We start from the raw sequence: 62,186 nt of genomic DNA on the forward strand, positions 1-62,186 counted from the left end.
ATACTTTTAGTTTATATTAAGTGTTGATAAGCCTTTTTAATTTATAATAATATTTAAAAAATAAAACTAACTTTATCTATTTTGATAATATTTTGCATTGATAAACCAAAAACAAATAATATATATAATATTTTTTTTACACTTTTTAATTTATTTTCACTATTTTTCGGATTTCTATTGGATTCTAATTTTATTAAAACCTAAATCTAAAATTTTCAAAGTCTATCAAGTTTTCATAAAATTTTGTTTTAGTTCTTATTTTAAGTGTAGTTTCTCACTACAACAAAATATCTTATTAGTGACCAATTTTAGAGATAAAAAATAATTAGTCACCTAATTTAGATACTAATTTATAAACTAAAATTTATTAGTAACTAAAATAGTTTCTAAATTGGTCGCTACAGTGAATTGATTTCTAAATTTGTCACTAACATTAGCTACTAAAAAATTAATCTCTAAATTTGTTCCATTAGTGAACAATTTAGATATAAATTTAGAAACAATTTTTTTTAGCTATGTTATGGATCAATTTAGAAACCAATTCACTAAAATAACCAATTTAGAAACTATTTTAATTATTAAAAAAAATTTATATCTAAATTGGTCATTATAATAATTTTTTTTATCACTAAAATTAGTCGATAATAAGAGTTTTTCATGTAATGTATTTTCATGAACAATCATTTTTGCATTATTTGTATTGTGCTGATGTGTGCAATAACTTCCCTCATCCATTTTTTTTTTTCGAAGTGTCATCAAAATTTCAAAATCAATAAAAGGTTTTGGATTACAATCATGATTTATTTCTGTCATATTTATTGGATTAGGAATTGAGGTGACATGCATATTTGTCATCATGGAGATTTTTTTTATTGTTGAAAATAACAATTATTGAAAATTTCATGAAATAAGTTTGGGGTTATCCTATAAGGTTAGAATGATGTATTTCTATTTTCTTAAATTTTCATTCTTTCGTGTTTTGAGTTCTAGTAGTTGGATATGCAACCTTGATGATACATGTTTTTTTTACACATATTTATAGTGTTATTGTAGAGTGAATTCACTTTTAACATCTTTTATCTTTAGTTTTTGAACTATTTCCTTTCAATAATAATAAATTGACTTCATTATACAAATTTACTTTAGTTGTATTGGGTTATACAGTTTCAAGACTTCAAAATAGATATATGATTTATCATATTTAGATTTTTCTGCTATTTTTTATTCTGAAAAACGGTAATTAATATTCTAAATTATTCACCTGTTTCCAATATTTTTTATGATTTTTAGTCACTCATTATAAGTTTGAGCTTTTTTTTTTAATAAATGAATTTTATAATATTAGAATAAAATATTATTCGTTCTATTTACTATAATTTTCTTATTATTTTTTACTATTTTCTGATATTTTTATACTTTTATTTTTAGATAATAATAATAAGAGAATGAGAACTAGATCAAGGATATCAATAAATAAATAGCCCAAGAATCTTCTTTAATATATATAACAAAGTATATGAAGATCGTATAGCATCTGCAACCAACTTCCTCCACCAGATTTCCTCATTTTAAGACAAAGTGTTACCTCCATATCTCATACTAGGGACGATTCTTAATGTTTATTCTTGTTTTGATCTATTTATCATTTTAGTTACTATCTACAATGACACGATGACTTGCATGTACAACCCGAGTTTAGCTGCTTCCTGATGAATCATAAGTTTATCTTCAATGAGAATATTATGTGCATCTTTTTACTGAGTTGAAAGCTTACCTTGTTTCAAGTATTTGGTTTCAATTTAATTCTAATGTTACTTATAGGTAAGATCATTGAGGAACAAGTTGAATGGTGAATAGCGTAGAAAGCATGAAAAATAAAAGACATATACCATAAGACAAGAACATTCAATCCCTTTATTTTACATTTTGACAGTGAGATTTAGATTACAATTCCTTGTTCGAATTGGCAGTATCTACAATGGAACATCGGAAGGGTAGTCTTTGGGATGCTTCTCGATGGATTTCCTAAGTAATCTCTCTTGCTCCTCAAGGTTTGATGGCAGTTGGTCATAGACATCAGTGAACAAGTCCCCGAGTGGAGGTTTTTGTGCTTTCTCTGCCACCTGAATCGCATGCATTAGCTGTAAAATAGTAGCATAAATCCAGAAACAAAAAATGTCAGAACAAGTTAGCAAGTGCAAATCAGACTAAATTTCAATATGCAAAATAAAATTAATAACCTGCTTCCTAATACTGCTTCTAAGCTCCAATTCATCCTTGTCACTCCACCAACCATTCCTTTCCACCCATCTCTTGAATCTACTCACAGGATTCCTTGCCATCTTCCAATATTCAATCTCATCAATTGCGCGGTACTTAGTTGAATCATCAGATGTAGAGTGATGTCCAACTCTATAAGTGAGAGCCTGAAGGTTATATAGCAGTTATGATGAGATTGGTGGACACTAAAAAAGGGTGAGGTATCAAACAATGATCATCTTAGCATGAAGGGAGCTCAACATACCTCAATTAAAACAGGCCTCTGTTCTTTTATAGCGATTTCTCTAGCAGTGTGAACTGCACTATAAACTGCAAGAGCATCATTTCCATCTACTCTGATACCCCATATGTCATAAGCTTTACCTTTCACTACAATTCCATCACCTAATCACACAGGGAAAAACATTTGTTTCCATCTGAAACAAATCAGATACTTCAACTTGATATATTTGATAAAATAAAAAGAGCATACTCGGATACACAATACATACTTATATAAAAGAGGAAAATGAAAAGTTCATTGTATTAAAGTTTAAAACCTGCTTACATTCTATAAATTAATTTTAATTTATATAAAAAAATGTAATAGAAAGGACCCTTGGAAATTTCAACAAACCATCACCCCTCCTAGATTCATTAAGATATGGTTGAAGGGTAAAGTATTTGTTTGAAAGAATGAGACAGAAAAACAATGAAATGAATACATACTTCGAAACTGTTCTTGTACAGGTGTACTGATGGCCCATCCGTTGTTACGACAGATGAAAACAACAGGGGCATCCATCACTGCTGCAAAATTCATGGCAGCATGAAAATCTCCCTGCAATTAATGATGTGGTCAAGTAATAGCAATAAGCACGCGGTGTTCCATTTTGTTAGTAGCTAAGATGGTTCTTCACCACTAACCTCACTGGTGCCACCATCCCCACAAAAAGTAACTGCACATGCACTTTTGTCATCCATTTTAAGAGAATAAGCAGCCCCCACAGCTTGAGGAAGTTGTGTTCTGAAATCCTTGGCAAACAATGTCAACTTGTTGAGAGATCATGTCACCAATGAATGTACAACTTAATCAATTGCAATTATTCAAACATATTGTGGACAATATCTTACGCAATGGGGGATGAGACTGTGAAGTAATTGTGCTTGTTTGATCCATAATGTATGGGCATTTGTCTGCCTTTCCCCAAATCGTAAGTGTTTCCTAAGCACTGATGAACAAATTGTTGCAGTGTAAAACCACGCCATAGTAGAACACCTGGTTCTCGGTACTGAGGCAATACGATATCATCAGGATCAAGTGCAGCTGCCGATGCAATGTTAACTGCTTCTTCCCCCATTTGGGTGACATAGAAGGAAATTCTACCTTGCCTCTGCACTTCATAGAATATGCTGTCCATAGTTTGAAGAGTGACCATGTGAGAATACATCTTCACACCCATTTCCTTGCTAACCTGTTCAATTATCATTATTCAACCGTCACTGTGCGAAATGCAAACTAAACTGGATTAAGAATGGTGGTGTGAACTGAGATACCTGCACATAGTTGCTGTATTTAACGAGCTCACCATTGTCATCAAGAACACGATAACAGGGCACCCTTTTGTGAGCAGATTCGGAAATGAATCTCATTTCAGAAGTAAATCCAACTTTCCCTCCAGGAAAATCAATCGCCTGATACGCCAAAAATTTGGGAATATTCATAGTTAAGAGAAAGTGGGTTCACATCAAGAATATTTTATTTTAAGTAATATACTATTTCCTTATTGATATGTCTTTACTTTATTATTTTAAAAACAAATATTCTTTGGATAAGTATTACAACTATACTATCTCTAGTTAATCTCTTTAGAAGATGGTGCGTTGCTATTTAAGGTAATCTTACAATGATTTAAATCAAAATTAATAATTAAATTGAAATATCTCTATGTCCATGAAATCGCACATTTGATAGGGTAGTAGAAAAGAGGCTTTGTGGATTATTTTATTTATTAATCCATAAAATAGCAGTTGCTTATTCATCCTAGTGAATCATGCAGGTATATCTATTTATTTACTTAGGTGTACTTGAATGCAATGGAACCATTTTACCTTTTTAATTATTTATGTGAAATTTAAAATTATGAATTTTAAATAGTTCAGATTATTGATTTATTGTAAAATTTAAAATTTATATAATACCTGAACAATAAGTGTGATCTTTTTATATAATTTACTTTAAGATATAGATTTAAATTTTAGCACGTGTATTGTATTTTGACTAACCTAATCCACGGTTTTATAATTTATAGGACGAAAATAGTAGTGGAATGATAAAATTAATAAATTAATGTGGTTCTATATTTCATTTTACTTTGACAGGAAAGTAAGATCATAAAATGTAATAAAAGCTTTATAGGTTGTACAGAAGGACCCAGTGGTGTACAGATTGGTCCACTGAAAGGCTCATTCATAGAGGTTCTTTTATTATTTTATACAGTAAATACTAATACTAGTTAACTCAATTTTGTTTGCTTCAGAAATTTTGTAATTTAGCTTAAAGTTACACGAACATTGAGTGAAATGTATTTAAAAATAAAATAAAATATTTAGGTGAGAAAATAAAAAATAAAGTGTTTGTTTTCTAAATTATATATTTTAATTTATATAAATAGGATTGTATGGATGCAAAAAATTTATTACGATTTAGCATATAAAAATGTAATAGAAAAAAGATAAAACTAAAGTTTAATAAAACAAAAGAAATACAAAATAATTTTAAATTTGTAAAATTTTAAAATGAATTTTGTTTGTTTTACCTTTAATCAAATAAAAAATATATTTTGTTTTTCTTTATCTAAACGTGTTTTCTCCACCGTCGGTTCAGTTCAATAACGTGTTTGTCGTAGGTACCAAAATAATGGTGATTTAGACGTGAAACAAACATTAACCCGGCACGTGAAACTGAAGCCTGTACTTGATGACATGATGACACTTCACTATAGAGTCAGAATGGAATCAAATCAAATAAAATTTTTAAGAAAAAATAAACTGAACTTTATACGAAACTCATATGCAGTTATATTATATTAGAAAGGAAATTTTGCTAGAAGATTACACAAACAAACAACATGTCTCTTCCTATTATTTAATCACAAAAGACTTTGGTAGTATGTAATGAATTTATTCATTATTTAAATTAATAATCAAAGCGTATCAATATTTTATTATATCCTTGTCAAGAATAATAGATTGTTGAATTTTCAAATTTTAAATTAGTAAATTAATAAATAAAAGAATATTCCAAATAAATTAATTTTTTATTACATAATTACACGGTCCTAAACGCCATTGAGTGTTTTTCGGATTGGATTAAATCCAATCCAATCTCCTACTGTTCCAACAAATAACTTAAATAGACTGATAACCTCACACGTTTTTCTAACTTGAGTTTGGAACCAAAATACTGTAACTCTTTGACAAAAGATCATGACTTCTTATTTAAATTTTCCTTTTAATTTTCCAAGCGGATTTTTATACCTGTGTCTGTTTCTTTTCAATTTTTTAGTTCTTTCTCTCTACACATTTCCAATTTTTTAATGGAAACACAATCCTCAAAGTAAGTATGTAAATCAATACTTACATATTTATAATAATAAATGCCACCATTAAACTACTTTTTATTTTATCTCTTAAAACATGGCAGATTTATGCTACTCTGAGATAATGATTTAGAAATAAAAACAGAAGGTGAAGTGAGGAAATGATGAATTGTTAAGGAACTTAAAATTTCTCTAAGAATGAAATTAAAGAGTTGATCCATCGATTTAAAGGTAGTGATTGAAGTGTAGTTTAACGAAGGGTTTGGTTGATAGAAAGCACTTACCTGATTAGCGTGGTCCTCGGTGACATCATGCTCCAATTCCAACTGTGCATCAGCTTTGGTTGATTCATGACGCGAGAAGCAGAAAAATGTTGGTGATCGAAAGGAGGAAGAAGAGGAGTTGTTAAGAAATGGTGGGAAGAAGAAGCGTTTGGTGTGTTGAGGAGTCGAGAAGAAGATCCTAGACTTTGCGAACAACCACGATGCCATTGTGGTAATGAGTGGAGAAAAGATCGAAATAAGAGAGAAAGATGAATCTGTGGAAGACGATGATGATGTGTGTGATGTGGCAAAGTTGTACTCACTCACTCATCAATTGCTTTCTTAAGTCAGATTGGCATGGATGGGCATGGAGGTGGCTACCTAAAAAGTTCGTATAATAAAAACCTTTCAAGATGTTATCCTTGTCGTGGGACCACGTAGGATTCTAGATTGGTGTTATCTTCAGCTATTGTTTCGGACCAAACCATCACATTTCACATTTTTATTTTTCTAATTTTTAATTGTTACGGAACACATTTTATATTGTTAAATAGTGTGAATTTTCTCCGACTTTGCCACACCAATGTTTATGTAGCCTTAAAGCTAATTTTAAAATGATTTTTTCTTACAAAATTATTGAGATTTAATTTAGATTTTATCTTCTAACGTGTAGAACTTGTTCTTATATTATCATTCAATACTTTATGAGAGTGTCTGTTCATTTTTTACAAAATTTCATTATAGCACGACACGTGTGGAAAGTTGTCCTTTTAGTGGAGAAGGTTACGGATAAGTTTCTGAACAAATAACATGTATACCCACCAACTCTATTTTGTTGTTAACTAGTTTTTCTTGTAAGCATTATCAATAAAAATATAATATTATATTTCAATAACAAAATCATACCATCATCCTTCATATTATGTATCCATAAAAAATTGTAGAGAAGAATAAACCTAAAGTTCAAAGAAGAAGAAGAAGAAAAAAACTTAACTTTGAAAAACAAGAGCTTACCATTGTAAAGATAAAAGTAAAAAGAAAAAATTGCGAAAGGAAGATGGACGTAGAAGGATGGAGGAATACTTGGTTTTGGACATAGATGGTACAAAACTCTCTTGTAAACCTTCGGCATATACTTGATGCAATCTCCATTGATAAAAGTCGATGAAAAAGGATTTGAAAGATCTTGGTGCTTCTTGAAATACTTTCAAGCAGAGTGTTATAAGAGATTTATCGATCCCGGTATTAAAACATATTTACAATTCCCATAACTGAAAGTAATTAAAGGAAAAAACCGTAATTTCGGTTTTAAGAAAATTATTTTAAAAGAATAAGTGAAGGAAATATAGTACATAAAAATGCAAATATATAAATATAAATATAAACATAAAAATAAATAGAACAAATTATTATTATGACTATTTATTAAAATATATTTACAAGAACGTAAAGTAATTAATCGAAGAAACCACCGTATCGGTTTTCAAGGAAATTACTTTAGAAAAATAGATAAAGGAAATATAGTATATAGAACAGTGCAGATTTGTTTTAAATTTTAATCCTTTGATTCAATTTGTGGTTTATTGAATTATCTTTAAAAGCATGAAGTATTGGGCTATGTATGTATAATTTGGTACTTTGAGGCTAGACTCGATGTGTAGCATGAGATAATATGTGAATTATCTGAGGATTTCATTGGTAGAAATCCTTTAGTGGTAATATAGTGTATGTAGTGACTTATGGATTCAAGTAAGGTTACATCCTGACACTTTAATGATTATTCATACTTATATAGAGTAGAATGGTCATGTGGTGAGATAATAGGAGGTCCTAGTCTAAGGTAGGATAATGACCTTAGATGATCATGGATTTATTGTGCGTGGTAAAATGACACTCATTGACAATGATTATACGGAGCAGTAGAGGTCACCACAATCCAATGAATCTTATTTCTTTACATGTATACATGTATCTGAATAATTGAATTAGATAGTCATATATTGATTTGCATTAAATGTAACTTGTGCATCCATAATTGGACTAATTATTTGTTAAATAAGATCTTACTTTCACCTAATGTACCTTTCTCTTTATGTTCTGTTTTCTTGCTTTTTTTCTTTCTATAATGATCGCCAACGTTGGCGTGAATAGACGATATGACACTTGTTGATCATCAGAATGGAGATGTTGCCATCTAGAATAGACATTTTAATTATTGTTCTTCTTTGAGCATCTTTTGAAGAACTTTCTTTGTTCTTATTACTCTACGGAATAATCTTTTGCAAAACTGTTATGTCCTAATTTGTTTAATGTGGTTGTTCTATGTCCATGATCCTTATGTTTGTTTAGTATATTTTGGATGACTATAATGATTAATTCTAATATATTTCTCGTATTTTGTTCTATTATATTATATCGTGTGATATTTTATTTATGACAAATTTTTTATTAGATAAAACGTCACATTTCATATGTGTCAATAATAATCATATTCATGATTATCTCTCCTTCTTAAGTGTTTACATGCATTTTGAACATCCTTCCGAAATTGTTTAATAAAATTATAATGAAATCCTTAAAACGTACACATTACAAATATCTAATTAAATTACTATTAATACGATTTTACGAGCATAAAACAGTTTAATAAAATATCTTTGTGTAGACTATTCTATTTATCTTATTTATATTTTATAATTTTTTTTTCTTCCTTTAAATCATCAGCTATAATTTAAATTTGGGTATTTAATTATTAGTATAAACTGTATTTCTAGTGATCCATTACTAACAATTTTCAAAATTTGTTAGGAATTTTTTTTTCTAAATACTTTTTTGTTGATGTACGTTATAATAAAATATAATATTTAATTGAGGTTATATTTAGTGTTTATACGAGTTTTAACATCTAGTAAGTGTACCTCCGATTTATTAAATCTCGATAGAATCTCTATGGTTTTTAATAATCCTTGGAATAGCGAAATTTACATGTGATTTTTGCAGCGGAGTTACTTTCTGATGGTGTGAGTAAACCCGATTATTTCCCAACAATTTTTGAAACATCGATTATTTCTTTACAATTTTAATTACTCTTTCTACTTTTAGCAGTTTGAAATCCCTATGATGTCAATAATTAAATTTTAGTGTTTTCCTTGGAGTTTTAAATCCGGTTAATTTCATATGTTGGGTTCTTTTCTTAATGTCCATAAACTCTGAAAAATATAAAAAATTATAAAAGCAAAAAAATTAAAATTATAAGGTTTATAACATTCGTATTAAATGAGCAAAGTCTCCGACTTCAAAATATAATGTAAACAATAAAAAGTTTAAACATTAAAATTAATAAATCATTACAATATTTATTAATCATAAGATATAAAATGAAAAATTCAATAGCATTTTTTCTATTACGATGTATATGAGACCCCAGATTTTTTTTTCTTCAACAAATTTTTTCTTCTCTATAAAGTTAGATCTCCTTCCCAAAAAACTTTGGTTTCTTTTCCAAAATTTTGAATAAACTTTATCCTTTTTGAAAAATTAATACTACTGGAGTGATATACGTGAATAACTCTATTAAAACCCTCCATCAACCTCTCTTAATGGTGAGTTTGAAAATTATAATCATCCTCTAAGAGCAATTTGTTGTTTTTCCTTACATGCAAGCGCATATTCAATCTTATGTCGTCTCTTTCGTTCTTAATGAATTCCTATCTGTTCATGATCCTGACAAATTTGTCTTGATCCTTGATTGGGTCTTTGATTTTCAGCAATGATTTGTTTTGATAATTTTTATTATAAGTTATTACTGTTTTCTTATTAAGCTTATTCTTTTAAATGCATTAGTTTTTATGTTGGTCTTTAAAAAGAATAGTCACTGAGTGAGTATTTGTGATGTAATCTATAGAGAAACGAAATAAGATGATTCAAAGGTTTATTTTTTATAAAATATAATTCGATATTATTCATAATTAATTTGATATGTTACTATTTTTTTGTTTATTATTGCTCATCATTTTTTATGCGTTAGCTTACCCTTGCACTTGTATGTTTCTAGTTTTATTTCTAATGCAATTTGGATACTTTTTATATACAGGAACATTGTTAGGAGTTGAGGGTGACATTAGCACAGGAGTTGGAATGAGAAGCTGGAGTATTAGGATAGGAGTATCGTAGATAATCCGTTTAAAAAAAATGTATTAAGTTCCTATTTTATGTTTTTAAGTTCTTATAAATTCATTTTGAAATACGATGTGATATAGTCTCAAGAACTGTAATATGACTTAGTTCATCTCCAATTATTAATATCACACAGGTCTTATGATTATTGAGTACTTAATATATATATATATATATATATATATATATATATATATATATATATATATATATATATTAAAAGAAATTAGGATTGTTACGATGTATAATATTAATCATTTATTTTTTCATTAAAAAGGTTATCGATATTTAACATATAAAAAATAATATAATTAATAGTATTCATAAAATTCATATTAATTTAATAAATATTTTAATATTAGAGGCAATTTCTTTTGACAATGTTGTAAAAAATCTTTATCATCTTCTTTATTTTGTTGACTTGTCATGGCAATATAGAAGATTATTTTAAAATACAAAGTTAATCAAAATTGTCAAAATTATATATATATATATATATATATATATATATATATATATATATATATATATATTCTTGCTTTTTCTTTGTTTTTTTTGAGACTTTTACAAAACATGTAATGAGTTTTTTCAATAAAGTTCCATAATCATGTAATTACTTAACATTTTTTTCATCTTTCGTTGCTTCATATACATTAATTTCATTCATCTTTACGTTGCTTTGTTTACATTAATATTGTAATTATGTTTGCAAGGCTTGATACCACTTGAACAAAATCATATTTTCATACTACAACAATACATGACTTTTAATTTTCTTCTTAAATCATGTCAATGTCAATGTCTTGTAATGAATTTTATTCTATTGATGTTTCTTTTATTAGCATGCCTTATTTTATGTAACTTTCATGAAGTGTTTGACTTCAATAGCAAAGATAGCGATAATTTAACTCTTCTGAATATTCGAACATAGCATGATTAGTGTAAAGCCATATATTTAACAATTAGCCTTTCAAACCAAACTTAAAAGATTGCACCATCCAACGAATTTGGATTCTTTGCTGGTTTTTTTGTACAGTTCTTCTACTATGCCTTTATAATACACTGATTACCACTCATTTTGACATTTTAAATTCGAGCTTACAAAATGTTTATAATATTTTGAGTATTGATTTGTTTTATCCATTTTAAATAAAAAAATAGTTTTCAATAACATCACATTTAAATTCTATACTAGTAATATTTTTCAACAATTGTTACATGCAATGCAATGTAATTTTTAATTCCGTTGTTTTATATAAAGCAGTCAAACTTATGTATAAGATATTTAATAAGTAGTGTCAAATGTGCACTTTTAATTCTTAATTTATTTATTTGTACTAAATAAAGTTCAACTTACAATAATTATTGAGTAAAGTAGGAATTCAGTCATCAAAATCTAATTAACTGAAACTAATTACGAACATACAAAAAATTGAAATAATTTCAGAATTATATTATACTTTGAAGTATGTTTAATAAAAACAATTAATAATTAAAAAAAGGACTTTTATAATATACAAAGTAGTTTAAATAATCCATTAATATGGACTAACAGTAAAATTTTAAAAAATAGTTATGAAATAAACTATTATTATTATTATATATGTATAAATTTGTATACGTTATTTCAATACATATTTACATTTTCTTTTATTTCAAAACATGTTTTAGAAGCTAACTCTGTTTAAAATATTAATCAAATAACAAAACTGAATGACAATTTGTATTGTTTTAATACAATTTATCTCAAATGATATTTTTTTCCGATTAGGAGAAAAGTATTTTTTTTAACAACATCAAAGCTGAGTTTTATATTTATTTAATTATTTAAAAGTACGATCCGTCTAAAAACATCGGACCAGGTTATCGGGTCGGGTTAGAAAAATGACACTAACGGCGTGAACGATTGGTCATTGCTACAAGTGTCTGCCTCTGAAGTGATCCCAACGACGCCGAAACTGGGCGCAATATAGCCCACGCCACCGTATTTGGGTTAGTCGGAGCCTCCGTCATGGAAGTCACAAAAGATCCTAACTCAAACCCGGGTCGCTTGGACGATTCAGATCCCGAACTCGAACTCTACACCATCCCAAGCTCTTCAAGTAAGCATTCTCTCTCCTAACCCTAATTTTTCCCTCTCCCCGTTTCCACCTAACCGGCGTCGTTTTGTAAGGATGGTTCGCGTGGGACGAAATTCACGAAACCGAGAGAACAGCATTCAAGGAATTCTTCGATGCGAGTTCGATTTCGAGAACACCCAAGATATACAAAGAATACAGAGACTTTATCATCAACAAGTACAGGGAAGAGCCTTCCAGGAGGCTCACATTCACCGAGGTGAGAAAATCGCTGGTTGGTGACGTCACGTTTCTGCACAAGGCGTTCTTATTCCTACAGAATTGGGGTTTGATCAACTACGGCGCGCCCTCTGCTGCAGACGCGGAGAAGGAGGAGGAGGAGGAGGAGCCATGCAAGGTTCGCCTCGAAGAAGGAACCCCCAATGGGATTCGGGTGGCGGCCACGCCGAACTCGTTGAAGCCGATGTTGGTGCCTCGCGGTGCGAAGACTGGTGGAAATGCGACCGCGGCTTCCCTCAAATTGCCGCCGCTGGCCTCCTATTCGGATATTTATGGGGATTTGATTAGACAGAAAGAGGGGAACTGTGGGCTTTGTGGTGGAAAATATAGTTCAGGACATTACCGATGTACCCAGGTTATTACTTTTTTTTTTTTAATGTATTAAGATATTACTTTTAGTGATAGATTGTGCGGTTCTTCGGTTCTATTTCCTCTTCATATCTGTGTGAAGGAGTGGGGTCATCTAACATTTTGTTTCACGTAATGTTATTTGGTACTTTGCAATGGGTTCGTCGTGTTTGGATGTTTAAAATCTTCTACATTAACTTTATGACCGTAGAAGAGTGAATAAGGGAGGGATTTTGAGAACTGCATGATAACCTTTATTTCTTATGCTCTGAATCGAGGAGAGTGTTTTCTGCTTCGTATACTTGTAAATCATTTCCAACCTTAAATATGTATTATATTTATCTGTTGGAAAATGGAGTTTATTGACTTCATTTAACACGCCCATGGCCTGTTGAATGTATGCTGGCAAAGCATGTTTTGAAGTTAATTAATTTGGGGGATTTGTTTATCTCTCTTTTGTCTGCCTCTTAAGCTAATTTTATAAAATTCCATGTCATTAAGCTTTCTATCTGGGATTTTTCTTATATTTCTGAAACTGGTATCATTGTTGGTTATTCTATTTTTTTTTAATATCATGCAGGATAATTTCATTATTTGTGCAAATTGTTTCAAAAGTGGGAATTATGGGGAGAAAAGGTCTGCAGAGGATTTCGTATTGAGTGAGTCAAGTGAAAATAGTGGCAAGCATGACACTGTCTGGACTGAGGGAGAAATTCTTCTCCTTTTGGAATCTGTTTTGAAGCATGGGGATGACTGGGAACTTGTTGCTCAAAGTGTTCAAACCAAGACTAAACTTGACTGTATCTCAAAACTCATTGAGCTGCCTTTTGGAGAGCTCATGTTGGGCCCTGCCCACAGAAATGTCAACGTTAATAGTGCTAATGGTATCGTGGTGAACAATACAAAACAAGTTCAGTCATCTTCATCTGACTACCAAGAAATTTCAAAAACAAAGGATCAACCTCCTGAGCTTACAAATGAAAATGAGCAGAACGGAGATGCTACGAAGGAAAGTCCTTCAAAAAGACAGCGTGTTACTCCCCTGTCAGATTCCAGTGGTTCGCTAATGAATCAGGTAGTCTTGAATTTCATGTCCTTTGTTATACATGTAACTTATAAATTTTCTAATCTGTTGCATTCCCTTTTTGTTGACTCGCTGTGGAGTTATCTTATGTGTAACATTTTTGGATTTTGTGAAAGGCTCATATCATACCTGTTTACAGTGTGTAAATGCCTCTTTTGGCCGTTTCATCTCTAGTATATATTGAATGTCTATGGATAAAAAGCATGAAAAAACGTGTGCATATTGGTTTTAATATTTGATATTCTTTTGAAATAAAGTTGCTTTTGAACTAGTTATTGCTTGCACCTCCTTCTGTATGATCATGGATTTTATGTTTTGAATTAGGTGGGACTGATCTCTAATGTGGTTGACCCTCATATCACAGCTGCTGCAGCTGATGCTGCTGTTTCAGCTCTTTGTGATGAGAATTTGTGTCCAAGGGAGATATTTGATGTTGAAGAAGATTCAGCAAGGTCTGCCAAAACCTATTAGTTTATTTTCATTAATGACATTTTGCTGACTAGTAACTTACTATTAAATTTAGCTATTATGCGATCCTCATACTTGTTATCATCTGTGTCAGAGATCTTGAGGGAGAAGGTTTAGAGGTAGAGAGGTCCTCTATATCAGGTATTCTTTTTTTACACTAAGGTGGTGTTTTGATATTCTTTTGACAATCCATTTAATTTTATGTCATTTTTTGCATACATTTGCACCCCCCAAAACTTATCTACTTTCCTAGATATGTGAAACGAAAGAACTTTGGCTCCTTCGATGCAAGTTGTATAAATAATGATGATAATGGTTATACTTGTCCATTATTTTTCTTCATAACCTTTGCTGTTTTGCATGGTATACTTCTCAGTACTTACAATACTACTAGATTAATTTGTCAGTAAAGTGAGGTTGTGTAATCAGGTGGACATTGTAGTAGGAAACCATATCAGGGAGAGCAATGATTACTCAATGGTGAGTTCATGTTCCTTGTCAAATGAAAGTTTGAACCAGTACCTTGTGATGGGGCATCACAAGGATTTGGATGGGATTGAGTTGATAGAAGTTAAATTCTTCAGTTGGCTAAGCCATGAAACCAAGGCTCTGCAAGTATATTTGCATGGGCCCAAGACACCAAAAACTGGTTAAAAAGTATTCTTTTGCCAGCAATCAAAATATATGGATATGCTACAAGGGGGTACCAACCCGCATGCTAAAAATTAAGAGGAAGATCAACAATTCAGAGAGGGTGTTATATCTTATTTACAGTGACACTAGTACACAGTAATAACCAAAAAATCTTCCTACTTGAGCCGATAACAACCATAAAATACGGCAACTACAGGCAAAGGAAAAAAGTCACTGTGTATACACATTCATGCTACACTGCCAGCTGTCTGAAACAATTATCTTGTCTTCCTTCCCTTTCAAGCATGCTTCTTGTTACAATACTGTGAGACATAATCCCGGACTGAAATCCCATTGTATATACATCATGTTAATACACTGATCCAGGCTATTGGTCTATAACCATCAAAGCATTTTAATGTACATACAGAACTGTTCTATGTATGTATGTCAAACATCTTTCCTTGAAGTACACACAAGTTACGTTCCTTCCAAAGGCTCCAAACAAATGCAGACCGCAGTAAGTTGGGGGACAGAGAATGTGAATCCGATGCAAAAGGGGAAGCGTGATTTACGTGGGATTATGATGCTTCACTTAGAGTTTGACCTATTTGAGATTTTCCATAGTTTGGAATCATTCTGCTAATCAAGTTTTTCGTTAGTAAAATTGTCTCCCTATTTCCAGATAGGAAACACTTCATATTTGATTATAAGTAACCCATTTTCGGGCATGAGTTGCTTACTTAAGATGATCTATAAAACTCGAGGATGAAGTATAAAACAATTGAGAAAAAGGGAATAGGTATAGGACTGCTTAAAAATAATAAAATACTACGACACGAAAGCATAAGGTTAAGAATAAAGAATTCAAAGATCAAGTGTGTTATTTTCGACTTGGTAGTTTTTTTTACCAGTTGCTTCTTACTGGGGGTCATTTATGGGCATGGTTTTGTGTTTTTCCTGCTCCGTGTCGAGAAACTGTTGATAAATTACAGCATGAAAGATTGATTTCTTGCGTATAACATGATTTTGAAGAATGAATTTGGTCCCCCAACCATAGCATTTATTTCAATCTCTATCACTTGTCCTTTGCAGATGCCTTAGTTGAGGTTTACTTCGGACATGAGAAATAGAAAGCTTTAATTTTTTATTTTATTTTAAATTAACGGCAACATGTATGTATCTTATTGTTGATTTATGTATTTGTGGATAAACACTGTATGTAGTAGCTGCTTGTCACCTTTAATCTGAGCTTGCTCTTGCAGAAATACCGTTGCCACTGCGTGTAAGAGCCGCCACTGCAACTGCTCTTGGAGCTGCTGCTGCTCGAGCAAAATTGTTGGCAGATCAGGAAGTCAGAGAGATTGAACAATTAGTGGCAACTATAATTGAAGCTCAGGTTCCTAGTTAATGATATTTTATATCTTCAACTCCGGTCAGCACCCTAATTTCTCTGGTTTAGGTCTCCAATTAGGGGTTAACTATTTTTTATTTTCTTATTTGTTAACTAGATCGATAAGTTGCTGCACAAGGTTAAACATTTTGACGATCTGGAGCTGTTGATGGAAAAGGAACATGCTGAAGTGGAAAATCTAAAAGAGTCTATCTTGACTGAACGGATTGATGTGTTAAGGAGAACATTTAGATCTGGAATCACTAGATGGAAAGATTATTCCTATGTAAAATCTTAGACCATGTATAGTTTTGGTGCTCGATGGGTTCGATTGGACTGTCATTTTACATAAGGGCCAACAAATTACTGTAAGATTTTCCATTCAATATCATTTTTTCATCAGTGCCAATGGAGTAATGTAAAATTGATTATTTATACACCGTAATTCAGTGATCAGCTAACAGCTTTTAGAAAGTTAATCTTTGATTCTATCTAAACCTTTTTGGTAGCGCTTATGAGCGGCTGGATACTTGTAATTTTGACTTTTGAAGCAGGTACTATATATTGGTTTAACTTGTGTTCTAATGTAATTAAATTGTACAATATTCACTTTATTTCAATTATAAGTTTCTTATGTAGACTATTACAATGGTTCATAGAAAAAGCCTAGTTGGAGACGTTAGTACTAAGTCTTGAGGTTCTTCTGACCTTGGGTTAAACTCTCCTTTTGTGCTTCTATTTGGTGATATTAGGCGCATCAAAGGGTGTTGTACACTTGATTAAGATGCAAACCAAAATAGGAAATGAATGGCACCTCAATATGATTATTACGAATGGATAATATGAATCTCTCCAAATATAATAATTCAAAATTAATTATAAAAAAAATATAATTTAAATAAATATGCATAATGCATTATATAAATTTGCACGTTCCAATTTTAGTCTTTATTCTAAGTCATATGACTCTATTATTTTATTCTTAACGAGAATTTAGTCTCGTCTAGTTATTTGCTTATTGTAGGGTGAATATTTTTATATCATTGTGCTTCCTCTATGCTTGTAATCAAGCGTATTTATGTTTTGAAATATATGATTGGTCGTTTTATTACATGATTGAACATGAACCTTGAGTAAGGAAATGTGGTATATTTTCTGTATTTGTGCTTTCATTAATCTTATAGTTTTCCTATTTTAAGACTGAGTAGCTTTCCTTTTTTGTTCCTTACAATGAGAACTAAGAATAAGTACACGACTTTTGGTTTTCCATGGTTATCTAGTATGTGAGGATGAAGAAATATAAGATATTCGCACGGATAAGGTGACATTTATCATGTGTAAAATCTAGTATTTGATACTCTGTTTGTAGTTTATCAAAAGCCAACAAAAATCAAGTTGAATGGATTTATTTGATGAATTTGTCATACTCTTAACATTCATTTTGTTTTCATCTAACGAATTACATCTCAAAGAAAAAACGTAAGATATACCAATAGAAAGGTAACTCACATGGTAAATAAAATTAATCATAAATTATTGTGAGGTTGAAACCTAATACCCGAAATGCTCCTTCAAAACTTGAAGCAACATGCCTCTTGTGGTGATGCATTTGTTTGAAAAGACTGTGATTTTCGTAGTGCCTCTTGTACAATTGGTTACAAGGCTTGAATGTAGGCCAGGGGTTCGACTTGTGGTGCTGCTTCTGGAGCCTAGTCTTAGTGTATGCACTGTGTTGCTTCAGAAGCGTGGCTTTGGTACCATTCAGATTTGGCAAACTGGAGGAATGTTGTTGGTTTGAGGTATAAGTATGTCTTCTTCTTTGGGGTTTCATATCCCTTGGGGTTGCTTACAAGATTAAGAGGGAAAACTCCATTCATATAAATCTTCTACTAATGTGAGCACAAAAATGTATATTTGCATAAATTCTTAATAATGTTTGTGATATTCCTTTATCACAATTACCCCTCTTTGCATAAAGGGAGATATGGTCTCCGTGTTGATTGTTGAAGAAGTTTATCTTTCTTGTTTGGGGGAGTGCAAAAATAATTTGCATGGATGTATATAGATGTAGTTGTTTCTAACGTGGTGGTGTTCTAGTGGATTTTGATTCCTTAGCTCGTATGTCTTCTTTGGGAGATGTTACTTCCAACATTTAGATTCACCTCATTGTAGTTCTGAGGCAGTTCCTAATTTTTTGACATTTAAGGAAGCTTTTTTTTTAGAGGAATTGAAAATAGCCTCTAAATGGATTAATACACTTGATGAGAGGAAAGATTCTAATTTCGAAGAGGATGATAAACTAGTTCAAACTACATAGAAACTTGGTCAAGGTAGGTTAAAGAAAGTTATTACTAAATCTTTCAAAGTAAGGTTTCTTAAAAACTATAATAAATTTTAAAGGTCTTTTATGGATTGGGAATGAGTTTAATGTGCTGAAAATTTTGATATTAAACTTGTGTTGCATTAATCTACTTTTTTCCATCTATGTATATTTCTTAATATTTTCATTATAGGTATTTTTGGTCTGTATGTGTGATATATTTTTATCATAAATTTGGTATGTCCCAATGTTTTATTATTCATTTTATTTTTCTTCTTTTTAATAAAATCCTATGTCATGAGAGTTATGTCTGACATGAGCTTAGGTAAATTTTATAAAACTATTTTGAACAAATTAGTTAATATATATATATATATATATATATATATATATATATATATAAAGTCAAGCTAAATAAAGTTATAAAATATCCTGTAAAAAATAAGAAAGAAAGACTATATAACATTTTTATAAATTAAAATCAATTTATGAATTAATTATAATTAAAATTTGTCTTTAAAAGTTGACGTATTCAACAAATTAATTAACACATAAATTAATCTTAATTTGTGGAAAATATTCATTTTCTTTTCCTGTACTTTTATTTTAAAGTGCTCTTATGAGAAGTTTGTTTATGCAAATTGATAGTTATGTTATGAGAAATATTGCCTCCCAGAGTTTTCAATCACTTAAACATTAAATATATGCCTGGTGTAAAAACCATATATACCAAATCGAGATAACATTTTGAAAATCCACATTGTATCACTTATTGTTGATATATTTTAAAACAAGTCAATCTTCCATTTACATTAGAAAATGTATTAAGAAAGTGTTTTTCAGTGTTCCTACCATTCTTTTATTATAGTCAAACTATACGCATTCTGACATCATCGATTAACAACGAAGGAATGAGTATCGTGTAAATATTTTTTTATGAAAACTAATAGAAATAACTTATTTAATTTGTACTTTGTAACTGCTAAATCATATTTTCTGCCTCCTTCCCCCTCCTCTGGCACTATCACTTTCGGTCAACATTCATATTCCTTGCCAACTGCTACAATTTTTCTTACATTTTTAGGTCTATACAATTTTTATAAATAACCTTCAGTCTCCATCTTCCAGACCAGTAAATTCAACAGCATATAAAGATCCTTGCCACCATAATGTTGTAATTGGTTTTTTCCTCAGCCTTCCTCATTCGAACCATGGTCTCCCATCTACCTCTCATTTGATATGTTTGAGCCAACACCAAGTAAGGTAAGGATGTTTGTGTTTCACTATCTATTATTTTCTTTGCAACTCCTTCTATAATTTGCAAGTCTCCATAAACTGAACATGCAGAAAGAATTGACCTCAAATGCCCAGAGGTACTTCTGTATGGCATTGTTTCTATGATAGCAATGGCTTCTTTGGGCTTGCCAGCTTTACTCAATATCGCCACAACACATTCATAGTGTTCTTCTCCTGGTTTTACTCCAAATTTAATCTCCATTAATGAAAATATTTCAATTCCTTCATCAACCAATAACCCATAGTTGCATGCTAGTAGAACTGCAGTTAGTGTCATTCGATCTGGAAGCATGTCTTCTCTAGTCACTAAATCCTTGAAGAGGTCCATCGTAGAAGACACTAAGTCAGTCCCATCACCATGATACGAAATCTTTTATTTTCATTTCATTGAAGATATTCAAGGCATCGTCAATAAACCCAAATTTGGTATACATATCAACAAGTGAATTGGCAATAATTGCATCTGAATCGAAACCCAGTTTAGGAACCAAAAAATGGATTAGATTACCCACTTCAACTGGTAACAAAACCGAAACGGTTTTCAAGTCAGCTGAAAATAGGCCAAAACAATTTGGAGGGTAACGGTGGTTCCAAGCTTATCGCTATCCAGAAATGTCCTCTTAAGATTGGTTAATATTCACCTGGAAACTACAAAGGTCAGCAGATTTTCTAATTCAGCAATCTGCCCAACTGCAACCAGGAATCTTCTGAACATGCTTGTCTCTCATCAGTTCTCTTACTAGTGCTGACCCTTCCCAATCCCCGGAAGATGCAAGTATGTTAGACAGTTGTATATAAGCACCTGCATTTTCAGGATCAAGCTGAATGATTTGCTCTGCAGCCGTCTTGCCAATAATCTTGTTTCCATGAGCAATGCAGCCTCTCAATACTGACAACCACATGTTTGCATCAGCCTGAAAAGGCATCTGTTCCATAAGATCCATTGCTTCCTCGAAGCATCCTGCTCGAGCAAAAAGATCAACCATGCAAGAGTAATGTTCAATCCCTGGATCTATATAATAGTTGTGTTTCATAGTGTGGAACAGATATCTTCCTTCTTCAACCAGACCACAATGATCACAGGCTGAAAGAACTCCGGTAAAAGTAATGGCAGAAGGTCTGACACCACAATACCTCATTTCGCTAAAGAGTGTCAATGCTTCATTTCCATATCCATTTGCGGCATACCCCATCAACATTGTGTTCCACGAGACTTCATCAGTTTTTACCATTCCATCAAAAACTTTACGCCCTATCTTAACAAAACCACATTTACAATAAAAATCAACAAGGGAGGTAGAAATAATCTCGTCGGACTCGAGTCCAATGGTAATAGCTTTACCGAAGACCTGCTCACCAAGTTCAAGGGATGATTTGCTGCCACAAGCACTGATAACACTAGCAAAACTAAACTTGTCCGTTTGTAAGTCTAGTTTATTCATCTGACAAAAAACATCCAACGCTTCACTTGGACACGCATTCTGGGTTAAGCCAACTAGGATTGAATTCCATGAAATTAAGGTTTTAGTAGGCATCGTGTTAAAAATCCATTTGGCATCTTCTATCCTTCCACAATTGGAATAGACAGTGATCATAGTATTAAGTAAAATGGTATCATAAGCTTTGAGCTCAGTAAACAACTTACAAGCTTCACAAGGGCTTTGACATTTGGAGTACGCATCAAGAAGAGCACTAGCAACCACTACATCATGAGTCGTCCCAGCTTTACAACCGTAGGCATGCATTTGCCTAACAAGTTCTACAACGAGTAAACCACTGCCTGCACTCAAAACATTAGCAACAGTAGACACGTCTCCCCTCACACCATTCCTAAGCATTGCCGAGAAAAGATTCACTGCTTCCGTCTCCTCACCGTTGGACACGTAACCCGAAATAATCGAATTCCACAGCACAACACACGGATCAACCTTACTGTCAAAAACCTTTCTCGCCTCCCTCATTCTGCCAGCATTTGCATAACCAATTATCAAAGCTGACAAGGAGAATTCATCCACTTCCCTCACGGAACTCATAACGCGAGCAGCACCATCCAAATCACCACACTTGCCATACAAGTTTATCAACGAGCTGCACAAAACCCTGTCAAGCTCCAACCCAAGACCATCCACAAAAACACGTGCATGGACTTGTTTCCCACAGTTGAGAGCCAGCAATTCAGCACAAGCCCCGAGAACAGTGGCCAGCACAAAAGCATCACGGTACATTATTTGTGCAGGGTCAGAGTTCATGCTCTTGAAGAGCAAAAGTGCTTCCCCAGGATGCCCATGTCTGGAATAACTATGAATAATGGAATTCCAGACAAGGTGGTTCTTTGAGGGCATGGCATTGAAAAGAGAGTGCGCTAGTCGGAGGTGTCCAGACTTGGCGAATGAGGAAACGACCATGTTCCATGAGAAGTGGGTCTTGTGAGGCATGGCGTTGAACAAGTGGAGGGCACTTTGGGTGTGGCCTGAGTTAAGGTGGGCTTGGACGAGGGTGTTCCAGGAGAAAGGGTTTGTGTTAGGCATTTCGTCAAACAAGTGGGACGCATCACGGAGAAAACCGCAGCGAGTATATAGTTGAAGAAGACGGTTTGCGACGGCGACGGAGTAATTCAGAATGCCGGTTTTAAGGAATGCCACGTGGAGTTGCCTCCCTTCACGAATGGTGGAGCAGGACTGAAATGTTCGTACCAAAACTTGTAATTCCATACCGGAGAAGGAGGAACCCGCAATGGAATCCGGGTGGCGGCCACGCCAAACTCGTTGAAGTCGATGTTGGTGCCTCGCGGTTAATGCGAATTAGTAAAATATCATATATTAAATTAATTAATTTTAAATATTAAATTAGTAAAATAAAAAAATCGTTAAAATATAATAAAATAAAAATTTTAAAATCACTTTATTTTAAACAAATGTAAAATATATTTAAATTAAAATAAATTAAAAAATAAAATCGAAATAAAAAATAAAATTCAAACCGGAGTCCTTATACTTCACACTTTAAAAAAAAAAACTATAAAGTCATCAGTCACTATACGACTTCATTTTAACCCAATTTTTACAGATTTACCCAAAACTTATCTACTTTAGATACATGAAACAAGAATTTTGGCTCCTTCGATGCAAGTTGAATAAATAATAACGATGATACTTGTCCATTATTTTTTCTTCATATTGTTTTCCATGGTATACTTGTCGATACTTATAATACTGGATTAATTTGTCAGTAAAGTAAGGTTGTGTAATCACGTGGACATTGTATTAGGAAACCATAACAAGGAGGGCAATGGTTACTAAATGTGAGTTCATGTTCCTTGTCAGATGAAAGTTTGAGCCGGTACCTTGTGATGGGGCATTATAAGGATTTGGAAGGGATTTACGTGGGATTGTGATTCTTCACTTAGGCTTTGTTTACTTGGGTAGATGAGTTTGAGGGAGAGGAAGATGATGGGTTTGAGTGAATTTTGGAGGGAAAGATGTGTTATTTTTTTTAAGGGATTTAGAGGTGATTATGAGTGAATTTATAAATAAAGTTTGTGAGAGTTAACGAGTGATTTGATCAATATGATAGATAAAAAAATGTTTTAATATATTTAAAAGAGAGATTACCATTTTGCCCTTATTTAATAAGTAGTATAAATTTGTATTTGTATGAGTTTTAATCAATTTTTAAATTTTTTTATTTAATTATACACTTTAAATAAATAATTTACAAAAATTAATAAAATAAAATAATTATTTTCATAGTATTGAATAAATTTTACCAAGCAATTCTGAATATCATTTTATTTGAAATAAAAAAATTAGTATGGAACACCACCGAAGAGAGGAGATCTGTTCCAAAGCTTGAGGGATCGGATATGCATCTTTGGGATCGGTTCCAAGGTGCAATCGATCGTTCCAAGCATGCATCACAACATATTAATAGCGTGTCTGGAGTTTAACACATCCGTAGGCGTACATACTCATACAATATATCATCAATAAAATGTGTAATTTGAAAAACATTTTTTTATTTATTTTTGACATGATTCTAACACAATGTTAATAACCACAAATTCAATAATTTTCTAAAAAATCAATAAACTTGTAAACTTATCACATAAATTTATATTATGATTATAAAAATAAGCAAAAAATCTTATATGATCACTATTTTTTACTTTTTTGAATATTAGATAAGTAGATTAGATTTATTTTTGTATTAGTTGACAATGTGTTAGTTAAAAATTTGAAACAGAAATATATATATATATATATATATATATATATATATATATATATATATGTCGTATCCCGAGTCCTATATTTTTTAAATTTAATCGTATCTTCGTATCATGTCTGAGTCCATATCTAGACTTTATAGTTGCTCTCTAACAAGAAACTACTCAGAAATTACACCATGAAAGATAGATTTCTTGTGTATAACATGGTTTTGAAGAATAAGTTATGTATAGTTTAGACATGAGAAATAAAGAGCTTTAATTGTTTTTTATTTATTTTAAATTAACTTCAATATGTATGTATCTTATTGTTTTTGGCATCTTTTGTTGATTTATGTATTTGAGGAGAAACATTGTGTATACAGTAGTTACTGTTGAATATAATATTGCAAAAGGTATATATATATATATATATATATATATATATATATATATATATATATATATTTTGCTTTTTGTAACAAAATCTGTTTGAGGCGCCTCCCTTTTAGCTGCCACGATATTTTGAAGCTATGCCCACACCTTTTGGAGCAGCACATAAAGTGGAGATATCATCACAGAGGTAGGTTTTGGTTTAGGGTTTGATTTTTGTTGACTATTGTTTGGGATTAGTGTTAATGATTAGGGTTATGATTGCGCATCACTGTAATGTCTCCGCAATCGCAAATTGGGGGTGAGCTTGAAACCCTAGAACCACCATGGCATGAATTACAAGTTCGGTGAACCCAGCTATTGCAAGAAGAGGAAGATGTCCCACGAAACATTCCTATTAAAGATGGATGGAAGACAACCATATTTCAAAATCACAAACCTAACTTTCAATTATAACATCTGGTCTATACATACAGTGGAAACGGACACGTCACTGAACAACAATCCACATCATAGAAAAGGACCACGCTGGCCACTGTTCCGTTAACAATTTAGACGAAGTTAAGGAAAAGGAGTTAATTGAAAAAATTTAACGAAAGGTAGGACCAAATTGAAAACAATTTCAAAAGAAAGACCAAAGTGAAAAAAATTGACCAAAACTAGAACCAAATGACTATTTAAGCCTTATAAATATTAAATTTTAATGATATTTGAATTATTATAAATATATATATATATATATATATTATTAATAATTATTATCATTAATAATAATTATTAATTATATATTATATATTATTATATTATACATATTATTATTATTATATATAATAAAATAATAATAATGTACAACTAATGATAATAATATATATAATGAAGAAATGTTATAAAAGTAAAAATAATATAAATCTCTTCAAATTTCTGCATAGTTGAAAAGATGAAATTTGAGATTCATCCTTTAAATTTATCTCTATTTTTTTCCTTTAAATCATATTAAAAGAAATAAAATTTGTTTTCGATCCATCTTCACAATCTGAGGTTGCTCTTGCAAAAATACCTTTGCCACAACGTGTAAGAGTCGCCATTGCTGCAACTGCTCTTAGCTGCTACTGAGCAAAGTTGTGTAAGATTTACTATTCAATACCATTTTTCATAAGGGCCAATGTGGAATTGTGAAATTAATTATTTATTACACCGTGATCTAGTGATCAGCTAACATTTTTTGTTTCGTGCTGTCCAGTTAGTTCTTTAATAAATTTAAAATTTTTCCAAGTAGGTCCTGAATAAATTTAAATACTGTAGATTGTTAATAAATTTCAAATTTTTTTTAGAAACTTTTCAGTTAGATCTGGATAAATTTAAAAACTTTGTATTTAGAACCTTGATAAATTTAAAAACTTGCAAGTAGGTCCTTCATAAATTTAAAAATTTTGCAGATAGGTCCCTCATAAATTTAAAAACTTTCCCTGTAGGTTCCTAATATATTTAAGAACTTTGTAGGTAGGTTTCCGATAAATTTAAAAACTTTGCAGCTAAGTCTTGATAAATTTAAAAACTTTGCGAGTAGGTCCATGATAAATTTAAAACTTTGCAGGTAGGTCCATGATAAATTTAAAAGCTTTGTAGGTAGGTCCCTAATAAATTTAAAAACTTTGCAGGTACAACCTTGATAAATTTAAAAACTTTGCAGGGAGGTCTTGATAAATTTAAAAATGTTGTAGGTAGGTCCCAGATAAATTTGAAAACTTTGCAGGTTGGTCCCTAATGAATTTGAAAACTTTCTGCAGGTTGATTCCTACTGAATTTAAAAACTTTGCAGGTAGGTTCCGAATAAAATTTAAAAACTTTGCAAGGAGGTCCTTGATAAATTTAAAAATGTTCAATTACTTCAATGATAAAGTTAAATTAATTAGGTCCATGATAAATTTAGAAACTTTGCAGTTAGGTACTGATAAATTTAGAAACTTTGCAGTTAGGTCCCTGATAAATTAAAAAAAAAACTTTACAGGTACATACATTTAAAAACTTTCTAGGTAGGTCGCTGATAAATCTAGAAACTTTACTGCTAGGTCCACGATAAATTAAAAAATTTTCAATCAGGTCTCTGCTAAACTTAAAGTAATTGTAGGTAGGTTGATAACAAATTTAGAAAACTTTATATAGGTAGGTAACTGATAAATTTAAAAGACTTTGCAGGTAGGTCCCTGATAAATTTAAAAAAATTTAATTAGGTCCCTAATAATTAAAAAGATTTCAATTATGTCTCTGATAAATTTAAAAACATTGCACATAGGTTTGTGATAAGGTTAAAAACTTTGCAATAAGGTCACTGATAATTTTAAAATTTTCAATAAGGTCCCGATAAATTTAAATTTTTTTGATTAAGTCCCTGATAAATTTAGAAACTTTGCAGTTAGTTCACTAATAAAGTAAAAAAGTTTGCAGTTAGATCTGTGTTAAATTTAAAAACTGTCCCTGATAAATTTGAAAACTTTGCAAGTAGGTCCCTGATAAATTTATAAGTAGGTCCCTAATAAATTAAAAATTTTTCACTTACTTCCCTAACAAATTTAAAAACTTTAAAGTTAAATTCCTAATAAATTTAAAAATTTTGGCAGGTAGGTCCCTGATAAATTTAAAAAGTTTGCTGGTAGGTTCTTGATAAACTTAAAAACTTTGTTAGTCCCTCACAAATTTAAAAACTTTGTAAGTTAGTCCCTGATAAATTTAAAAATTTACATGTAGGTCCCTAATAAAGTTAAAAAAATTGTAGGTTGGTCCTTGATAAATTTAAAAATCGTGCATATAGGTCCTTGATAAACTTAAAAATTTGAAGGTAAGTCCCTTATAAATTTAAAATTTTTCAAATAGGCCCTTGATAAATTTAGAAATATTGCAGTTATTTCCCTAATAAATTTAAAAACCTTTGCGGGTAGGTGTCTGGTAAATTTAAAAAGTTTGCGAGTAGGTCATTGATAAATTTAAAAACTTTGCAGGTAGGTCCCTAATAAATTTTAAAACTTTACAAATTGGTCCCGGATAAATTTAAAACACTTTGTAGGTATGTCCTGATAAATTTAAAAATTTTCAATTACATCCATGATAAAGTTAAAAATTTTAACTTAGGTCCATGATAAATTTAGAAACTTTGCAGTTAGGTCACTGATAAATTTAAAAACTTTGCATTCAGGTCCTTGATAAATATAAATACTTTGTAGGTAGGTCCTTGATAGATTTAAAAACTTTGCAAGTAGGTCCATGATAAATTTAAAAACTTTGCATGTAGGTTCTCATACATTTAAAAACTTTGTAGGTAGGTCCCTGATAAATGTAAAAACTTTGCAGGTAAGTCTCTACTAAATTTAAAAGCATTGTATGTACGTTCTTGATAAATTTAAAAACTTTGCAGTTAGGTCCTTAATAAATAAAAATGCTTACGGAATGGAAAAAGGGCTAGGACGAAAGGGCCAACTTTTTCAGGTATGTCCTTGATAAATATAAATACTTTTCCGGTAAAAAAATTTGTTGGTAGATTATTGATAAATTTAAAAACTTTGCAAGTAGGTTCTAATAAATTTAAAACACTTTGTAGGTAGGTTATGATATATTTATATATTTTCAATTACGTCCGTGGTAAAGTTTAAAATTTAATTTTTTATTAGGTCTCAAATAAATTTAGAAACTTAGAAGTTAGATCCTTGATAATTTTGGAAACCCTGTATTTAGTTCCCTGATAACTTTAAAAATTTTATAGGTCGGTCCTTGATAAATTTACAAAATTTACAGGTAGTTCCTTGATAAATTTATAAATTTTGCAGGTAGGTCCCTAATAAACTTAAAAACTTTGCAGCTAGGTCCCAAAGTAATTGAAAAAACTTTGCTGGTAAGTCCATGATAAATTAAAAGCTTTGCAGGTAGGTCCATGATAAATTAAAAGCTTTGCAGGTAAGTCCATGATAAATTTAAAAATTTTGTTGGTAGATCCCTAAAAAATTTAAAAATATTGCAAATATGTTGCAGGTAGGTCCAGATGAATTTAAAAAATTTGTAGTTAGGTTCGTGATAAACTCACAAACTTTGTTGTTAGGTCCTTGATAAATTTAAAAGCTTTGCAGTTAGGTCCCTGATAAATTTACAACTTTGCTGGTAGGTCTATGATAAATTTAAAAACTTCGCAAGAAAGTCCTTGATAAATTTAAAAATTTTGCATGTAGGTCCCTAAAAAATTTAAAAGCTTTGTAGGTAGGTCCTTGATAAATTAAAAACTTAAAATTTTGCACGTAGGTCCCTAATAAACTTAAAAACTTTGCAGCTAGGTCCCAAAGTAATTGAAAAAACTTTGCTGGTAAGTCCATGATAAATTAAAAGCTTTGCAGGTAGGTCCATGATAAATTAAAAGCTTTGCAGGTAAGTCCATGATAAATTTAAAAATTTTGTTGGTAGATCCCTAAAAAATTTAAAAATATTGCAAATATGTTGCAGGTAGGTCCAGATGAATTTAAAAAATTTGTAGTTAGGTTCGTGATAAACTTACAAACTTTGTTGTTAGGTCCTTGATAAATTTAAAAGCTTTGCAGTTAGGTCCCTGATAAATTTACAACTTTGCTGGTAGGTCTATGATAAATTTAAAAACTTCGCAAGAAAGTCCTTGATAAATTTAAAAATTTTGCATGTAGGTCCCTAAAAAATTTAAAAGCTTTGTAGGTAAGTCCTTGATAGATTTAAAAACTTTGCAGGTAGGTCCCTAATAGATTGAAAAAAATTGCACGTAGGTCTCTCATAAATTTAAAAACTTTGCAAGTAGGTTCTTGATAAATTTGAATACTTTGCAGGTATGTCCCTACCAAATTTAAAACTTCGCATGTAGGTCCCGAATAAATTTAAATATTTTGCTCGTAAGTCCCTAATAAAATTAAAAATGTTGCAGTTATATCCTATATACATTTAAAAAACTTTGCAGTTATGTCCTTGATAAATTGACAACTTTGAGAGTAGGTCCCTGATAAATTTAAATAATTTGTAGGTAGGTCCCTCATAAATTTAAAATCTTTGCATGAAGTTCCATAATAAATTGAAAAACTTTGTTGGTAGGTCGCTAATAAATTGAAAAACTTTGTAGGTAGGTCTCTTATAAATTTAAAAACTTTGCAGGTAGGTTCTTGAGAAACGTAAATACTTTGCGGGTAGTTCCCTAATTTAAAAATTTTGCTGGTAGGACTCTCATAAATTTAAAAACATTGTAGGTAGGTCCTTAAAATATTTAAAAATTTATAGGTACGTTCCTGATTAATTTAAAAATTTTGCATGTAGATCCCTAAAAAATATAAAAACTTTGCAGATAAATCCTTGATAAATTTAAATACTTTACAAACAGGTCCCTCATAAATTTAACAACTCTGTAGGTAGTTTCTGATAAATTTAAAAACTTTGCATTCAGGCAGGTCCCTAATAAATTTAAAAACTTTGCTGGTATATCTTGATAAATTTAAAAACTTTGCAAGTAGGTCCGTAATAAATTAAAAGACTTTGCAGGTAAGTCCCTCATAAATTTAAAAACTTTGTGGGTACATTCTTGATAAATTTATATACTTTGCAGGTTGATCCCTGATAAATTTAAAAATTTTGCAGGAAGGTCCCTGATAAATTTAGAAACTTTGCAAGTAGGTCCCTAATAAATTTAAAAACTTTCCAGGTAGGTCCTGAATAAATTTAAATACTTTGCAGATAGATCGCTAGCTAATTTAAAAATTTTCAATTAGGTTCTAATAAATTTAGAAATTTTGCAGTTAGATCCTTGATAAGTTTAGAAACTTTGTATTTAGGTCACTGATAAATTTAAAAACTTTATAGGTAAGTCCTTGATAAATTTAAAATCTTTGCATGTAGGTCACTGATAAAGTTAAAGACTTTGTAGGTAGGTCTTTGATAAATTTAAAAATACTTTGCAGGTAGATCCCTGATAGATTTTAAAAGTTTGCAGGTAGGTTCTTGATAAATTTAAAAACTTTGCAGGTATATCCCTCATAAATTTAAAAACTTTGTTGGTAGGTCCCTAATAAATTTAAAAAATTTGCAGGTAGGTCCCCAATAAATTTAAAAACATTTGCAAGTAGATCCCTGCTAAATTTAAAAATTTTCAATTACGTCCATGATAAAGTTTAAAATTTTCAATTAGGTCCCTAATAAATTTAGAAACTTTGTAGTTAGATCTCTGATAATTTCAGAAACTTTGTATTTAGGTCATTGATAAATTTAAAAACTTTGAAGGTAGGTCCCTAATAAATTCAAAAATTTTATAGGTCCTTGATAAATTGAAAAACTTTGCAGGTAGGTTCTTAATAAATTGAAAACATTTGCAGGTAGGTCTCTCATAAATTTAAAAACTTTGCAGCTAGATTCTTGATAAATTTCTATACTTTGAAGGTAAAACTTGATAAATTTAAAATTTTTTACAGGTATGTCCCTGATAAATTTGAAAACTTTGCAGGTAGGTCCTTAATAATTTTAAAAAACTTTGCAGGTAACTCCTTGATAAAATTAAAAAATTTTACAGGTAGGTCTTTGATAAATATAAATACTTTGCAGGTAAGTCCTCATAAATTTAAAAAGTTTGCAGGTAGGTCCTTGATAAATTTAAATACTTTGTAGGTAGATCCTTAATAAATTTTAAAAGTTTGAAGGTAGGTCCCTCATAAATTTAAAAGCTTTGCAGGTCAATACTTGATAAATTTAAAAACTTTGTAGATAGATCCCTCATAATTTTAGAAACTTTGTATTTAGGTCCTTATAAATTTAAAAACGTTGTAGGTAGGTCCTTGATAAATTTTAAAGCTTTGTAGGTAAGTCCCTGATAAATTTAAAAATTTTGCAAGTAGGTCCCTAAAAAATTTAAAAACTTTGCAGGTTGGTCTTTGATAAATTTAAAAAATTTGTAGGTAGGTCCCTAATAGATTGAAAAAATTTGTAGGTAGGTTCCTCATCAATTTAAAAACTTTGCAAGCCGATCCTTGGTAAAGTTGAATACTTTGCATGTAGATCCTTGATAAATTTAAAAATTTTGTAGGTAGGTCCCTGATAAATTTAAAAACTTTGCAGGTATGTCCCTGATAAATTTAAAAACTTTGCAGGTATGTCCCTAATAAATTTAAAACTTTGCATGTAGGTCCCGAATAAATTTAAATAATTTTATGGTAGGTCCCTGATAAAATTAAAAATCTTGCATGTAGGTCCGTGATAAATTTAAAAAATTTCCAAGTAAGTCCCTTATAAATTTAAAAATTTTCAATTAGGTCCTTGATAAATTTAGAAACATTGCATTTATTTCCATGATAAATTTAAAAATAAGTCATGCAGGTCTTTATAAATTTAAAATGTTTGCGGGTATGTCCTTGATAAATTTAAAAACTTTGCAGGTAGGTCCTTAATAAATTTAAAAACTTTGAAGGTAGGTCTTGGATAAATTTAAAAACTTTGCAGGTAGGTCCTTTATAAATTTAAAAACTTTGCAGGTAGGTTCATAATAAATTTAAAAACTTTGAAGGTTGGTCTTAAATAAATTTAAAAACTTTGCAGGTAGGTCCCTGATAAATTTAAAAAGTTTGTAGGTTAGTCCTTGATAAATTTTAAAGGTTTGCAGGAAGGTCCCTGATAAATTTAAAAACGTTGAATGTAGGTCCCTAATAAATCTAAAAAGTTGGCAGGTAGGTCCTGAATAAGTTGAAAAACTTTGTAGGTAGATCTGTGATAAATTAAAAGCTTTGGGGGTATGTTCATGATAAATTAAAAGATATGCAGGTAAGTCCTTGATAGATTTAAAAACTATGTAGGTAGGTCCCTAAAGAATTTAAAAAAGATGAAGCTATGTTGCAGGTAGGTCTGAATGAATTTAGAAAATTTGTAGTTAGATTTCCGATTAAATTAAAATTTTACAGTTAGGTCCTTGATAAATTTAAAAGCTTCACAGTTATGCTTCTCTGATAAGTTTAAAAGTTTTGCAGTTATGTCCTATGTACATTTAAAAACTTTGCAGTTATGTACTTGATAAATTGATAACTTTGAGAGTAGGTCCCTAATAAATTAAAAAAATTTGCGGGTAGGTCCCTCATAAATTTAAAATCTTTGCATGAACGTCTCTAATAAATTCAAAAACTTTGTTGGTAGGTCGTTAATAAATTGAAAAACTTTGCAGGTAGATCCCTTATAAATTTAAAAACTTTGCAGGTAGGTCCTTGATAAATGTAAATACTTTGCAGGTAGTTCCCTGATAAATATAAAAATTTTACAGGTACGTCCCTGATGAATTTAAAAACTTTGCAGGTAGATCCCTAAAAAATTTAAAAACTTTGCAGGTAGATCCTTGATAAATTTAAATACTTTGCAGATAGATCCCTGATAAATTTAAAAATTTTGTACGTATGTCCCTCATAAATTTAAAAACTTTTTAGGTAGGTTCCTGATAAATTTAAAAACTTTGCATTCAGGTCCCTAATAAATTTATAAACTTTGCTGGTAGGTCTTGATATATTTTAAAACTTTGCAGATAGGTCCGTAATAAATTGAAAAACTTTGCAGGTAGGCCCCTCATAAATTTAAAAACTTTGCATGTATATTCCTGATCAATTTATATACTTTGCAGGTAGATCCCTGATAAATTTAAAAACTTTGCAGGTAGGTCCCCGATAAATTTAGAAAATTTGCAGGTACGTCCCTGATAAATTTAAAAACTTTGCAAGTAGGTCTTGAATAAATTTAAATACTTTGCAGATAAATCACTAGCAAATTTAAAATTTTTCGATTAAGTCCATGATAAAGTTTAAAATTTTCAATTAGGTCCTAATAAACTTAGAAATTTTGCAGTTAGATCCTTGATAATTTTAGAAACTTTGCATTTAGAACCCAGATAAATTTAAAGACTTTGTCGGTAGGTCCTTGATAAATTTAAAAACTTTGCAGGTAGGGCCAAATAAATTGAAAAAGTTTGCAAGTAGGTCCCGCATAAATTAAAAAACTTTGCAGGTATGTCCTTGATAAATTCAAATACTTTGCAGGTAGATCTTTGATATATTTTAAAAGTTTGCAGGTAGGTTCTTAATAAATTTAAAAACTTTGTAGGTACGGCCAACTAAATTGAAAAAATTTGCAAGCAGGTCCCACATAAATTTAAAAGCTTTGTAGGTAGGTTCTTGATAAATTCAAATACTTTATAAGTAGATCCTTGATAAATTTTTAAAGTTTGCAGGTAGGTTCTTGATAAATTAAAAAACTTTGCAGGTAGATCCCTCATAAATTTAAAAACTTTGTTGGTAGGTCCTTGATAAATTTAAATCCTTTGCAGATAGGTCCTTTATAAATTTGAAAATTTTGCAGGTAGGTCCTTAATAAATTTAAAAATTTGTAGTTAGGTCCCAAATAAATTTAAAAACATTGCAAGTAGATCCTTGATAAATTTCCGTAATAAATCGAAAAACTTTGGAGGTAGGTCCCTCGTAAATTTAAAAACTTTGCACGTACATTCTTAATAAATTTATTTAGTTTGCAGGTAGATCCTTGATTAATTTAAAATCTTTGTTGTTAGATTGCTGATAATTTTAGAAACTTTGTATTTAGGTCCTGATAAATTTAAAAACTTTGTAGGTAGGTCCTTGATAAATATTAAAGCTGCACATGTAGGTCCTTAATAAATTTAAAAATTTTGCATGTAGGTTCTTGTTAAATTTAAAACCTTTGCAGGTAGGTCCCTTATAAATTTAAAAATTTTGCAAGTAGGTCCTTGATAAATTTATAAACTTTGTAGGTAGGTCCCTAATAAATTGAAAAAATTTGTAGGTAGGTCCCTTATAAATTTAAAAATTTTGCAGGTAGGTCCTTTATAAATTTAAATACATTACACGAAGATCCCCGATAGATTTGAAAAGTTTGCAGGTAGGTTCTTAATAGATTTAAAAACTTTACATATAGATTCGTCATAGATTTTAAAATATTGCAGGTAGGTCCTTGGTAAATTTAAATAGTTTGCAGATAGATCCCTGATAAATTTAAAAATTTTGCAAGTAGGTCACTCATAAATTTAAAAACTTTGTATGTAGGTCCATAATAAGTTTAAAAAGTTTTCATGCAAGTTCATATTAAATTTAAAAACTTTGCAGGTAGGTCCTTGATAAATTTAAAAACTTTACAGGTATGTCCATAGTAAATTGAAAAACTTTAGAGGTAGGTCTCTCATAAATTTAAAAACTTTGCTAGGTCCTGAATAAATTTCATTACTTTAAAAGTTGATCCCTGATAAATTTAAAAATTTTCAATTACGTCCATGATACAGTTAAAAATTTTCAATAATTAGGTCCGTAACAAATTTAGAAACTTTTATGGTGTGTTTGGATGAGGCAATTCAAGAGGGTAATTCATTTATTTGGAGTATTTGAAATTCTTTGCAATGAAATACTTTGTTTGGATAGAGAAATTAAAAAATATTTAAAATGCATGCAATTTTTTAAAGTATTTCAATTAGTTAAATTAGAAGAAATTTAGATACCCTAAAAAAAGGTGGAATTTGAAATTCTTGTCACTCAACCTTACACTCTGGACTTAACCCCAAACGAACCCAGCAAACCCGACAACCATGATAGGTTGGGCTGGCGAGGCGATCCAAACGGATCAGACCGTCCTAACGACACAAACAGGTCAAGCAAGCCCTAATGACCCAGACGGGTCGGGCGAGACCGATGACCCAGACGGACCGGGTGACCTGATGACACATACAGGTCGGGCGTGCTTGACATCTCTAATAGGTTGGTCAAGCCCGACAACCACCAAACGAGACTGGCAACCTAGACTAGTCGGGTGGACTCGTAGACAGAGACAAAATAAACTGACCTAACAACTAAGATGAGTCATTGGGTCCGATGACTCACACGAGTTTGACGGGCCAGACGACCTAGAGGTGTTGGGCGAGTCTGATGACCTAGAGGTGTCGGGCAAGCCCAACGACCTGATCGACCCGTTGACTTGACAAGCTTAACCGACCCGATGACCTAGTCAGACCCAACCGGCCCGATGACCTTGCCAAGTCGAGTCGACCCATCGACACAAATTTGTCGGCTTTTCTTGATTACACAAACGGATCCGACAACCCAGATGGGTTGGACGATCTCGACGGCCTAGATGGGTCTAACCAACCCGATGACCTAGGTGGGCCTAACCGGCCTGACGATCCATACGGGCCCGACCAACCCGACAACCTAGACGAGCCCAATGACTAAGACGAACCCAATTGGCCCGACGACCTAGACGACCAGTTTTGGCCAACCGAACTACACAAACTAGTCGGACAGGCCCAATGACATAAACGAGCACAACGACCCGGATGGGTCGAGTGGGTTTGATGACATAGTGGGATTTGTCTAGATCATTGGGTCGACCTAGCCTGTCTGAGTTTTTCGGTCGGCCTGGCATGTCCAGGTCGTCGATTCAGACCAATTCGGTTGGGTAGTCAAGTCAGCCCGACCCATCTGGATCGTCGAGCCCATTTCCAAATTTATCATGAACTCAAAACATAATTAAGCTTAAAACAAATATTGTAAAAATTAAATTTTATCTCACAAGAAATTCAATTGTTTTTTCAAACAAGAAATTGAAATATAAGGTATTTTAATTCCTTTATCCAAACAAGTTATTTAGAAAATGAAGGGGGTTTAATTGTAAGCAATTCAATTTTTGAGCCTAATTGAAATGCTCCATCCAAACATAAGTATTCCCCATAGATGCTTATAAATTGCTTTAAGTATTCCATTGCAGTGTTATCACCAATTCGAATATATTCATCAACAGTATCAATATGTTAGTCATAAGCCAATATATGTACAACAACGATACACTTTTGCAAAGGTGATAAACTTCTTTTTTGTGTTGCATATAACTTTATAATGAACTAGTCATCGTGATTTTCAAAATAGGAGGACAGCGGAGCTACCTCTTTTCAATGAGATTCGACCTTTTTTCTAGTTAGTAACAAAGTACATAAAAGAAAACTACTTCAATTTCATGATCTTATCGTTGAAACAATTCATATAGTAATTCAAAAATAATTCAGAAAAAATTAGTTTTAACTAGATGACTATAGTTCAATTTTGTTCAATCATTTCAATTTTAGTATGATTCATTTATTTATTGTGTTTTCAGTGTTTTCAGGCTGATTTTACCGATCGAGTTTTCAGGTTGAGTTTGTTAGTCGTGTTTACATGTCGAGTTTATTGGTCCAATTTACATGTTGAGTTTATTGGTTAGGTTTACAAGTCGAGTTTATGAGTTGTGATTAGGGTAATGTTTTGAGATCAAATTTGCGGGTTGAGTTTTCAGACCGAGTTTACAGGCTGAGTTTCATGGTCGTGTTTACTGGTCGAGTTTATGGGTCTAGTTTATTGGTTCAGTTTACATGTTGAGTTTACGGATCAAGTTTACAAGACGTGATTACAGATCGTGTTTTTCGAGTCGAGGTTAGGGGTCGTGTTTATATGGGTCGAGTTTACTAGTCATGTTTATGGGTTAAATTTACGTGTCAAATTTACAAGTCATGTTTATGGATCTAGTTTACGGGTTTAGTTCACGGGTCAAATTTATGATTCTAGAGGTCGAATTAACGAGTCGAAGTTACATATCAAGTTTACGGGTCATGTTTATGGATTGAGTTTATGAGTCAAGTTTTCGGGTCGAGTTTACCGATCAATTTTATAGGTCGAGTTTGTTGGTCGTGTTTACATGTTGAGTTTACAGGTCCAATATACGGGTCGAGTTTACGATACGTGATTTTGGGTCACGTTTATTGGTCATGTTTATGGGTCAAGTTTACGTGTTGAATTTAGAGGTCGAGTTTATGACTAAATTTTACGTATCTTGTTTACGGTTCGAGTTTACAATTCAAGTTTATGGGTCAAATTTATGGGTGGAATTTATGGTCGTGTTTCAAGTTTTTAGGTTGAGTTTAGTGGTCTAGTTTACAAATCAAGTTTACTGGTCGTGTTTACGTGTTGAGTTTATGGATCAAAATTTTGGTTGAGTTTTCGAGTCGTGTTTGCGGATTGAGTTTACGGGTCGTGATCATCAGGTCAAATTTGTGGTTCGACTTTATGGGTTGTGTTTATTGTTCATGTTTACGGGTTGAATTTGTGGGTCGTGTTTACTGGTTGAATTTACTGGTCAACTTTTTACCTCTAGTTTATGAGGCAAGTTTAGAGGTCGAACTTACTAGTCAAGTTTACAAATCGTGTTCACCGGTCAAGTTTACGGGTCGAGTTTTCATACCGACTTTACGGTTCGAGTTTACAGGCTAAGTTTACTGGTCGTGTTTATGTATCAAGTTTACGTATCAAATTTACAAGTCGAGATTACTAGTTGAGTTTACGGGTCAAGCTTATGGGTGAAGTTTACGAGTCAATTTTATGAGTCCAATTTACCAGTCAAGTTTACACATTGTGTTTATAGACCGAGGTTACGAGTCAAGTTTTCGGACCAAGTTTATCGATCGAGTTTACTGGTCATGTTTAAGTGTCGAGTTAATGGGTTGAGTTTACAGGTCAAGTTTATTGGTCATCTTTACTGATCGAGTTTATAGGTCTAGTTTTGGGTCCAATTTACTAGTTGAGTTTATAATTTGAATTTACTGGTGAAATTTAGGGTCGAGTTTACATAATGAGTTTACTAATCAAGTTTATTGGTCAGGTTTACGGGTCAAATCTAACGGTTTTTCTTACAGTCCGAGTTTAGGAGTCAAGTTTTCGGCTTGAGTTTACCGTTGGAGTGTGCAAGCCAAGTTTACTAGTCGTGTTTATGTGCCGAGTTTTTGGGTCCAATTTCCAGGTCGAGTTTTCGGGTTGTGCTTGCGGATCGAGTTTACAGGTCATTATTACAGATCATGATTATTAGGTCAAATTTGTGGGTCGACTTTACAGGTCATGTTTATTGTTCAAGTTGACGTGTTGAATTTGCGGGTCAAGTGTATGGATCGTGTTTACGAGTTGAATTTACTAATCGAGTCTATAGGTCATGTTTATAGGACGAGTTTACGGGTCGAATTTACCAGTAAAGTTTACGAAATGTGATTACCGATCGAGTTTGGGTGGAGTTTACCAGTCAAGTTTAAAGGTTGAGTTTATTGATCGTGTTTATATATCGAGTTAACATGTTCAATTTATGAGGTGAGTTCACTAGTTTAGTTAATAGGTTAAGATTACGAGTCAAGTTTACGAGTCAATTTACGGGTCAAGTTTATTGGTCTTGTTTACTGGTCGAGTTTACAAGTCTAGCCATGGGTCCAATTTATTGGTTGAGTTTACAATTTAAGTTTACGGGTCGAGTTAACAAGTGAAGTTTACGAGACATAGAAAGTCCTCTATTTTGAGTCCAATTTTGGGGTAGAGTTTATGGGTCGTGTTTTAGGGTCAAGTTTACAAGTCGTGATTGCGAGTCGTGTGTTATCAGGTTAAATTTATGGGTTGAGTTTGTGGGTCATGTTTATTGTTGGAGTTTACGGGTTTAATTTACGGGTCATGTTTATAGGTCGAGTTTACTGTTCAAGTTTGTAGGTCAAGTTTATGGGTCTAATTTACAATTAAAATTTACTGGTCAACTTTAGGGGTCAAGTTTACAGAACGAGTTTACCAATCAAGTTTACGGGTGATGAATGCGATTCATGTTCATCAGTTCGAATTTGTGGGTCAAGTTTGAGGGTCGTGTTTATTGTTCAAGTTTACGGGGTTGAATTTAAAGGTCGAGTTTAGTGATCATGTTTATGGATCAAGTTTAATGGTCGAGTTTATAGTAGGGGTGGCAAAACGGGCTGGGCCCAACGGGCCAGCCCGTCAGCCCGTGCTAAAAGGAACGGGCTGGGTTGAAGATTTCAACCCGTCAGCCCGTTCTGGCCCGTCCCGTCCAGCCCGTCAACTTGACGGGCCAGCCCATCCTGGCCCGTTGGCCCGTTTTAAAAAAATAAAATAAAATAAAAATAATTAAAAAGATTAATTTTTTAGATTATATATTTTAAATGTATAAATATATAATAGTATTGTAATTTAAATCATTAACACCTACAAATTAAGTTTGAATTATTAGTTATAATTGAATAATTTAATATGTAAATTTAATAATTATTTTAACTTATCTAATTAAAAACATTAACTAATCAATTAAAAGTTAAAATAATATTTTATTTGATTAAATATGACTTTAACAATAATTTATATGTATATATAAACAAATTTAAAAAATAAAACAAATTAAAAAATTTGAAAACTAATTAAAAAAAAAAAAAACTAAACGGGCCAGCCCGGCCCGGCCCGTTAGCCCGTCCTATACGGGACGGGTTGTGACTATTGGCCCGTTTCTGTTTGACGGGCCAGCCCGTCCCGGCCCGTTTTTTGACGGGCCACATACGGGCCGGGCCAAAACGGGCCGGGTTGGCCCGTTTGCCACCCCTAGTTTATAGGTCAAATTTATGGGTCGGGTTTACATGTGGAATTTATCGGTCAAGTGTACAGATAGAGTTTACTGGTCAAGTTTAAAGGTCGAGTTTATTGGTCATGTTTAAGGGTTAAGTTTACATCTTTAATTTATAAGTTGTGTTTAATAGTCAATTTTACGGGTCTAGTTTATAGGTCACATTTACGGGTTGAGTTTCCAGGTCAAATTTACTAATCGTCTTTAGAAATCGAGTTTATAAGTCAAGTTTTTAGGTCACATTTTTGGACCGAGTTTACCGGTCGAGTTTACTAGTCCGTTTTACTAAGTCGAGTTTACAAGTCAAATTTAGGAGTCGTGTTTACCGACCGAGTTTACAAGTCAAGTTTTCGAGTAGAGTTTTTGGGTCAAGTCTATCGTTCTAGTTTACAGACCAAGTTTGTTGGTCGCATTTACTTGTCGAGTCTATGAGTCCAATTTACAGATCGAGTTTACTAGTTAGGTTTATGGATTGAGTTTACGAGTCCAATTTGTTGGTCAAGTTTATAGGTCGAGTTTACAAAACTAGTTTACTGGCGAACTTTACATGTCGAGTTTTAGGGTCCAATATATTGTTCGTCTTTAAGGGTCAAATTTACATTTTGAATTTGCAGGTCGAGTTTACGAGTCAATTTTGCGGATCAAGTTTACGATTCAAGTTCACGGGACGAGTTTACAGGTCAAATGTACGAGTCGTGTTTACAGAGCGAGTTTAGGGTCAAGTTTTCAGTCGAGTTTACCGGTCGAGTTTACAAGCCAAGTTTGTTGGTCGTTTTTACGTTATGGGTCCAATTTATGGGTCAAGTTTATGTCTTGAATTTATAGGTCGAGGTTACGAGTCAAGTTTACAGATCTAGTTTACGCGTCAAATTTACTCGTCAAATTTACGAGTCATGTTTAAGGATCGAGTTTACGTGTCAAGTTTTTGGTTCATGTTTTCAGGTCAAGTTTACTGCTCGAGTTTACAGGCTAAGTTTTATGGTCATGTTTATGTGTCGATGTTTTAGGGTCAATTTACAGGTAAGGTTTATTGGTTAGCTTTAAGAGTCAAGTTTATTTCTCGAGTTTACAGCTCATGTTTACGGGTCGAGTTTTCGAATCGTGTTTACAGGTCGAGTTTACGAATTGTGTTTACAGGTCGTATTTATCAAGTAGAACTTATAGGTTGTGCTTATTGTTCAAGTTTATGGGTCGTGTTTATTGTTCGATTTTACGGGTCTAGTGTACGATTCGTGTTTATAGGTCAAGTTTACGGGTCAAGTTTATAGAACGAGTTTATTGGTCAAGTTTACAAGTTGTGATGGCAAGTCGTGTTCATCTGGTCGAATTTATGGGTCGAGTTTGAGGGTCGTGTTTATTATTCGAGTTTACAAGTTGAATTTGTAGGTCAAGTATTTATAGGTCAAGTGTTTATGGGTCGAGTTTGTTGGTCAAGTTTATGGATTGAGTTTACAATTTGAATTTACTGGTCAAGTTTGTGAGTTGAGTTTGCAAAACGAGTTTACTGGTCAAGTTTACGAGTTATGATGGCGAGTCGTGTTCATTTGGTCGAATTTACATTTCAAGTTTGAGGATCGTGTATATTATTCGAGTTGACGAGTTGAATTTATAGGTCAATTGTACGGGTTGTGTTTATGGGTTGAGTTTGTTGGTCAAGTTTATGGGTCGATTTACAATCCCAATTTTCTGGTTAAGTTTATGGGTTGAGTTTACAGAATGAGTTTACCGGTCAAGTTCATAGGTTGTGTTTACGGGTCGTGATTGAGGGTCATGTTCATCTAGTTGAATTTCAAGGTCGAGTTTGAAGGTTGTGTTTATGGGTCGAGTTTATGGGTCGAGTTTATAGGTCGAGTTTATAGTTCAAGTTTATGGGTCGAGTTTACAGGTCGAATTTACTGGTGAAGTATACGGGTCGAGTTTATAGAACGAGCTTATCGATCAAGTTTATTGGTCGTGTTTAAGGGTCAAATTTACGTCTTTATTTGTAGGTCGAGTTTTCAAGTCAATTTTACGAATCTAATTTATGGGTCAAGTTCATGGGTTATGTTTACAAGTCGAGTTTGTTGATCGTGTTTAAGTGTCGAGTTTACGATTATTATTTACGGGTCAAGTTTTCATCTTGAATTTATAGGTCAAGGTTATGAGTCAAGTTTAAAGATCTAGATTACAGGTCGAGTTCACAGGCCAAGTTTACAGGTCAAATTTATGAGTTGTGTTTACCAACGGAGTTTAGGGGTCAAGTTTTCGAGTTGAGTTTTCAGACTGAGTTTATCGCTCAAGTTTACGGGACGAGAATGTTGATCGTGTTTACACGTCGAGTTAACGGGTTAAGTTTACGTGTCGAGTTTACAGGTCGAGTATTTTGGTCATGTTTACTAGTCGAGTTTACAGGTCGAATTTACAGAACAAGTTTATCGATGAAGAAGTCGAGTTTATTATTCATGTTTAAGGATCATGTTTACGTCTTTAACTTAGAGGTCGAGTTTATGGGTCGAGTTTCCAGGTCAAATTTACAGGTTAGATTTACGAGTCGTGTTTACGAATTGAGTTTACGAGTCAAGTTTTCGAGTCGAGTTTACCGGTCTAGTCTACAAGCCGAATTTGGTGGTCGTGATTACATGTTCAAGCTTATAGGTCGAGATTATTGGTCTTGTTTTACAGTTCAAATTTGCAGGTCAAGTTTTCAAGCAAAGTTTACGAGTGGAGTTTACGAGCTGAGTTTCATGATCGTGTTTATTGGTTGAGTTTACGGGTCTAGTTTATAGGTTCAGTTTACGTGTTTAGTTTACATGTCAAGTTTACGGATTAAGTTTACATAACGTGATTACAGGTCGTGTTTTTCGTGTCAACTTTAAGAATCATATTTATACTAGTCATATTTATGGATCAAGTTTATGTGTCGAATTTACAGGTCGAGTTTGTGAGTCAAATTTATAGATCTAGTTTACGAGTTGAGTTCACGGGTCAAGTTAATGAGTAGAATTTACAGGTCAAGTTTGTGGGTCGAATTTACGAGTCAACTTTTTGGGTCAAATTTACGAGTTAACTTTTTGGGTCAATTTTTCGTGATGAGTTTACCAGCCGAGTTTACAGGCTAAGTTTACAAGACATGTTTATGTGTAAAATTTACGAGTCCAATGTACAAATCCAGTTTACGGGTCGAGTTTACGAGACATCATTACCAGTCGCATTTTTCGGGTCAAGTTTACGGATCGAGTTTACAAGTCGAGTTTACGAGACGTGATTAATAGTTATATTTTTTTGGGTCCAATTTTTGAGTCGAGTTTACAATCGTGTTTATAGGTCGAGTTTACAGATCATGATTGTGGGGTCATATTTAGCAAGTTGAGTTTGAGGGTTGTCTTTATTGTTCGAGGGTACGATTTGAGTTTACAGGTCGAGTGTACGGGTCGTGTTTATGACTCAATTCTACGGGTCGGGTGTACAGAATGAGTTCACCAGTGAACTTTAAAAAATTGGAGGAACAATATCAACCTAAGTTAAAGGACTTTTAAAACTGGAGGCATATATAAACTATATTTATAGGATTTTCAAAATTGGAGGCGCAATTGTTACCCGCTATCAATACAAAGAGTTTCAAGAAACATTTTAAAGGGACAATTTTGATATGTGCATGAAAAATTTAAAAAGAATAAAAATCATGACCCACACTCATTTCACATTTTCAAAACAAATAAATATGAACTCAACTTATAATCTGAAATCCTTCTACTTTGGCCCATCAAACCATCAAAAGATAAAGAAGTAATTCATCAATAGATCAAAAAATAAGGGGCAAATAAAAATTTTCTATTGCAAATTTAACATGTCAATTGCTCTCACAAACAATCCCTTATCCTTACTATGACAAATAAGTAATTCAAATTGTGCTCCATTAGTCTCAATGTGGATGCACACCGAAGTTACATAACCAATATTTGAATTGTAATATCCGACACCAGTATGACTTGAGAAATAGCCGCAAATAGAATGAAGCTTTCATCTCGCAATAGAATTATAAGCAACAACTCATATATAACCATTTGAAATTTGCATTAGGAATAAATGTAACCTTATAGGGCTTTCGAAATTGGAGGCACAATATCAACCGAAGTTAAAGGACTTTTAAAATCGCAGGCACCATATCAACTCAATTTATAGGATTTTCAAAATTGGAGGCACATTTGTTACCCACTATCGATACAAAGAGTTTCATGAAACATTTTAAAGGGACAATTTCGACATGTGCATGAAAAATTTAAAAAGAATAAAAATCATGACCCATACCTATCTCACATTTTCAAAACAAATAAATATGAACTCAACTTATAATCTGAAGTCCTTCTCGTTTGGCCCATCATACCATCAAAAGATGAATAAGTAATTCATCAAGGGATCGAATAAGAAGGGGCAAATCAAAATTTTCTATTGCGAAAGTCAAAGTTCACATTGACAATTCTATTTATTGTGGCGCTGTTAAAAATATACCCATATGGAATTTGCATAGTGAACCAAGAAAATCAAACTGCAATTCAAGAATTCCACGTGGGACAAACCAAAATATACCCTTTTGGAACTTGCACTACGTACCAAAAAAGATCGAAGTGTTATACGTCAATTCCGTTTAGGGAGTATACCAACCTCAAGTTATATAGGGCTTTCAAAATTACCGTCGCACCCACAACTTGGACTTTTAGAATGAAAAAACAGTATATTGTAGGCTGTTAAATTCATACGAAGTACAAACTATATTCGAAAACTAATAAAGTCGATATAAAGCCCAATTTTACATGTCAATTGCTCTCACAAACAATCCCCTATCCTTACCATGACAAATATGTAATTCAAATTGTGCTCCATTAGTCTCAATGTGGATGCACACCCAAGTTACGCAACCATTATTTGAATTGTAATATCCGACATCATTAGGACTCGAGAAATAACCACAAACAGAATGAAGCTTTCATCTCGCAATAGAATTATAAGCAACAACTCATATATAACCATTTGAAATTTGCATTAGGAATAAATGTAACCTTATAGGGCTTTCGAAATTGGAGGCACAATATCAACTGAAGTTAAAAGACTTTTAAAATCGCAGGCACCATATCAACTCAATTTATAGGATTTTCAAAATTTGAGGCACATTTGTTACCCACTATCGATACAAAGAGTTTCATGAAACATTTTAAAGGGACAATTTCGACATGTGAATGAAAAATTTAAAAAGAATAAAAATCATGACCCATACCTATCTCACATTTTCAAAACAAATAAATATGAACTCAACTTATAATTTGAAGTCCTTCTCGTTTGGCCCATTATACCATCAAAAGACAATTAAGTAATTCATCAAGGGATCGAATAAGAAGGGGCAAATCAAAATTTTCTATTGCGAAAGTCAAGGTTCACACTGACAATTCTATTTATGGTGGCACTGTTAAAAATATACCCATATGGAATTTGCACAGTGAACCAAGAAAATCAAACTGCAACTCAAGAATTCCACGTGGGACAAACCAAAATATACCCTTTTGGAACTTGCACTACGTACCAAAAAAGATCGAAGTGTTATACGTCAATTCCGTTTAGGGAGTATACCAACCTCAAGTTATATAGGGCTTTCAAAATTACCGTCGCACGCACAACTTGGAGTTTTAGAATGAAAAAACAGTATATTGTAGGCTGTCAAATTCATACGAAGTACAAAGTATCTTCGAAAACTAATAAAGTCGATATAATGCGCAATTTTACATGTCAATTGCTCTCACAAACAATCCCCTATCGTTACCATGACAAATATGTAATTCAAATTGTGCTCCATTAGTCTCAATGTGGATGCACACCCAAGTTACACAACCATTATTTGAATTGTAATATCCGACATCATTAGGACTCGAGAAATAACCACAAACAGAATGAAGCTTTCATCTCGCAATAGAATTATAAGCAACAACTCATATATAACCATTTGAAATTTGCATTAGGAATAAATGTAACCTTATAGGCTTTCGAAATTGGAGGCACAATATCAACTGAAGTTAAAGGACTTTTAAAATCGCAGGCACCATATCAACTCAATTTATAGGATTTTCAAAATTGGAGGCACATTTGTTACCCACTATCGATACAAAGAGTTTCATGAAACATTTTAAAGGGACAATTTCGACATTGAATGAAAAATTTAAAAAGAATAAAAATCATGACCCATACTTATCTCACATTTTCAAGACAAATAAATATGAACTCAACTTATAATCTGAAGTCCTTCTCGTTTGACCCATCATACCATCAAAAGACAAATAAGTAATTCATCAAGGGATCGAATAAGAAGGGGCAAATCAAAATTTTCTATTGTGAAAGTCAAAGTTCACATTTACAATTCTATTTATGGTGGCACTGTTAAAAATATACCCATATGGAATTTGCACAGTGAACCAAGAAAATCAAAGTGCAATTCAAGAATTCCACGTGGGACAAACCAAAATATACCCTTTTGTAACTTGCACTACGTACCACAAAAGATCGAAGTGCTATACGTCAATTCCGTTTAGGGAGTATACCAACCTCAAGTTATATAGGGCTTTCAAAATTAGCGTCGCAACCACAACTTGGATTTTTAGAATGAAAAAACAGTATATTGTAGGCTGTCAAATTCATACAAAGTACAAAGTATCTTCGAAAATTAATAAAGTCGATATAAAGCCCAATTTTACATGTCAATTGGTCTCAAACAATCCCCTATCCTTACCATGACAAATAAGTAATTCAAATTGTGCTCTATTAGTCTCAATGTGGATGCACACCCAAGTTAAACAACCATTATTTGAATTGTAATATCCGACATCATTAGGACTCAAGAAATAACCACAAACAGAATGAAGCTTTCATCTCGCAATAGAATTATAAGCAACAACTCATATATAACCATTTGAAATTTGCATTAGGAATAACCTTATAGGGCTTTCGAAATTGGAGGCACAATATCAACTGAAGTTAAAGGACTTTTAAAATTGCAGGCACCATGTCAACTCAATTTATAGGATTTTCAAAATTGGAGGCACATTTGTTACCCACTATCGATACAAAGAGTTTCATGAAACATTTTAAAGGGACAATTTCGACATGTGCATGAAAAATTTAAAAAGAATAAAAATCATGACCCATACTTATCTCACATTTTCAAGACAAATAAATATGAACTCAACTTATAATCTGAAGTCCTTCTCGTTTGGCCCATCATACCATCAAAAGATGAATAAGTAATTCATCAAGGGATCGAACAAGAAGGGGCAAATCAAAATTTTCTATTGCGAAAGTCAAAGTTCACATTGATAATTCTATTTATGGTGGCACTGTTAAAAATATACTCATATGAAATTTGCACAGTGAACCAACAAAATCAAAGTGCAATTCAAGAATTCCACATGGGACAAACCAAAATATACCCTTTTGGAACTTGCACTACGTACCAAAAAAGATCGAAGTGCTATACGTCAATTCCGTTTAGGGAGTACACCAACCTCAAGTTATATAGGGCCTTCAAAATTAGCGTCGCACCCACAACTTGGATTTTTAGAATGAAAAAACTGTATGTTGTAGGCTGTCAAATTCATACGAAGTACAAAGTATCTTCGAAAACTACTAAAGTCGATATAAAGCCTAATTTTACATGTCAATTGCTCTCACAAACAATACCCTATCCCTACTATGACAAATAAGTAATTCAAATTGTGCTCCATTAGTCTCAATGTGGATGCACTCCCAAGTTACACAACCATTATTTGAATTGTAATATCCGACATCATTAGGACTCGAGAAATAGCTACAAACAGAATGAAGCTTTCATGTCGCAATATTATAAGCAACAACTCATATATAACCATTTGAAATTTGCATTAGGAATAAATGTAACCTTATAGGGCTTTCGAAATTGAAGGCACAATATCAACCGAAGTTAAAGGACTTATAAAATCGCAGGCACCATATCAACTCAATTTATAGGATTTTCAAAATTGGAGGCACATTTGTTACCCACTATCGATACAAAGAGTTTCATGAAACATTTTAAAGGGACAACTTCGACATGTGCATGAAAAATTTAAAAAGAATAAAAATCATGACCCATACTTATCTCACATTTTCAAGACAAATAAATATGAACTAAACTTATAATCTGAAGTCCTTCTCGTTTGGCCCATCATACCATCAAAAGACAAATAAGTAATTCATCAAGGGATCGAATAAGAATGGGCAAATCAAAATTTTCTATTGCGAAAGTCAAAGTTCACATTGATAATTCTATTTATTGTGGCACTGTTAAAAATATACTCATATGGAATTTGCACAGTGAACCAAGAAAATCAAAGTGCAATTCAAGAATTCCACATGGGACAAACCAAAATATACCCTTTTGGAACTTGCACTACGTACCAAAAAAGATCGAAGTGCTATACGTCAATTCCGTTTAGGGAGTACACCAACCTCAAGTTATATAGGGCCTTCAAAATTAGCGTCGCACCCACAACTTGGATTTTTAGAATGAAAAAACTGTATGTTGTAGGCTGTCAAATTCATACGAAGTACAAAGTATCTTCGAAAACTACTAAAGTCGATATAAAGCCTAATTTTACATGTCAATTGCTCTCACAAACAATACCCTATCCCTACTATGACAAATAAGTAATTCAAATTGTGCTCCATTAGTCTCAATGTGGATTCACTCCCAAGTTACACAACCATTATTTGAATTGTAATATCCGACATCATTAGGACTCGAGAAATAACTACAAACAGAATGAAGCTTTCATCTCACAATAGAATTATAAGCAACAACTCATATATAACAATTTGAAATTTGCATTAGGAATAAATGTAACCTTATAGGGCTTTCGAAATTGAAGGCACAATATCAACCGAAGTTAAAGGACTTATAAAATCGCAGGCACCATATCAACTCAATTTATAGGATTTTCAAAATTGGAGGCACATTTGTTACCCACTATCGATACAAAGAGTTTCATGAAACATTTTAAAGGGACAACTTCGACATGTGCATGAAAAATTTAAAAAGAATAAAAATCATGACCCATACTTATCTCACATTTTCAAGACAAATAAATATGAACTAAACTTATAATCTGAAGTCCTTCTCCTTTGGCCCATCATACCATCAAAAGACAAATAAGTAATTCATCAAGGGATCGAATAAGAATGGGCAAATCAAAATTTTCTATTGCGAAAGTCAAAGTTCACATTGATAATTCTATTTATTGTGGCACTGTTAAAAATATACTCATATGGAATTTGCACAGTGAACCAAGAAAATCAAAGTGCAATTCAAGAATTCCACATGGGACAAACCAAAATATACCCTTTTGGAACTTGCACTACGTACCAAAAAAGATCGAAGTGCTATACGTCAATTCCGTTTAGGGAGTACACCAACCTCAAGTTATATAGGGCCTTCAAAATTAGCGTCGCACCCACAACTTGGATTTTTAGAATGAAAAAACTGTATGTTGTAGGCTGTCAAATTCATACGAAGTACAAAGTATCTTCGAAAACTACTAAAGTCGATATAAAGCCTAATTTTACATGTCAATTGCTCTCACAAACAATACCCTATCCCTACTATGACAAATAAGTAATTCAAATTGTGCTCCATTAGTCTCAATGTGGATTCACTCCCAAGTTACACAACCATTATTTGAATTGTAATATCCGACATCATTAGGACTCGAGAAATAACTACAAACAGAATGAAGCTTTCATCTCACAATAGAATTATAAGCAACAACTCATATATAACAATTTGAAATTTGCATTAGGAATAAATGTAACCTTATAGGGCTTTCGAAATTGAAGGCACAATATCAACCGAAGTTAAAGGACTTATAAAATCGCAGGCACCATATCAACTCAATTTATAGGATTTTCAAAATTGGAGGCACATTTGTTACCCACTATCGATACAAAGAGTTTCATGAAACATTTTAAAGGGACAACTTCGACATGTGCATGAAAAATTTAAAAAGAATAAAAATCATGACCCATACTTATCTCACATTTTCAAGACAAATAAATATGAACTAAACTTATAATCTGAAGTCCTTCTCCTTTGGCCCATCATACCATCAAAAGACAAATAAGTAATTCATCAAGGGATCGAATAAGAATGGGCAAATCAAAATTTTCTATTGCGAAAGTCAAAGTTCACATTGATAATTCTATTTATTGTGGCACTGTTAAAAATATACTCATATGGAATTTGCACAGTGAACCAAGAAAATCAAAGTGCAATTCAAGAATTCCACATGGGACAAACCAAAATATACCCTTTTGGAACTTGCACTACGTACCAAAAAAGATCGAAGTGCTATACGTCAATTCCGTTTAGGGAGTACACCAACCTCAAGTTATATAGGGCCTTCAAAATTAGCGTCGCACCCACAACTTGGATTTTTAGAATGAAAAAACTGTATGTTGTAGGCTGTCAAATTCATACGAAGTACAAAGTATCTTCGAAAACTACTAAAGTCGATATAAAGCCTAATTTTACATGTCAATTGCTCTCACAAACAATACCCTATCCCTACTATGACAAATAAGTAATTCAAATTGTGCTCCATTAGTCTCAATGTGGATTCACTCCCAAGTTACACAACCATTATTTGAATTGTAATATCCGACATCATTAGGACTCGAGAAATAACTACAAACAGAATGAAGCTTTCATCTCACAATAGAATTATAAGCAACAACTCATATATAACAATTTGAAATTTGCATTAGGAATAAATGTAACCTTATAGGGCTTTCGAAATTGAAGGCACAATATCAACCGAAGTTAAAGGACTTATAAAATCGCAGGCACCATATCAACTCAATTTATAGGATTTTCAAAATTGGAGGCACATTTGTTACCCACTATCGATACAAAGAGTTTCATGAAACATTTTAAAGGGACAACTTCGACATGTGCATGAAAAATTTAAAAAGAATAAAAATCATGACCCATACTTATCTCACATTTTCAAGACAAATAAATATGAACTAAACTTATAATCTGAAGTCCTTCTCCTTTGGCCCATCATACCATCAAAAGACAAATAAGTAATTCATCAAGGGATCGAATAAGAATGGGCAAATCAAAATTTTCTATTGCGAAAGTCAAAGTTCACATTGACAATTCTATTTATGGTGGCACTGATAAAAATATACCCATATGGAATTTGCACAGTGAACCAAGAAAATCAAAGTGCAATTCAAGAATTCCATGTGGGACAAACCAAAATATACCCTTTTGGAACTTGCACTACGTACCAAAAAAGATCGAAGTGCTATACGTCAATTCCGTTTAGGGAGTACACCAACCTCAAGTTATATAGGGTCTTCAAAATTAGCGTCGCACCCACAACTTGGATTTTTAGAATGAAAAAACTGTATGTTGTAGGCTGTCAAATTCATACGAAGTACAAAGTATCTTCGAAAACTACTAAAGTCGATATAAAGCCTAATTTTACATGTCAATTGCTCTCACAAACAATACCCTATCCCTACTATGACAAATAAGTAATTCAAATTGTGCTCCATTAGTCTCAATGTGGATGCACTCCCAAGTTACACAACCATTATTTGAATTGTAATATCCGACATCATTAGGACTCGAGAAATAACTACAAACAGATTGAAGCTTTCATGTCGCAATAGAATTATAAGCAACAACTCATATATAACCATTTGAAATTTGCATTAGGAATAAATGTAACCTTATAGGGCTTTCGAAATTGAAGGCACAATATCAACCGAAGTTAAAGGACTTATAAAATCGCAGGCACCATATCAACTCAATTTATAGGATTTTCAAAATTGGAGGCACATTTTTTACCCACTATCGATACAAAGAGTTTCATGAAACATTTTAAAGGGACAACTTCGACATGTGCATGAAAAATTTAAAAAGAATAAAAATCATGACCCATACTTATCTCACATTTTCAAGACAAATAAATATGAACTAAACTTATAATCTGAAGTCCTTCTCCTTTGGCCCATCATACCATCAAAAGACAAATAAGTAATTCATCAAGGGATCGAATAAGAATGGGCAAATCAAAATTTTCTATTGCGAAAGTCAAAGTTCACATTGACAATTCTATTTATGGTGGCACTGATAAAAATATACCCATATGGAATTTGCACAGTGAACCAAGAAAATCAAAGTGCAATTCAAGAATTCCATGTGGGACAAACCAAAATATACCCTTTTGGAACTTGCACTACGTACCAAAAAAGATCGAAGTGCTATACGTTAATTCCGTTTAGGAAGTAAACCAACCTCAAGATATATAGGGCTTTCAAAATTAGCGTCGCACCCACAACTTGGATTTTTAGAATGAAAAAACGGTATATTGTAGGCTGTCAAATTCATACGAAGTACAAAGTATCTTCGAAAACTACTAAAGTCGATATAAAGCCTAATTTTACATGTCAATTGCTCTCACAAACAATACCCTATCCCTACTATGACAAATAAGTAATTCAAATTGTGCTCCATTAGTCTCAATGTGGATGCACTCCCAAGTTACACAACCATTATTTGAATTGTAATATCCGACATCATTAGGACTCGAGAAATAACTACAAACAGATTGAAGCTTTCATGTCGCAATAGAATTATAAGCAACAACTCATATATAACCATTTGAAATTTGCATTAGGAATAAATGTAACCTTATAGGGCTTTCGAAATTGAAGGCACAATATCAACCGAAGTTAAAGGACTTATAAAATCGCAGGCACCATATCAACTCAATTTATAGGATTTTCAAAATTGGAGGCACATTTGTTACCCACTATCGATACAAAGAGTTTCATGAAACATTTTAAAGGGACAACTTCGACATGTGCATGAAAAATTTAAAAAGAATAAAAATCATGACCCATACTTATCTCACATTTTCAAGACAAATAAATATGAACTAAACTTATAATCTGAAGTCCTTCTCCTTTGGCCCATCATACCATCAAAAGACAAATAAGTAATTCATCAAGGGATCGAATAAGAATGGGCAAATCAAAATTTTCTATTGCGAAAGTCAAAGTTCACATTGACAATTCTATTTATGGTGGCACTGATAAAAATATACCCATATGGAATTTGCACAGTGAACCAAGAAAATCAAAGTGCAATTCAAGAATTCCATGTGGGACAAACCAAAATATACCCTTTTGGAACTTGCACTACGTACCAAAAAAGATCGAAGTGCTATACGTTAATTCCGTTTAGGAAGTAAACCAACCTCAAGTTATATAGGGCTTTCAAAATTAGCGTCGCACCCACAACTTGGATTTTTAGAATGAAAAAACGGTATATTGTAGGCTGTCAAATTCATACGAAGTACAAAGTATCTTCAAAAACTACTAAAGTCGATATAAAGCCTAATTTTACATGTCAATTGCTCTCACAAACAATCTCCTATCCCTACTATGACAAATAAGTAATTCAAATTGTGCTCCATTAGTCTCAATGTGAATGCACACCCAAGTTACACAACCATTATTTGAATTGTAATATCCGACATAATTAGGACTCGAGAAATAACCACAAACAAAATGAAGCTTTCATCTCGCAATATAATTATAAGCAACAACTCATATATAACCATTTGAAATTTGCATTAGGAATAACCTTATAGGGCTTTCGAAATTGGAGGCACAATATCAACCGAAGTTAGGACTTTTAAAATCGCAGGCACCATATCATTTCAATTTATAGGATTTTCAAAATTGGAGGCACATTTGTTACCTACTATCGATACAAAGAGTTTCATGAAACATTTTAAAGGGACAATTTCGACATGTGCATGAAAATTTGAAAAAGAATAAAAATCATGACCCATACTTATCTCACATTTTCAAAACAAATAAATATGAACTCAACTTATAATCTGAAGTCCTTCTCGTTTGACCCATCATACCATCAAAAGACAAATAAGTAATTCATCAAGGGATCGAATAAGAAGGGGCAAATCAAAATTTTCTATTGCGAAAGTCAAAGTTCACATTGACAATTCTATTTATGGTGGCACTGTTAAAAATATACCCATATGGAATTTGCACAGTGAACCAAGAAAATCAAAGTGCAATTCAAGAATTCCACGTGGGACAAACCAAAATATACCCTTTTGGAACTTGCACTACGTACCAAAAAAGATCGAAGTGCTATACGTCAATTCCGTTTAGGGAGTATACCAACCTCAAGTTATATAGGGCTTTCAAAATTACCGTCGCACTCACAACTTGGATTTTTAGAATGAAAAAACAGTACATCGTAAGCTGTCAAATTCATACGAAGTACAAATTATCTTCGAAAACTAATAAAGTCGATATAAAGCCCAATTTTACATGTCAATTGCTCTCACAAACAATCCCTTATCCTTACCATGACAAATAAGTAATTCAAATTGTGCTCCATTAGTCTCAATGTGGATGCACTCCCAACTTACACAACCATTATTTGAATTGTAATATCCGACATAATTAGGACTCGAGAAATAGCCACAAACAGAATGAAGCTTTCATCTCGCAATAGAATTATAAGCAACAACTCATATATAACAATTTGAAATTTGCATTAGGAATAAATGTAACCTTATAGCGCTTTCGAAATTGGAGGCACAATATCAACCGAAGTTAGGACTTTTAAAATCGCAGGCACCATATCAACTCAATTTATAGGATTTTCAAAATTGGAGGCACATTTGTTACCCAATATCGATACAAAGAGTTTCATGAAACATTTTAAAGGGACAATTTCGACATGTGCATGAAAAATTTAAAAAGAATAAAAATCATGACCCATACTTATCTCACATTTTCAAGACAAATAAATATGAACTCAACTTATAATCTGAAGTCCTTCTCGTTTGACGCATCATACCATCAAAAGACAAATAAGTAATTCATCAAGGGATCGAATAAGAAGGGGCAAATCAAAATTTTCTATTGCGAAAGTCAAAGTTCACATTGACAATTCTATTTATGGTGGCACTGTTAAAAATATACCCATATGGAATTTGCACAGTGAACCAAGAAAATCAAAGTGCAATTCAAGAATTCCACGTGGGACAAACCAAAATATACCCTTTTGGAACTTGCACTACGTACCAAAAAAGATCGAAGTGCTATACGTCAATTCCGTTTAGGGAGTATACCAACCTCAAGTTATATAGGGCTTTCAAAATTAGCGTCGCAACCACAACTTGGATTTTTAGAATGAAAAAACAGTATATTGTAGGCTGTCAAATTCATACAAAGTACAAAGTATCTTCGAAAATTAATAAAGTCGATATAAAGCCCAATTTTACATGTCAATTGGTCTCAAACAATCCCCTATCCTTACCATGACAAATAAGTAATTCAAATTGTGCTCTATTAGTCTCAATGTGGATGCACACCCAAGTTAAACAACCATTATTTGAATTGTAATATCCGACATCATTAGGACTCAAGAAATAACCACAAACAGAATGAAGCTTTCATCTCGCAATAGAATTATAAGCAACAACTCATATATAACCATTTGAAATTTGCATTAGGAATAACCTTATTGGGCTTTCGAAATTGGAGGCACAATATCAACTGAAGTTAAAGGACTTTTAAAATTGCAGGCACCATGTCAACTCAATTTATAGGATTTTCAAAATTGGAGGCACATTTGTTACCCACTATCGATACAAAGAGTTTCATGAAACATTTTAAAGGGACAATTTCGACATGTGCATGAAAAATTTAAAAAGAATAAAAATCATGACCCATACTTATCTCACATTTTCAAGACAAATAAATATGAACTCAACTTATAATCTGAAGTCCTTCTCGTTTGGCCCATCATACCATCAAAAGATGAATAAGTAATTCATCAAGGGATCGAATAAGAAGGGGCAAATCAAAATTTTCTATTGCGAAAGTCAAAGTTCACATTGATAATTCTATTTATGGTGGCACTGTTAAAAATATACTCATATGAAATTTGCACAGTGAACCAACAAAATCAAAGTGCAATTCAAGAATTCCACATGGGACAAACCAAAATATACCCTTTTGGAACTTGCACTACGTACCAAAAAAGATCGAAGTGCTATACGTCAATTCCGTTTAGGGAGTACACCAACCTCAAGTTATATAGGGCCTTCAAAATTAGCGTCGCACCCACAACTTGGATTTTTAGAATGAAAAAACTGTATGTTGTAGGCTGTCAAATTCATACGAAGTACAAAGTATCTTCGAAAACTACTAAAGTCGATATAAAGCCTAATTTTACATGTCAATTGCTCTCACAAACAATACCCTATCCCTACTATGACAAATAAGTAATTCAAATTGTGCTCCATTAGTCTCAATGTGGATGCACTCCCAAGTTACACAACCATTATTTGAATTGTAATATCCGACATCATTAGGACTCGAGAAATAGCTACAAACAGAATGAAGCTTTCATGTCGCAATATTATAAGCAACAACTCATATATAACCATTTGAAATTTGCATTAGGAATAAATGTAACCTTATAGGGCTTTCGAAATTGAAGGCACAATATCAACCGAAGTTAAAGGACTTATAAAATCGCAGGCACCATATCAACTCAATTTATAGGATTTTCAAAATTGGAGGCACATTTGTTACCCACTATCGATACAAAGAGTTTCATGAAACATTTTAAAGGGACAACTTCGACATGTGCATGAAAAATTTAAAAAGAATAAAAATCATGACCCATACTTATCTCACATTTTCAAGACAAATAAATATGAACTAAACTTATAATCCGAAGTCCTTCTCCTTTGGCCCATCATACCATCAAAAGACAAATAAGTAATTCATCAAGGGATCGAATAAGAATGGGCAAATCAAAATTTTCTATTGCGAAAGTCAAAGTTCACATTGACAATTCTATTTATGGTGGCACTGATAAAAATATACCCATATGGAATTTGCACAGTGAACCAAGAAAATCAAAGTGCAATTCAAGAATTCCATGTGGGACAAACCAAAATATACCCTTTTGGAACTTGCACTACGTACCAAAAAAGATCGAAGTGCTATACGTTAATTCCGTTTAGGAAGTAAACCAACCTCAAGTTATATAGGGCTTTCAAAATTAGCGTCGCACCCACAACTTGGATTTTTAGAATGAAAAAACGGTATATTGTAGGCTGTCAAATTCATACGAAGTACAAAGTATCTTCAAAAACTACTAAAGTCGATATAAAGCCTAATTTTACATGTCAATTGCTCTCACAAACAATCCCCTATCCCTACTATGACAAATAAGTAATTCAAATTGTGCTCCATTAGTCTCAATGTGAATGCACACCCAAGTTACACAACCATTATTTGAATTGTAATATCCGACATAATTAGGACTCGAGAAATAACCACAAACAAAATGAAGCTTTCATCTCGCAATAGAATTATAAGCAACAACTCATATATAACCATTTGAAATTTGCATTAGGAATAACCTTATAGGGCTTTCGAAATTGGAGGCACAATATCAACCGAAGTTAGGACTTTTAAAATCGCAGGCACCATATCATTTCAATTTATAGGATTTTCAAAATTGGAGGCACATTTGTTACCTACTATCGATACAAAGAGTTTCATGAAACATTTTAAAGGGACAATTTCGACATGTGCATGAAAATTTGAAAAAGAATAAAAATCATGACCCATACTTATCTCACATTTTCAAGACAAATAAATATGAACTCAACTTATAATCTGAAGTCCTTCTCGTTTGGCCCATCATATCATCAAAAGACAAATAAGTAATTCATCAAGGGATCGAATAAGAAGGGGCAAATCAAAATTTTCTATTGCGAAAGTCAAAGTTCACATTGACAATTCTATTTATGGTGGCACTGTTAAAAATATACCCATATGGAATTTGCACAGTGAACCAAGAAAATCAAAGTGCAATTCAAGAATTCCACGTGGGACAAACCAAAATATACCCTTTTGGAACTTGCACTACGTACCAAAAAAGATCGAAGTGCTATACGTCAATTCCGTTTAGGGAGTATACCAACCTCAAGTTATATAGGGCTTTCAAAATTACCGTCGCACTCACAACTTGGATTTTTAGAATGAAAAAACAGTACATCGTAAGCTGTCAAATTCATACGAAGTACAAATTATCTTCGAAAACTAATAAAGTCGATATAAAGCCCAATTTTACATGTCAATTGCTCTCACAAACAATCCCTTATCCTTACCATGACAAATAAGTAATTCAAATTGTGCTCCATTAGTCTCAATGTGGATGCACTCCCAACTTACACAACCATTATTTGAATTGTAATATCCGACATAATTAGGACTCGAGAAATAGCCACAAACAGAATGAAGCTTTCATCTCGCAATAGAATTATAAGCAACAACTCATATATAACAATTTGAAATTTGCATTAGGAATAAATGTAACCTTATAGCGCTTTCGAAATTGGAGGCACAATATCAACCGAAGTTAGGACTTTTAAAATCGCAGGCACCATATCAACTCAATTTATAGGATTTTCAAAATTGGAGGCACATTTGTTACCCAATATCGATACAAAGAGTTTCATGAAACATTTTAAAGGGACAATTTCGACATGTGCATGAAAAATTTAAAAAGAATAAAAATCATGACCCATACTTATCTCACATTTTCAAGACAAATAAATATGAACTCAACTTATAATCTGAAGTCCTTCTCGTTTGACGCATCATACCATCAAAAGACAAATAAGTAATTCATCAAGGGATCGAATAAGAAGGGGCAAATCAAAATTTTCTATTGCGAAAGTCAAAGTTCACATTGACAATTCTATTTATGGTGGCACTGTTAAAAATATACCCATATGGAATTTGCACAGTGAACCAAGAAAATCAAAGTGCAATTCAAGAATTCCACGTGGGACAAACCAAAATATACCCTTTTGGAACTTGCACTACGTACCAAAAAAGATCGAAGTGCTATACGTCAATTCCGTTTAGGGAGTATACCAACCTCAAGTTATATAGGGCTTTCAAAATTACCGTCGCACTCACAACTTGGATTTTTAGAATGAAAAAACAGTACATCGTAGGCTGTCAAATTCATTCGAAGTACAAAGTATCTTCGAAAACTAATAAAGTCGATATAAAGCCCAATTTTACATGTCAATTGCTCTCACAAACAATCCCTTATCCTTACCATGACAAATAAGTAATTCAAATTGTGCTCCATTAGTCTCAATGTGGATGCACTCCCAAGTTACACAACCATTATTTGAATTGTAATATCCGACATAATTAGGACTCGAGAAATAGCCACAAACAGAATGAAGCTTTCATCTCACAATAGAATTATAAGCAACAACTCATATATAACAATTTGAAATTTGCATTAGGAATAAATGTAACCTTATAGCGCTTTCGAAATTGGAGGCACAATATCAACCGAAGTTAGGACTTTTAAAATCGCAGGCACCATATCAACTCAATTTATAGGATTTTCAAAATTGGAGGCACATTTGTTACCTACTATCGATACAAAGAGTTTCATGAAACATTTTAAAGGGACAATTTCGACATGTGCATGAAAATTTGAAAAAGAATAAAAATCATGACCCATACTTATCTCACATTTTCAAGACAAATAAATATGAACTCAACTTATAATCTGAAGTCCTTCTCGTTTGGCCCATCATATCATCAAAAGACAAATAAGTAATTCATCAAGCGATCGAATAAGAAGGGGCAAATCAAAATTTTCTATTGCGAAAGTCAAAGTTCACATTGACAATTCTATTTATGGTGGCACTGTTAAAAATATACCCATATGGAATTTGCACAGTGAACCAAGAAAATCAAAGTGCAATTCAAGAATTCCACGTGGGACAAACCAAAATATACCCTTTTGGAACTTGCACTACGTACCAAAAAAGATCGAAGTGCTATACGTCAATTCCGTTTAGGGAGTATACCAACCTCAAGTTATATAGGGCTTTCAAAATTACCGTCGCACTCACAACTTGGATTTTTAGAATGAAAAAACAGTACATCGTAGGCTGTCAAATTCATACGAAGTACAAAGTATCTTCGAAAACTAATAAAGTCGATATAAAGCCCAATTTTACATGTCAATTGCTCTCACAAACAATCCCTTATCCTTACCATGACAAATAAGTAATTCAAATTGTGCTCCATTAGTCTCAATGTGGATGCACTCCCAACTTACACAACCATTATTTGAATTGTAATATCCGACATAATTAGGACTCGAGAAATAGACACAAACAGAATGAAGCTTTCATCTCACAATAGAATTATAAGCAACAACTCATATATAACAATTTGAAATTTGCATTAGGAATAAATGTAACCTTATAGCGCTTTCGAAATTGGAGGCACAATATCAACCGAAGTTAGGACTTTTAAAATCGCAGGCACCATATCAACTCAATTTATAGGATTTTCAAAATTGGAGGCACATTTGTTACCCAATATCGATACAAAGAGTTTCATGAAACATTTTAAAGGGACAATTTCGACATGTGCATGAAAAATTTAAAAAGAATAAAAATCATGACCCATACTTATCTCACATTTTCAAAACAAATAAATATGAACTCAACTTATAATCTGAAGTCCTTCTCGTTTGACCCATCATACCATCAAAAGACAAATAAGTAATTCATCAAGGGATCGAATAAGAAGGGGCAAATCAAAATTTTCTATTGCGAAAGTCAAAGTTCACATTGACAATTCTATTTATGGTGGCACTGTTAAAAATATACCCATATGGAATTTGCACAGTGAACCAAGAAAATCAAAGTGCAATTCAAGAATTCCACGTGGGACAAACCAAAATATACCCTTTTGGAACTTGCACTACGTACCAAAAAAGATCGAAGTGCTATACGTCAATTCCGTTTAGGGAGTATACCAACCTCAAGTTATATAGGGCTTTCAAAATTACCGTCGCACTCACAACTTGGATTTTTAGAATGAAAAAACAGTACATCGTAAGCTGTCAAATTCATACGAAGTACAAATTATCTTCGAAAACTAATAAAGTCGATATAAAGCCCAATTTTACATGTCAATTGCTCTCACAAACAATCCCTTATCCTTACCATGACAAATAAGTAATTCAAATTGTGCTCCATTAGTCTCAATGTGGATGCACTCCCAACTTACACAACCATTATTTGAATTGTAATATCCGACATAATTAGGACTCGAGAAATAGCCACAAACAGAATGAAGCTTTCATCTCGCAATAGAATTATAAGCAACAACTCATATATAACAATTTGAAATTTGCATTAGGAATAAATGTAACCTTATAGCGCTTTCGAAATTGGAGGCACAATATCAACCGAAGTTAGGACTTTTAAAATCGCAGGCACCATATCAACTCAATTTATAGGATTTTCAAAATTGGAGGCACATTTGTTACCCAATATCGATACAAAGAGTTTCATGAAACATTTTAAAGGGACAATTTCGACATGTGCATGAAAAATTTAAAAAGAATAAAAATCATGACCCATACTTATCTCACATTTTCAAGACAAATAAATATGAACTCAACTTATAATCTGAAGTCCTTCTCGTTTGACGCATCATACCATCAAAAGACAAATAAGTAATTCATCAAGGGATCGAATAAGAAGGGGCAAATCAAAATTTTCTATTGCGAAAGTCAAAGTTCACATTGACAATTCTATTTATGGTGGCACTGTTAAAAATATACCCATATGGAATTTGCACAGTGAACCAAGAAAATCAAAGTGCAATTCAAGAATTCCACGTGGGACAAACCAAAATATACCCTTTTGGAACTTGCACTACGTACCAAAAAAGATCG

At 32.5% G+C, this 62,186-nt stretch overlaps 3 protein-coding genes and 1 pseudogene across 3 annotated transcripts; 1 reads left to right on the top strand and 3 right to left on the bottom strand.

The window, feature by feature from the left end:
• Window positions 1-1,870: 1,870 nt before the first annotated feature.
• On the bottom strand, window positions 1,871-6,492 carry LOC114164677 (2-oxoisovalerate dehydrogenase subunit alpha 1, mitochondrial-like). The gene is made up of 8 exons (XM_028049417.2): window positions 6,146-6,492; window positions 3,817-3,954; window positions 3,394-3,734; window positions 3,187-3,286; window positions 2,989-3,100; window positions 2,525-2,664; window positions 2,241-2,426; window positions 1,871-2,141 (listed from the first exon to the last, which is right to left on the bottom strand). Exons 1-8 carry the CDS (start codon window positions 6,350-6,352, stop codon window positions 1,974-1,976), a joined length of 1,392 nt encoding a protein of 463 aa, XP_027905218.1. The 5' UTR covers window positions 6,353-6,492; the 3' UTR covers window positions 1,871-1,973.
• A 5,675-nt stretch (window positions 6,493-12,167) lies between these two features.
• Window positions 12,168-17,057, top strand: SWI3A (SWITCH/sucrose nonfermenting 3A). The gene is made up of 7 exons (XM_028048590.2): window positions 12,168-12,402; window positions 12,474-13,012; window positions 13,586-14,080; window positions 14,414-14,541; window positions 14,652-14,698; window positions 16,456-16,589; window positions 16,702-17,057. The coding sequence occupies exons 1-7, from the start codon at window positions 12,312-12,314 to the stop codon at window positions 16,879-16,881; spliced, it is 1,614 nt and encodes a 537-aa protein (XP_027904391.1). The 5' UTR covers window positions 12,168-12,311; the 3' UTR covers window positions 16,882-17,057.
• A 2,743-nt stretch (window positions 17,058-19,800) lies between these two features.
• LOC114162851 (Pentatricopeptide repeat (PPR) superfamily protein) lies at window positions 19,801-22,985 on the bottom strand. Its single transcript, XM_028046832.2, has one exon. The coding sequence runs from the start codon at window positions 22,908-22,910 to the stop codon at window positions 20,874-20,876; it is 2,037 nt and encodes a 678-aa protein (XP_027902633.1). The 5' UTR covers window positions 22,911-22,985; the 3' UTR covers window positions 19,801-20,873.
• Window positions 20,042-20,527, bottom strand: LOC146883943 (pentatricopeptide repeat-containing protein At1g43980, mitochondrial pseudogene; annotated as a pseudogene).
• Window positions 22,986-62,186: the final 39,201 nt, after the last annotated feature.

Source organism: Vigna unguiculata, chromosome 9 (genome assembly GCF_037176805.1).
Source record: "Vigna unguiculata cultivar grain cowpea cultivar isolate G323 ecotype 2 chromosome 9, ASM3717680v1, whole genome shotgun sequence".
In the NCBI taxonomy this organism is placed as follows: domain Eukaryota; kingdom Viridiplantae; phylum Streptophyta; class Magnoliopsida; order Fabales; family Fabaceae; genus Vigna; species Vigna unguiculata.

Coding starts and splice junctions, on each gene's coding strand:
- SWI3A (XM_028048590.2), top strand. CDS start 12,312: ATGGAAGTCACAAAAGATCCTAACTCAAACCCGGGTCGCTTGGACGAT. Junction 14,081..14,413: donor GTGGTTCGCTAATGAATCAG/GTAGTCTTGAAT, acceptor GTTTTGAATTAG/GTGGGACTGATCTCTAATGT. Junction 14,699..16,455: donor AGAGAGGTCCTCTATATCAG/GTATTCTTTTTT, acceptor TTGCTCTTGCAG/AAATACCGTTGCCACTGCGT.
- LOC114162851 (XM_028046832.2), bottom strand. CDS start 22,910: ATGGAATTACAAGTTTTGGTACGAACATTTCAGTCCTGCTCCACCATT.
- LOC114164677 (XM_028049417.2), bottom strand. CDS start 6,352: ATGGCATCGTGGTTGTTCGCAAAGTCTAGGATCTTCTTCTCGACTCCT. Junction 3,735..3,816: donor AATACAGCAACTATGTGCAG/GTATCTCAGTTC, acceptor ATAATTGAACAG/GTTAGCAAGGAAATGGGTGT. Junction 3,101..3,186: donor GGGATGGTGGCACCAGTGAG/GTTAGTGGTGAA, acceptor CATTAATTGCAG/GGAGATTTTCATGCTGCCAT.